General features: G+C 58.2%; 2 protein-coding genes across 5 annotated transcripts; both read left to right on the top strand.

Annotated features, from left to right (window-relative positions):
* The first annotated feature begins 391 nt into the window (after positions 1-391).
* TAB1 (TGF-beta activated kinase 1 (MAP3K7) binding protein 1) lies at positions 392-20,910 on the top strand. The gene is made up of 11 exons (XM_058673395.1): positions 392-448; positions 10,291-10,427; positions 11,053-11,206; positions 12,029-12,115; positions 12,497-12,635; positions 13,477-13,590; positions 14,457-14,568; positions 16,118-16,262; positions 17,491-17,713; positions 18,811-18,973; positions 19,784-20,910. The coding sequence occupies exons 1-11, from the start codon at positions 416-418 to the stop codon at positions 19,989-19,991; spliced, it is 1,515 nt and encodes a 504-aa protein (XP_058529378.1). The 5' UTR covers positions 392-415; the 3' UTR covers positions 19,992-20,910.
* Positions 20,911-26,563: 5,653 nt separating this feature from the next.
* MGAT3 (beta-1,4-mannosyl-glycoprotein 4-beta-N-acetylglucosaminyltransferase) lies at positions 26,564-61,034 on the top strand. Of its 4 annotated transcripts, none has more exons than XM_058673593.1 (2): positions 26,564-26,979; positions 59,284-61,034. In XM_058673593.1, exons 1-2 carry the CDS (start codon positions 26,927-26,929, stop codon positions 60,983-60,985), a joined length of 1,755 nt encoding a protein of 584 aa, XP_058529576.1. In that variant the 5' UTR covers positions 26,564-26,926; the 3' UTR covers positions 60,986-61,034. The 4 variants fall into 4 exon arrangements, with proteins under 4 accessions (XP_058529576.1, XP_058529577.1, XP_058529579.1 ...); XM_058673594.1 differs by lacking the exon at positions 26,564-26,979 and adding an exon at positions 36,939-37,108; XM_058673596.1 differs by lacking the exon at positions 26,564-26,979 and adding an exon at positions 46,465-46,562.
* The last annotated feature ends 7,555 nt before the right edge of the window (positions 61,035-68,589 follow it).

Raw genomic sequence — 68,589 nt, 5'->3', positions numbered from 1 at the left:
GGATGGTATGCAGAATTCCAAATCCAATGGACTTTGTTTCAGCTGTCTCTCTGGGCCCCTTGCTTGGAGTAATGGCGGGAATAAGAAAAGACACGCTCGCCTCCACAATGTTCATAAAAAACCCAACCCTAGAGGGATGGGGGACCCTTAGCAGTCGCGTCTGAAAGGTAACCTGGACAAAGTGTGCCAATGAGGATGACCGAGGAGCGACCGAATAAATGGAAGAGAAGCAGCTAAGTACCTTGGTGGTGGGGGGGGAATAAGTAACAAGGCAGAGCGCGCCTGCGCACACGGGCGCTCCGGCGCGTCCCGGCTCGGCCGCGGGGTGGCGCTGCGCGCAGGCTCGGACCGCTCTAGCCGTTCCTCTCGCTGCTCTCGCGGGAGGCGGGCGCGCCCGCGCGGGGGTCCCTCCAAGATGGCGGCGCAGAGGAGGAGTCTGCTGCAGAGTGTGAGGAACCGGCTGGCTCTCCGGGCTGGGGGTTGGCAGCCCCGGGGGGCTGTCGGGTGCAGGAGCGGCTCCCTCTCCGTGGCGAGGTGTGACCGCCGTCCTCCCCTGTCCTCCCCCGGCCGGCCCCTGCCTGCCTAGGCTGGGGGGCTGCTTTGTAGCGCGCGAGCTCGGCGGCAGATTCGACCCACGCGTGCGCATTGCGGGGCCGGCCGCCGGCGGGGTGCGTGTGTGTATTTTGTGGGGCGGTCAAGTGAGGGGGTCAGGGCCGCCGGGTGAGAGGGTCAAGGGCTCAGGTGTCTTGGCTGCAGGGGTGGCACCCGCGTGGGGATCGAGGATTTGGGGGCGTCTTCAGCGAGCGGGCACGACCCGAGCAGGCGTGCACACAGAGCACCCGTGGCCTCCCTGGTGTGACCATTGTCTGTTTAACAGGTGAGGCGCCTGAGGCAGAGAGGCGGCGGTGAACCCCGCAGCCGGTGACTGCAGAGGCAGGATTAGGGTCGGGCCGTGAGAACCTGGGAGTCTGACCACAATGCCCTGAGGTGTCCCTGAGGTGTCCCTGAAGTGACAGCAGGGAGTGGGAGTGAATCCCTTAACCCTGAAACGCCTACTTGCAGGGTAAACCCTTGTGGGTTTAGCTCCCTCTGCCTGCCTCTGCACCGCCTCGCGTGCACTCAGGGCTCAGGCTGGCCACTTGGACCCGCCTCACACCCCCCTATTGGAATTGCCCCCGGATGTAGTTGCCTCCCTGCGCAGAGTGAACTCCCCAAGAAAGGATCTGGTTTAGCGTCATGTGTGTCTCCCATCTGATCCGTCGTATGCTGGGCCCTACACCCGTGTTGGTGCAATGAGGAGCCCTCTGTGGGCAGTCAGGTTCAGCTCTGGGCCTCCCTTACAGGGCAGAAAAGGCCCTCCTGCTAAAGCAGGCTATGTGTAGACTCTTAAGTGGGGGGTCTGATTTTTAAAGATTTCCTTATTTGAAAGGCAGAATTACAGGAGAGGGAAAGACAGATCTTTGTGTTGGCTCACCCTGCAAATAGCCACGACACTGGGGCCGAGCCAGGAGCTTCTTTCTGGTCTCTCATGTGGGCACAGGGGCCCAAGGACTTGGGTGGTCCTGTGCTGCTTTCCCAGGTGCACCAGCAGGGAGCTGGGTCAGAAGTGGAGCAGCCGAAACTTGAACCTGCCTCCTTATGGGATGCTTTACTCACTGCCCCTCAGGACCAGCCCTGGATTCAGTATTTTGAAATTACTCTCTCCCTTCTGGCTGTTCCTTTGGTTTAGTACTGTAAGGCCAGTGAGCCTGATTCACTCAATTACGCGGGCCTCCCCGTGCTTTGGAAGCTTCCGGAGGACAAGGGGAAGGGGCTGGCTGGAAATGCTACACGGTGCAGGCTGAGCGGCTTGCTGGGGAGAGTAGTGTCTGGTCCCCTTGCTTCCCCATGTGGGTGTGATTGAGCCTGGATGAGTAGAATTAGCTAGAAGGTGTGGAAGGTGTGGGTCCTTACCCTGGAAGGGGTCTCCAATGGAGGTGGGCTCCTTAGGACCTGTCAGCCCCCAGCACAGCCTGACGTGTTCAGGAGAACCTGGCCTCTTCAGTGTGACGGAGCGCTGTGTGTCCCATGTGGCATCTCCCCACCGCCCGATTCTGGGGACACATTGTGATGGGATGAACTCCCTCATTATACTTCTAGCCCAGTGTGTCCCATGCCGGCTGTGAACAAGCCCTGCCAAGGGTGGGCACCAGGGTATGGGAGCACTTGGCATGTGGCAGACACAGAGCAGGTGCTGGGGATGCTGCCTTCTGCCTGCCTCGCAGAAGTTTCTGTTCTAGTTAGGGGGCTACCATGAACAGTGAAGAAACAGGGAGGAGTGGAGAGACCTACCAGCAGGGGTGTGAGGCCTGCCCCCGGGGAGGCAGATCAGGCCGCTGTGGAGGTCGTGGTCGGAGGGAGCTAGGGCCCTGCTGGACTTGGTGGGTCCTGGTGTGCATTCTGGGTTCTAGTCTGTGTGTGTGTGAACCTTCAGGGTGGTTTTAAATAGGTGCCTGGCGTGAGGTGATTTCGAAGATTTAGAAGATACTTTTTTTTAATTTTGTTGTTGTTTTTTAAAGATTTATTTGTTTTTATTGGAAAGTCAGAGAGAGTTAGAGATATAGAGAGGAAGATTTTCCATCCATTGGTTCACTCCCCAAGCGGCCACAAAGGCTGAAGCTGAGCTGATCTGGAGCCAGGAGCTTCTTTCAGATCTCCCAGGTGGGTTCAGGGTCCCAAGGCTTTGGCCCGTGCTTTACTGCTTTCCTGGTCCTCAAGTGGGGAGCTGAATGGAAAGTGGAGCAGCTGGAATACACACTGGCACCCATCTGGGATCCTGGTGCGTGCAAAGTGAGGACTTTAGTCACTAGGCTACCATGCTGGGCTCTTTTTTTTAATTATTTTTGTTGGAAAAGCAGATTTACATACAGAAGGGGAGACAAAGATCTTTCAGCAACTGGTTCACTCCCTACGTGGCCACAAGGGCTGGAGCTGAGGTGATCCAGAGCCAGGAGCTTGTTCCAGGTCCGCCAAGTGGGGGCAGGGTCCTAAGGACCTGGGCCATCCTTTACTGCTTTCCCAGACCTTAAGCGGGGAGCTGGATGGGAAGTGGAGCAGCTGGGATATGAACTGGTGCCCAAATGGGATTCTGGCACTTGCAAGAGGAGGATTAGCCTGTTGAGCCACCATGCTGGCCCAGTTTCTCTCTTGAGTTGGAGGTGTGACGGTGGAATCCTAGTCCTGGTGATGGTGGCAGAGGGGTGGTGGGCAGGGCCAGAGTCTGGTCGTGTTGGAAGGAAGAAGATTCGCTGATGGCTTGGTGTGGGTTGCATGACAGGAATGGTAGTCACGAAGGACTGAGGGGCCTGGTGTGACTTCCCACGTCACACCCTGGGGCTGGGCAGAATGGAGTTTGAGTTAGCCCACACCAGGGAGCAGAAAAAGCCAATTGTTTGAAAGCAGTTTTTATTCATTGAGAGTGATGGTTATGAGCTCATGGCTGTAGACAGCATTTTCTCTCCCTCCCCTCAGGTGAACATAAAAATAAATATGGGGCCACTAATGTGAAAAGTCTGTGAAATAGTGTGAGGTCTCGGGCCCAGCGCAGTGGCCTAGTGGCTAAAGTCCTCGCATTGAACGCGCCAGGATCCCATATGGGCGCCGGTTCCAATCCCAACAACTCCCTGCTTGTGGCCTGGGAAAGCAGACAAGGACAGCCCAAAGCCTTGGGACCCTGCACCCGCGTGGGAGATCTGGAGGAAGTTTCTGGCTCCTGGCTTCGGATTGGCACAGCTCTGGTGGTTGAGGTCACTTGGGGAGTGAATCATTGGACTGAAGATCTTCCTCTCTGTCTCTCCTCATCGCTGGCTTTGCAGTAAAAATAAACCTTAAAAAAAATAGTGTGAGGACTCCATTAGCCTGTCACCTGTAGGTGTTAAGCCAGCGGGTCTGCTGCAGGGTCCTACTGCTGCTTGGCTCCCAGTTTGTCTCCGTGATGATGATTGACACATGGAGCCCCAGAGGGTGCCCAGCAGGGCCATGGGGACCAAGTGGGGCATGCAGCAGGAGAGGTCGCACGGATGGTGAGGAAGGAGGGCCTGGTAGCCCTTGTAGGGGAAGCATAGCTGCACCCCGCCCCACGGGGAGCCATCCCAGGGGCCCCCGCCTCCCTTCCCGGCTTCCTCTTTGCCTCTCCAGAATCGGTCGCTTTCACCACACAAACACTTGGCCTTTTCATGCCATAATTTGCTATTCAGGCTGCAGCCTGAACTCAGGGGCTGGAGCCCCGTCTGCGGGGAGTGGGGTGAGCTCCTGCCGGAGACACAGACACACATGCACAGCAGCCGCTGAGCCCGGTAGAGTGTCTGCTGCCTTTCTCCCCCTGCTTGCTGCCCCAGGGGCAGTTCCTCGCCACCTCCCAGAGAGGCCCAAGGTGCCTGCCTTTGCTGCTGTGTACACCGTGCAGAGAAGGTCATGCATGCCACGTGCAAGACACCCCCTTCGCAGCCTCTGTGAGGCTCATAGACCCTGGGCCATGGGTGGGCAGACCTGGCATTTAGCATGTGGGAGGAAAGATGCCTCCTCGGTGGGCGCAGGGGCAGAGGGGTAGGCTGTGTGAGTGGCAGCTATGTGACCTTTCCAAACTGCTCAGAAGCGCAGAGGAAGGAGACGGGAGACCGGGCAGTCTGTTGGTTTTCCTGGTGCCAGCAGTGGGTGCCAGGAGCAGAGGTGCCCTGGGGGAGACCGAGGGCAGTGGGAGTGCACAGCACAGCAGGGTGGGGGAGGTACTGGTGAAGGACAGCCTCCCAGCATTGCCCATCCCTTGCTGTTGAGTCCGGGTCCCACATGCCGTGGGGACTGTGTGCCCACTGGGGTCTGCTGTGAAACAAGCATGTCCTACCCACCGCCATGTTGGATAGGAAACTTGGTCACTGTACCTAGGGCACTGTGACAGTGGGGGCACGTGAGTACCTTGTGTGGCACTGAGGAAGACCCCTCGCAGCACGTGCACGTGCACTGTACTGCCTCCAGCGGTGTGGGAGTGGGCGCAGCACAGGTCTTGTCATCAGTAAGACAGCGTGCTTAGGGCGAGTGTGTGGGAGACTCGGGGAAGAGGCCCTGGACCTTGGGCAGTGTTCTTACAGAGCCTGGATGCGTGCACTGGAGGGGCGTGGATGTAAATCCTCATGGTCACTGCCGTTCGCCGTCAGTTCTCTCCCACTCTGACTCAGTCAGAGAACAGTCCACTGCCAGCATGCCCCGACCGCAGTCTGACACTTAACTGATCTTGCTTCATGAAAATATAGGACTGGATTTCTGCTCGTGGTCTGTAGAATTGAATAACCTTGTTTGGTGTTCATCTTCTGTTGTCTTCAAGATATGGCGACTAATACTGGTTTTCCATTTAACAATACTGGAAAAAGTTTACATTCAGAATGTAAACTGGTTGGGCCAGGCTGCGTGGAACTCCTTTGTGGTCTCACAGATGGGTATCAAGGACCCTGCACATCAGCTGGGAGCCAGATGGGAACTGTGGCAGCCAGGACTCAACCTATGACTCCAGTGTGGTAGAAAGGCACCCTCTGCAGGCTATGGCTTGAGCCCCTGCATCCCAGCGACAGTCCCCTAAACGTGGTCTTGAGTTCTGTTGCTCTGTGTGTTTTTGCAAGTTCCATTGTGTTTCAGTCCCAGGTGCTCACTAAGTGCCACTGTGATCTCATTTCTCAACTTGGCAGAGTTTGTTATTCCTGGTCAGCCTGGTAGGCACCGGCTAATAGAAAGAGCCCAGGGGCCCCTGGGGATTCTCCTGGCTGAGTTGTCCCTCGACACCAACACAGCGAGTTCCTCAGTTGGCTGAGCTTGTTTGCTTCTTGTGTGTGAGACTGGTGGTCCAGTGATCAGTGCTTCCAATGGCCCATTGCCTCATGCCAAGGAAGCCCTGTACATTGTTCATGTGGTGTTTCTGTTCCAGTGGGAAACGTGGGATTGTTGGAAGGATTCAGGTCCCTGGAAGTCTGTCTGCCCCTAATGGGAGAGGGGGCTCTGTGGTGACAGCTTTGCATGTGAGCATGGGCTGTGACTGGCCAGTGGGGGCACCTGGGGCGATCCTGCTTGGGGAACCTAGGTGTGTGTCAGTTCTGCTGCATGCAGAGGCAGACTGCAGAAAAGGAGGCCCCATGGGAAGTGTGCCTACCAGGCCACCTAAACCCACAGAGGCTCTTGCAGTGGGAATGCGTTGGTGGCTCTGAGACCTCAGAGGTGATTGGTGCCAAGTCAGTGCCTTGAAAATTAACTCTCTGGCAACTCGTTCCTTGCACAGGATGGGCCTCACACCCGGCACACGCATGCACATGTGTGTCCATGTGGCTTGGAGCCGTCTCTGCTGCACTCCTGGCAGAGGCCTTTGATTCTTCCCTGAGCCCAGCACGTTCCACCCTGCAGGGATGTAGTGCACACCCCTGGCTGTAGTTGCCTTGTTGGTAGACTCCTGGAAGATGGGCTCACACCAGGACCCTCTGTCTCCTCCAGGGTCCTTTGGTGCCTAGACTGATGGCGTCCTGTTGGACACACTCAGCCAGCGTTAGCTAAGGGTGTGTGTGTGTGTGTGAGAGAGAGAGAGAGAGAGAGAGAGAGAGAGCTGAAGACACTGGAACCACACACATCATACTGGCTCCACAGACCTGATTTCTGCGCATGTCAGTAGAGGGGGTTGTTTGGCTTTACAAGGAGACGCACCAGGGTCGGAGCTGGGAACTCGCTTGTGAGGTCACACTTGCCGTCACTTGATGTGGAGGTGTTAGATTCCTGGGTCCTTGGGAGCTGAGCAGAACTGGCCTCACATTCCCTGTCCATCAGCAGGTCCTGGCTGTTTTCTGTTCTCCAAGGCACTAACGACTTTGCACGTGGTGGTGAGGTGGCGTGAGTAAAACCGTGTTGGTAAAAGTCAAGTAGCCAGGGGGCAGACTCAGTGATGGTGGTGGCCTGAAAAGTCAAAAGTGAGGGTGTCAGTTCTCCCCAGAACGTTCTAGACATTCAGACCGTTCCATTCAACATCCCAGCAAGACTCTGCAGATTCAGGCCAAGTGATCCCAAAACTTACATGCAAAGCCTCATGGGATAGCCAGGACAGCTTTGAAAAGGCTGAGCAGCCGGAGGCAGTATCCTACGGGCCGACTGAGGGCGTGCGGTAAGGGATGCAGTTGGTTGAGAGATGCGCATCGGCAGGACGGGAAGGGTCCTGACAGACCCACGCGATGCGGTTAACTCTTGCTTAAGGAGAGCCTTGCGCTTTTTAAGGAAGTGTTTATTTACTTTTATCTCCTTGAAAGGAAGAATAACAGATTTTCCATCCACTGATTTCACTCCCAAAATGGCCACACCAACCAGCGCTGAAGCCAGGTGCCCAAATTCCATCTGGGTCTCCCACCTGGGTGACCGGGGCCCACGCACCTGGGCTGCCCCACTGCCTCCCAAGTGCTTGTGCAGGGAGCTGGATCAGAACAGAAGAGCGGAGACTCCAGTAGGGTTGTGTACATCCCAAGAGGCCACACACGTACAGATGTTTGACACCCAGAGGCAACTCAGTGGGGGAAGACCAACCTTCCCAACACACACTGTTGAAGTCATCAGACCTCCACACTCAGAAAGCAAAAAAAGGCCCTGTGTGGGAGCCTAGTGGCTAAGGTCCTCTCCTTGCATTCACCAGGATCCTGTATGGGCGCTGGTTCATATCCCTGCCCTGCTTCCCATCCAGCTCCCTGCTTGTGGTCTGCGAAAGCACTGGAGGATGGCTCAAAGCCTTGGGACCTTGCACCCATGTGGAAGACCCGGAAGAAACTCCTGGCTCCTGGCTTCGGACCAGCTCAGCTCTGGCAGCTGCGGCCACCTGGGGAGTGAACCAGCAGCTGGAAGATCTTTATCTCTCCTTCTCTCTGTAAATCTGCCTTTCCAATAAAAATAAATATTAAAAAAAGATTAAGTAGATCTTTAAAAGAAAATTAAAGTTTGACAGAAACCCTCTATTTCATACTGTAATTCAAAATTGGTGACATATCTGAACAGAGAGTGTAGCGCTGTAAGTCAGAGGCTCCCAGGAGACCTCATGCCTGCAGCTGGGCCAGGAGTGTGGTGCCTGAGCCACGGGAGAAGCGCCAGTGCGGCTTCACCAGAACTGCAGGGTCAGCTTGGCTCTAGTGAATGAGATAAAAAGCTAGAAACTTGAAAAAATATTTGCGAATTCAACATTCAAGGAAGGGCTTTTGTCCATAATATGTAAAGAACCCTCTGAATTCAGCAATTGAAACACATTACCCATGTACAAGTGGGCCTCCACTCAGACCCTGCAGTAGCCACTGCGGAGGTGCAGTGAGAGCCCCCATGGGGTGGGGTGCTGTTGCTCTGTGAGTTGGGAGAGTTTCTGCCTTAGGGGACAGGGGGACAGATGTCAGTCTTTGCTAGTGGGGATGCAAATGACACGGCCAGTGCTGGACAAACATTTGCCAGTTTCTTGTAAAAGAACTTAAGCATGTGACCCAGCACTCTCACCCCTGGTACGTAATGTGAGAAGATGGAAAGTTCACACAAAACCTGTGAAGGCATATACCAGTGCACGTCATAATCCCTAAATAAGCCTGAAACTGCCAGCTGTCCTCCAACGAGCGAATGCCTAAACCACTGCCCCTCCGCAGGCTGACGCATGCAGTGGCCACCGGGCCAGGTCTCAAGGCCAGCAGAGCGCCAGAGGCCAACCTCCGGGCCTCACTTGCTGTGTGAAACTGGACAGACCAAGTGGCTGTCGGCACTTAGGGGAGGGAGGAATCCCAAAGGCGCAGCACAGGGGTGCTTTGGGGGTGACGTGTCCTGTCGGGAGGCTCAAGATAGACTGTACATGTGCCAACATTTGTAAAACTGCACACCCAAGAAAGGCAGTTTTACTACATGTTAATTTGAAAATCAAACAGACACCCACACATTGCAGAAGTGGCTCAGGGTGTTAGAGGCAGAACTAAAATAGCTGGAGGCAGCGTGGAAGCGCTCAAAGTGGAGGAAAATCCCCCACAGTCGCTTCCTGTCCGTACTTAAATAAACGGAAGACTCACTATGCCACAAAAAGCTAGCCATGAGCTTTTGGCCCACCTGATAGCCAAAGCCTGGCCAAGTGCCTTCCTGTCCGTTTGGGAGACCATTGCCACCTGTACCCCCTTGGCAGTCTTGCCCAATATCCCAGCAAAGCCTTTTGTTCCGGGGAGCTGAACTTCGAGTCCCCCAGTTCCTTTAGTTTTCTCCCCGAGGTGTGCTAGAGAGCAAAGCCCTGTTCTCAGGTGGGAGGCAGAGGGTGGGCTTTCACAGATGGTTGGGGGGACCTAGATCAAACTACAGAGAAAAAGATGCTTGGGGCGTGCCCCAAGAACACCTGGGGAGCTCAGAGGGAATGTATTTGTGCCAGGCCAGAGCCACGTGAATGCATGCGTGTGGGCCTGTGCCCATGCAGGAAGCATGGCTGACATGAGGCCACCCAGCCTGATTGACGATCCACATGGGCAGGGCTGATGGCGGTCAGGCAAGTTGGGGGAGGCTTCCTGAAGAAGGACTTCATGGAAATGCTGACCTGTGAGCCAGGGAGTGCCAGAGGCTGTGGAGATGGCCAGATGAGGAGATGGGGGTGGGCATTGTGGTGCACCAGAGCGCCTCCTTTGGAGTCCCACCGCCACTTCCCATCCAGCTGCCTGCTCTGGGGCGCCCTCACACGTGGGAAACCCAGATGGAGTCCCTGGCCCGCGGCTTCAGTGAGGCTTCAGCTGTTGTAGGCTTTTGGGGAGGAAAGCCGTGCATGACAGAGTTCTCGGTCGATCTGCCTTCCATCTCCCTCCACCCCACCCCCATCCCCCCAAAATAAGGTAAATTGTCCATTAAGGCAGGAATAAAATGAGACACTCCTTGTGGAAAGAAAGGGTAGGGTGTAAAAGGCTGTAGGCTTTTGTGTGGGCTGGGAGGGACGTGACCCAGGGAGAAGGCGGGGCGGAACAGGAGTGGTGGGGTCCTTGTGGGCTGGAGAGTGACAGACTGGCTTGTAGGGGTGCTGCCAAGTCTCCCACCGCTAAGTGCAGTGCACAGCTCCTGCGGGCTGGGTCCTTGGAGCCACTTTGTGGACTGGCTTCAAGCACAGCCCACCCTTGGACAGATTAGTGTCTGTGCATATGAGCATGGTGGCTTTCCAGAAATAGGTGGGTTTTTATTGTGGGAGAAAAAGGTGGGGAGGAGTCTGGTCAGGGAAGGAAGGTGTCGCCTCACAGTGTCCTGTGTCCTTCCCAGGAGCAGCAACCCAGCTGGACGGATGACCTGCCACTCTGCCACCTCTCCGGGGTGGGCTCAGCCTCCAACCACTGCTACTCAGCTGACGGCAAGAGCACCGAGAGCCACCCGCCGGAGGACAGCTGGCTCAAGTTCAGGTGTGAGGGCCGCATCACCCTTCAGGGAAGCAGAAAAGAGCGCTTTTTTTATTTTTTTAAGATGTTATTGTTACTGGAAAGCCGGATATACAGAGAGGAGAGACAGAGTGGAAGATCTTCCATCTGTTGTTTCACTCCCCAAGTGAGCCGCAACGGCCGGTGCGCGCCGATCCGATCCTGGGAACCAGGAACCTCTTCCGGGTCTCCCACGCGGACGCAGGGTCCCAAAGCCTTGGGCCGTCCTCAACTGCTTTCCCAGGCCACAAGCAGGGAGCTGGATGGGAAGTGGAGCCGCCGGGATTAGAACCGGCACCCATATGGGATCCCGGGGCTTTCAAGGCGAGGACTTTAGCCGCTAGGCCACGCCGTCGGGCCCGAGCACTTTTCTTAGAACTGTTGCACATGGGGCTTCTCACTGAGATGAGGTCCCTGGTAGGGGCCGCTGCCCCTCCTGTTCCACCAGCTGTGGGTGTATATGTGTGTGTAGGGCTCCAGTGTGTGTCCACCAGCTATGGGTGTGTGTGCGTATGTAGGACACCTGCAAGGTCAGAGCGAAAAGGTGGCCAGAGTGGGCCTCTGAAGCCACAGCTGCTGTGTCTCTCACTGCCCTCGACCCCTTTCCTAGGAGTGAGAACAACTGCTTCCTATATGGGGTCTTCAATGGCTATGATGGCAACCGGGTGACCAACTTCGTGGCCCAGCGCCTGTCGGCAGAGCTGCTGCTGGGCCAGCTCAGTACTGAACACACAGAGGCTGATGTGCGCCGGGTGCTGCTGCAGGTACAGGGCTCGGGCTGCTGGTGCCCAGTTGGCTTGGGGCCCCCACAGCCATGCAGTGTTGCCAGCATCTTGACCCTGCGAAGGGGCAGCTCCCTGCAGGAGAAGGCCCCCAGCATGTCAAGGACTAGGACGAGGCAGGAAGCAGCCAGTCTCTTAGTGATTGACAGTAGGGGGATGGCGGGTGCGGTGCAGAGCCTCATGGAAGTGAGGTCACATCGAGTGACCCCTTTGCTTTGCATCTGGCCAGGGCTTGGCCTCAGGTTCTGAAAGACCCCAGGCAGGCGGGGCAGTGGGCCATGTCCCAGTGGCAAGTTGTGTCATTCTGCTGCTGAGGCTCAGGTTCCCTCCCAGTTTCTCTTGTGGGGAGCATAGAGGCCTGTGGTTGTGGGTGAGCAGGGGCTTCTCAGTCCTCCAGGACAACTGGGCTCTTTCCTGCCCAGCCTCAGGGCTCCGTGCCTGTCATCTCACCGCCCCGTCCTAGGGGGAAGGGCCACGGCCAGCAGGGCCTGAGAGGGGCCCTCTCAGAGGAGCTGCCGTTCGGCTGACCTTTGCCCAGCCGGGTGCCGTGCTCAGCACCAGGGTGTCCTCACCGCCCCTCACAGCTATGCACTCCTATGTGTATGCCTGGCTGTCTCCCGGCCTCCCACCACTCTGCCTGCCTTTGTCAGAGTCCCAGGAAGCAGTGGGGCCTTGTAGGGGGCGCGGGGTGAAGCCGCCTTCACATAGGGATGTGTGCAGGGAGCTGGTTGCTGCCAGTGGGAGGCGCTGGAGTGTAAAGTGACCATGTGAGCCAGCTGTCACCTGTGTGCGCTGTCCCTGCAGGCCTTCGATGTGGTGGAGAGGAGCTTCCTGGAGTCCATCGACGATGCCTTGGCTGAGAAGGCCAGCCTGCAGTCCCAGCTGCCAGAGGTAGTGTCACTTACAGGCCACTGACACAACAGGCCGAGCTGGGGTTCCGGCAGAGGGCCTCTGCGGGGGGACGAGGGGATGCTGGCCGGTGGGGAAGGCCGTTTGCCCTTAAAGGTGCCTCCTCAGCCCTCCGTGGGCAACCTTACTCAGCACTGGGTGGTCAGTGAGACACGGGAGGCAAGGCCTTTCTGCACGCCGTGGCCTGCATGGGTCCACAGCCTGGTCACTCACCAGTACCTTGTCCACTGCTTTCCCAGAGGAACCTGCCCTGGCTTGCACAGAGCTCCCCGCCCTGGCCGCGCCCTCGGCCTGCAGCTCCTTGCTCTGGAGGGACAGTCCCTGAGGGCCAGCCGTGCTCTGACCTCTGATGGTCACTTGCAGGGTGTCCCACAGCACCAGCTGCTGCCTCAGTATCAGAAGATCCTGGAGAGACTCAAGGTGCTAGAGAGGGAGGTTTCTGGAGGAGCCATGGCCGTCGTGGCTGTCCTTCTCAGCAACAAGCTCTACGTGGCCAACGTCGGTGAGCCGCTGGCTGGGCCGGGGGGCCCATGGAGGCAGGGTGCCCAGGGCTGTGTGCTTGCTTTCTGGTCACTGCCCAGTGCAGTGCCCTGGTTTTGACTACTTTCTCTTCCTCCTCTGCTTAAGATGTGATTGTGGCAGAAGTCCCAGCATAGAACAGCTCCATGAGGAGTGTTCAGTGCAGCCCACATCCCAGTACCCACAGCTGTCACCGTGGGACCCCTTCTGGTACTCTGGTTATATTGTTGCAACCCCAGCAAGTCCTATCACCTGTAACTTATTTTTTTAATGGTGTCTTATTGGACCAACCAGAGGCCGTTTGGACCAGTGTATACTTTCTTTCTTTTTTAGATTTTTTTTATTATTTTATTTTTATTGTAAAGTCAGATATACAGAGAGGAGGAGAGACAGAGAGGAAGGTCTTCTGTCTGTTAACTCACTCCCCAAGTGGCTGCAATGGCCGGTGCTGTGCCGATCCAAAGCCAGGAGCCTAGAGCCTCTTCTGGGTCTGCAGGTACAGGGTCCCAAGGCTTTGGACCGTCTTTGACTGCTTTCCCAGGCCACTAGCAGAGAGCCAGATGGGAAGCAGGACTGAGGGGATTAGAACCGGTGCCAATATCAGATCCTTGCACGTTCAAGACGAGGTCTTTAGCCACTAGGCTACCACACCAGGTCCATAGCTTTTTTTTAAAGTTACATGTTAGCCCAGTTCCTATCATCTGCAGCCCTTGACCAAGCCTGACCAGGGCCCTTCACGGGGTGCTGGACAGGAGTCGCCTGACTGGTCTGTTTTTGCTGTCTCCTGGTCTTGTCTGTGCTCAGCCACCTGCTTCCCGCTGCAGGTACAAACCGCGCGCTCCTCTGCCAGTCCACAGTGGACGGGCTGCAGGTGACGCAGCTGAACGTGGACCACACCACGGGCAATGAGGACGAGCTCTTCCGCCTCTCGCAGCTGGGTGAGTGGCCCTGCAGGGCTCGCACCGGGCCCCCCGTGGCTGGGACTGGGGTCCCGTTGGCCATCTGCTGGCTCGTGAGGTGTGGTCCTTTCTTCCATTTCCCATCTGTGTTAAGAGGACAACAGAAATGGCATGTTGGGGATTTGAGTTTAACCTGTGTATAGTGCTTCCCCAAATACTGGTGCTAACTGCTAACCAGTGGGGGTGGAGGTCACTGGACAGGTCCTGGGAGTCCCGTGGGACTTGGGGTCACTCCTTTCCTCCTCCTCAGCGACAAGCTGGCAAGCCTGGGGAGGATGTGGGGGGCAGTGTGCTGCTTGGGCTGAGGTGTTCAGAGCAGCTCTGGGTGGCACTGAACTGGCACATGAGGGGCCCGTAAGATGTGCTTTCCTCGGCTGGGCACAGGGCCCTTGGGACATAGGGGCAGTGGCAGGCCGGGGTACCTGACACCCTTTTCATGCCCATCTGCTGGGCCTATGCCTCTGACTCCTTGCTGTGTCTGTGACCCCACTTTTTAAAAATTTTTTAGATGTATTTATTATTATTGGAAGGACAGTTTTACAAAGAGAAGGAGAGACAGAGGCCTCAGTGGCCATTCTGAAGCCAGGAGCCAGGAGCCTCATCCAGGTCTCCCATATGGGTACAGGGTCCCAAGGCTTTGTTCATCCTCTGCTGCTTTCCCAGGCCATAGGCAGGGAACTGGAAGGAAGTGGAGCAGCCGGGACATGAACTGGCTCCCGTAGGGGATGTTGGCACTTGCAGTGTAGGATTAGTCATTTGAGCCATTATGCCAGCCCAGTCTGCCCTCTTCTTTTGCTCTCCATGAACGAGAAGTGGGCTTGTTGCCTTGTTCTCCCTGATGGTAGGTTTGGACGCCGTGAAGATCAAACAGGTGGGCGTCATCTGTGGGCAGGAGAGCACCAGGCGCATCGGGGATTACAAGGTCAAGTATGGCTACACCGACATTGAGCTGCTGAGGTAGGTGGCCCGCCTAGTGGCACCTTGCTAGCCTTTAAAACCAGAGAGCCAGGGCAAAGTGACGCTGGGGCTCCAAATGGCACAGGTGCCGCTGAGGCAATTCAGACACCCAGGAGACTTCTTGCATAGAGCAGGTGCAGGGTAGCTAGTGGTTGCTTACTAGCGGGGAGTCAAGTTGAGAACTAGGCTAAAGCCAAGGACAGCAGCTGGTGCTGTGGGACCTAGCAAGTGAAGCTGCGTGAGGTGCCTGGCTGGGGTGGGGACAGACAGACCAGAGGCTTGGCTGGTGCTGCCCTCGGTGGGGGCAGGGGCAGGAGCAGGCATGAACTGTTTTGTCCACATTCAACCCAGGACACCACCCGCCCGCTGTGGCACAGTGGCCGGTAGGTAGCGTGACCCCTGGTGGTGCTGTCCCTGGCCCAGCCCTTTATATGCTTTCTTCTATTCACCCCTGCTCCCACCCTGTCCCTGGGACAGTTCACATGAGCCAACTGTGTGTGGACATCAGGTAGCCTGTGCAGGCACAACTCATGATGAGCTGAGCTGGGACTGGGATCCAGGCGGCCTGGGTGTGGGACAAGTCCTGACCCAGGAACTGTCCTGTGTGGGAGGCAGGAGCTGCGGAGTGTGTGTTATGCCCATCAAAGCGCGAATTGGCCACCGGGCTGTGGGGAATCATACTGCTGGGCCCATCCGCAGAGGTGGGTCCTGCAGGGTGGAGGACACAGCTGACTCCCTCCCCTCTGAGGTCCAGGAGCTGGCAGCTGGAACTTTTGTCCCCAATTTGTAGGTTTCTGTTTGCATATTGGAAGTAAGGATCACACAGTGCCTGGGCTAAAGCAATGCAGTTGGTCTTCCTCCCACCCCAGCCCACCCTGTTACTAGACATCTGAGCGAGGCACCTACCCTGAGAGGCCCCAAGTGGCCAGCAGGGCCGGCCTGCTGGCTGTGCCTTATTCTGTCAGTCGTAAACTGCATTGTTAGTGCGTGTGATCCAAGGCGCCTGGCACAAAGTCACAGGTCACTCAGTGTTAGCATGAGTCCTGCCCACCTGCCATGTAGGCTGGCTCTGACGGCCACCAGAATCCCGCTGCGTCTTCGCCTGTGCCTACCTTGTGTGCACGTGTGTATGTGCATGCGTACACACACGATGGAGCCGTCCCCCCGGCTGTGCCTGACGCCCCCTCAGTAGGTACCTCCTGCATCTTCGCCCTCTTTGGCTTGGACACTTATTTGGGAGCAACCAGAAGGATAGCAGAGAAGAAGGCTTTTAGGATATGCCTCCCGCACCCTGGCGCTCACACCCCTACCTCCCATGGCCAGCTCTGTGTACAGGGATGGAGGGGTTGACCTTGGCTGTCCCACCCCCGGCTGGCCGGCTTCTCCACCTTGGAGCTTTGTCTCAGCAGCTGTAGAGAATAGACCTGTTCCTGGTCGCTTCCTCACTGTCCCTACCTTTGGTCTAGTTGTATGTCCTGTCTCGTGTCTGGGCCGTCGGTGTGCGCCTGGGACCTGCCCCACCCAAACCCTCCCCCTTCTCTCCCGGCAGTGCTGCCAAGTCCAAGCCCATCATCGCAGAGCCGGAGATCCATGGCGCCCAGCCCCTGGATGGGGTGACCGGCTTCCTGGTTCTCATGTCTGAGGGGCTCTACAAGGCCCTGGAGGCGGCCCATGGACCCGGCCAGGCCAATCAGGTGAGCTGGGCAGCACGGTGTCCACGGCAGAGCCTGTTCTCTGGGCTCCCGAAAGCCTGCATACAGCCATCCCACCCGGAGGTCTCGCTCTTTGTGGGCGTGAAGCCACGGCCGTTCCCAGGGCCCCAGTGAAAGCCAAGCTGGGAGGGTAGTTCCCTGGGCAAGTGTCACTCTGGGGGCTCCTGGATGGGCAGGGCCTGCTCCCTGGAAGCTGGGGTCCTGCCCACAGGTCCCCCTGGACCCCAGAGCTCCACAGGTCTGTCTTGACTCCCTCTTCATTTCTTCCTGGTGTGTGAATGCAGCCACTCTTGTGGGGTGTCAGTGGGTTCATATAGGAAACAGGGGGCCCCTAGCTGGGTGTGGCCTTGGAGCATCCGCACAGACAGCTGTCACCACATGTGACCAAGGCACGTGGAGGGAAGCCATCGTTACCTAACCTTGGTGTCTTGAAACATGCAGAAGACTGCCCAACAGGTCCAGTCTCCCTGGCCCGTTGCCAAGGTTTCCCTCTCGTCATGGCTTGTAACAGAAGGGCAGTGACTCCTTTCTGCCTGAGGAGGGACCCTGAAGCCACAGGATTTGGGGTCTGGCCTGAGGTAACAGATGAGGATAGCTGGTGATGGCACTGGCCCCCAGAAGGGCTCCAGTCTTCAGCGCCTGCCTCCGCGCGCAGAGGCCGGCAGGTGGCCTGGAGGACGTTTTGTGTCTGTGGTTTGGATGTTTTTAGTCAGTGTGAGTTTCCTTTTTTCCTTTCCACCTTGGTCTTCCCAGTAGAATTATATAGTGGCTTTTACTAGGTTCTGGAATATTCTGAGTGGTGGATTTTGCTAAAGGCAGAGACCCCATCTTGATCTGCAGCCCCAGTCCCTGATGTTAGTGTGTTCCAGGGAGGTATGCTTGATGGTGACTGTGAGCTGGGCTTTAGCAGTCGTCTGAGTATTGCTGTCCCCGGTTCTATTATGTAACCTCCCTCACAGAGTCCTGGGAGGCAGAGCGTATCGCTTTTCAGAGGGGTGGAAGCAGCGTCAGAGACTATAGGTCATGCAGCCTTTCCAGTAAGAAGATTCCAGAAGGATTATCCTGAATACCTTGACAAGCTCAGATTGCAAGCTTGGCTGTCAGGCACTTCCTGCACCTGCTGAGCCTGTGACCCCTGGGTCTCCTGAGTGTGGGCCCACAGTGCTTGGGTCACTTCTGTTCGTCACTGTGTCCCGCTCCCCACCCCCAGGAGATCGCCGCCATGATTGACACAGAGTTCGCCAAGCAGACCTCGCTGGACGCAGTGGCGCAGGCTGTGGTGGACCGGGTGAGGCGTATCCACAGTGACACCTTCGCCAGCGGCGGGGAGCGTGCCAAGTTCTGCCCCCGGCACGAGGACATGACCCTGCTGGTGAGGAACTTCGGCTATCCACTGGGTGAACTGAGCCAGCCCACACCAAGCCCGGCCCCAGGTACGTGTGCCCTGCAGCCGAGCGTCACCCAAGGCAATGTCCAGGAGCTGGAGCTGAGGGGTGGCCTGGTGCGTGGTGTGCAGGTGAACTGCAGGCCTGGCCTTGAGTGGTTGTGACCCAGGCTCTTGACCTGCCCAGATGCACCTACCCGGGCTGCCACACACAGGGTTCCACATCTGAGGCCCTGGTCGCTGCTGCCAGGGCCCTTCCCTCTGAGTGCCAGGCATGTCGCCTGCAATGCCTCGACTTGTCCCGCTTTGTGACCCCGAGGATGGAGGGGAGGGAGGCCGAGACTCAAGAAGGAAGGGCTGTGGGGTGAGGCTGGGTCTGAGGCCAGAGGCAGGCCCTGCCCCAGTGCCCGGGGGCCACTTCCCTGCCGCTGCTCCTTTCCGTTGCCTACTTGCCCAAGCTGCCCAACACATAGGCTTTCCGTGCCTGCAGCCTACATTCCTTTCTGTTTAGGTTGGCAGTGAGGAAGAGGCAGAGACAGACTCTTCAGGCATCTGCTGGGTCACTTTGCAAATGGCCCTGTTGGTCAGGCCATGAATGGAGTGGCTGAAGTCAGGAGCCTGGAACTCCATCCAGGTCTCTGGCACGGTCAGCGTCAGCAGGGACCTAAGCCCTTGGGTCATCCTCCACTGCTTTCCCAGGCTGATTAGCAGGGGGCTGGATCGGAAGTAGAATGGCTGGGGAATTGGACTTAAGCCCCTTTGAGATGTCAGCATTGCAGACGATGGCTCATCTTGCTGTGCCACGACTCAATGTTGCTTTATCTTTGTCTTTTTTAAACAACCCGATCTTGGAGCTTTGTTCTCCTGTGGTCCCCAGGGTTCCTGCAGTGTCCCTGACTTACTGCAGCCATGTTTTCATTGGGTCGACTTCAAGCGGAAGCAAACATCCCTGGGAAGCCAAGCAGTAACCCCTTCTGGGAAGTGGCTCAGCCCCTGGTTCAGTTCCTCCTTTCACCCCAGCCAGCTCTCCTGCCGACTGGAGGTTCCGTCCAGCCTGGAGGACATGTCCCTGGAGCTGCCCCATGGGGCCGCTGTCCCTGCTGATTGCTCAGTGTCCCCACGTGCTCTCTGCTCTCCTTCCCGCAGCCGCAGGGGGCCGCGTGTACCCGGTGTCCGTGCCTTACTCCAGTGCCCAGAGCACCAGCAAGACCAGCGTGACCCTCTCCCTTGTCATGCCCTCCCAGGGCCAGATGGTCAACGGTGCTCACAGTGCCTCCACCCTGGATGAGGCCACACCCACCCTCACCAAGTAAGCCCTTCGTGTCCAGGGCCAGCAGTGGGACCCCATTCTTCCATGGGGATGTCCTGGCATCAGAGGCTCCCTGAATCTGGGACAGGCAGAGGGGAGGCCGGCAGGTCTCTTTCGGTCACTGCCACTAGCTGCCTGCTGGTCCTGGGCCCGTTCTGGTGTTCCTCAGTGGGAAGGGTTCCTGTACACCTCATCCTCAGGCAAGCTGGCTTCCTGTATGTCACCTGTGCTTAGGGGACGTTGTGGACCGTGCCAGCTCTGCAGGGGGCTCTCGGGTTTCAGGGGCAAGTAGAGGTGGAACACCCCAAGATCAGGGTGTCAGAGGGCCCTTCTGAGTGTAGACCCGCCTGGCCCCTTCTTCTTTGCACCTCCTTTGCTTGTGTGGAATGCCCCCAGCCGCTGCCCCAGGGGGCTGGGATCTTGTTTCCACATTCTGCCCAGTATAATAGAGAGGCCACACCCTTGCTCCACTGGCCAGGGCTCTGCAGGCTGGGCCCAGACAGGATGTAGCCAATTAGGAGGGCCTGCCGGGAGGGAGTGGCCTTTCTTCCCCTGCCCCTTTGTCTTGCTGCCCCACTGCTGTGGGCTGGAAATCCCCCAAGTCCCCGTCTCCCCCTGCTTCTGGGCTGCAGTTGGGGTGGCTGGTCCGGCACCCCTGCTGGGCTCTCTGAGAAAGCCACCAGCTGTGTCCACAAAGTGGCGGCCCAGAGGCAGCTTCCTTCTTTGCCCCTACTCCCTGTCCCCAGCCCAGTGGGGAGGAGTCCACTGCCCATGTCCCCCTGACTCCCTTCCTGCCTGTGGTGCCCACAGCCAGAGCCCGACCCTGACCCTGCAGTCCACCAGCACGCACACCCAGAGCAGCAGCTCCAGCTCTGATGGCGGCCTCTTCCGCTCCCGTCCGGCCCACGCACTCCCACCTGCTGAGGACGGCCGTGTTGAGCCCTACGTGGACTTTGCTGAGTTTTACCGCCTCTGGAGCATGGACCACGGTGAGCAGAGTGCGATGACAGCACCATAGTCCAGCTGGGTGAGCTGCCCAAGCAAGGCCTGGCAGTGCTCGGACTGTGCCACCCTGTGGGGGTGTCCTATGCACCAGCCTCCCCTGGCTCCTAGGACTGTAGGGCGTGCACATGCAGCCTGGACCTGGCCTGCTGGTTCCCCCGAGCACCATCCAGCTCAGGCAGAGGTCCTAGGGACCGTGAGAGTCATGCCTAATGGACGCAGCTCACAAAGCTGCCGTCTCCACCCGGCAGTCTGTGACACTACTGGTGCCTCTCGATTCTGCACAGCAGCTGCCCCCGCAGCCTCAGCCTTGCGCCAAGGCCAGGGGTGCCCGCACCTGTCCTGGTGTTCGGTGGGAAGTGCTGAGGAATGCCAGGGCAGCACCTTGGCCCAACAGATCCAGTTAGCAGAACCCAGAGGAAGCTGGCCTTAAGAAGCACTGATCCTGGAGTGTTCTCAGGCAGTGGGCGCAAGTCAGGGTGAGCAGCCCAGGCCCTGCTTTCTTGCTTCTGGTGCTAGTGAGGTGGTGGTTGGGGTGGCTGAGGTGCGCAAAACCCCAACTGGAGATGAAGTCCTTGCCCAGTCCTAGGCAACAGCCAGGCTGTGGGGCTTGCCTCTGGGTGGGCCGGGGGCAAGGACTTAGGCAGCCTGCCTTCACCCACAGGAGTAGGAAGGACACCTGTCAATGGACCCTGCTTGCACTGGGGATACCACCAGAGCCAGCCCAGGCACTGCAGTTCCCATCCCCAGAGGAGGAAGCAGCAGTGGCCCCGCCGGGGTCTGCCGCCTCCTCCCTGGCCATCCTGCCTCCTTGCCTCCCCGTGCCTGGCACATGGGCTGCCCAGCACTGGCCATGGCTGTGTGGCCCACAGCAAGCAAAGGGTCCACGCAGTTGGAGACACCTGGGGCCCTTGCTGCTGTGCCAGAAGTGAGGCTCTGGAGTCCCATAGTGCTGTAGGGGCCCAGAGGCTGATAGTACACCCCTGTGTCGCTGGTGGTGTGACTCGGACCTCTGGGAGCTCTAGTGGGGGCTGTAACACAACTGTGAGTGGCCCTGGCTCTTCTCCAGTGAAGGGCTGGGCGGTGACTGGTACCACGACCCCTACCCAGGGCTCTGTTCTCTCTGGCTGCTGGTTCTTTCTGGTCAGGGGTCCTGCTCCGTGGTGTAAGAGCCCAGCCCTCTGGGGTTGGGACCAGATGAAGGCCTGTGTGTACCTGGCATGAGGGGGCAGGGGTTCCGTGGCCTGATGAAAGCTCTTAAGGTGATGGGCACACAGGTTTTACACATGGTCCCAGTCACCAGGGCCCTCCCAGTGCCAGCTCTACCCTAAATGCCTGGAGGCTGGGTCACCTTGCATCCCATATAGGAGCAGATGGAAGTGACAGCTTGTTGGGGGAAGGCTCAGAGGTCTTTGAGGACCCTCACAGGGGCTGTGGGCAGAGATAGGAATCCACCCCCACCAAGCAGAGCTACGTGCCACAGGGAGTCCCTGGCTCTGACCATTGGCCTAGGTCTGGGCTCTCTAGCCATGGACCACGTCCCTATGCCTCAGGTGGAAAGCATGGGGTTCCCTGGGGCTGGATCAGAATCAGCTGGAATCCTGGGCCACTTGTGCTGTCCTCAGACTGTGCCCTTGGCCCTGAACCCACTTGTCCCCCCCCCCCCCCCCGCCCGAACCAGCTGCATTCACAGACTGTGGAGACCTCTTCATCAGCTCGGGTGGCCTCTGGGAATCCCGTGGCCAGACAAGACGGCACATTTAATGATGGTCGGTGGGAAGTGAATCAGTAGGTGAAGGAGGAGGAAGGGAGTAGTCAGATGACCTTAGTGACACGCCACATCTGAGCAAGATTTGGATAAGACCAGTGCTGTGGCACAGTGGTTTCAGCCACTTCCTGTGGCACCAACATCTCATGTGGGCACCAGTTCGAGTCTTGGCTGTTCCACTTTGGATCCAGCTCCCTACTAACGTCCCTGAGAAAGCAGTGGCGAATGGCCCAAGGGCTTGGACTCCTGCATGCTAGAGACTGGGATTTGTCGCCGTTTGGAGAATGGAGCAATGGATGGAAGATTTCTCCTTCCCTCCCCAATTCTGCTTTTCAGATAAATAAAAATCCAAAATAAAGGTGTAAGATTGCTGGACACATCTGAGTCACTGTAGCTGCGGTGGCTAGGCAGCCCCCTGCCTGCCCATATGGAACCTGACTTGGGCCGAGCTGGCCACACTTCTGCCCTTGTATGCACTAAGGTACTCTCTGTAGCAGGTGGTGTTGCTGCGTCCCTCAGCTTCAGTGAGGGGCCCAGGTGCCAGGCTGTGGCTGTGGAGGACGGAGGCCGCCAGCCAGGCTCCCAGGTGTCCCTGAGCAGAGACGGGTCGGCCATCCTGAGTTTCCCTCCCCAAGTGCCCACGTAGCCAGGATCAAGCCAAGGCCAAAGCTAGGTGTGGAAACTTCACCCAGGGACCCCACTGTTTGAACTGCCCATATAGCTTCTCGGGGTCTGCACCAGTAGACACTCCTGTTAGGACCCAGGCAAGGTGAGAGACGTTGCCAGTGTCACTGAGCTTGGCACGGGCACGCGCTTCATTCCCTCACAGTGGTGATGTCAACCCCAAGCTCAGACACGACTTTTCCACGCGGCGGGCAACCTCAAGGACAGCGCGTCTGGCAGTAGTGTTGAGCTTGGCCGGTCCCAGGCCCCCCCCGCCTTGGAGGCTCTCTCCATTTGCTTAGCCTGGTACTGGCTAGGGCTCTGCTAGGGCCAGTGTCCACACAGCTGGTCAGGTTACACTGCAGCTGTCATTTCTGCAAAGCCATTCTGTGGTCCAACCTGTGAGGAGCCTGGGAACTGGCCGTCCCCCCCCCTCGCAGCTCCTGCCATGTGGGTCCTTCGGGTCCTGGCTGGGCACTGGACCCTCACAGTCATCAGTCACCCTGCACCAGCCCACAAGCACTCAGGGAGCCCAGCGGCACCTGGTAGAGGTGAAGGCTGCTGAAGCACAGCTTCTGATAGTTACCCTACAGAAACACTCCCTGCAGGGCCCCCAAACCCTGCTAAAGACGTTAGATGTCTTGGGGGCTGGCATTGTGGTACAACCAGTTAAGCTACTGCCTGCCAATACTGGCATCCCTTATGACAGCCAGTTCAAGTCCTGGTTGCTCCACCAACAATCCAACTCCCTGATGGGGCTTTTGAGGAAGCAGTGGAAGTTGGCCCGAGTGCTCAGGCTGCTGTCACTCGGGTGGGAGACCAGGATGGAGTCCTGGCTCCTGGCCTCAGTCTGGCCCAGTCCCAGCCAGCGTAGCCATTTGGGGAGTGAACCAACAGATGAAAGACTTCTTTCTGCACATCCATATTCCAAATAAAAATTTTAAAATAAGGGTCCATTTGTTTTTGTTGTTTGTTTTAATTTTTCATGATAATTGCATGGTTGATCAGGCCTGGAAGGATCAAGGGTCAGGGATAAGTGAGTGAAATTATTTCTAAATTTGCTATTCTTATTTCAGGGGAAAAGGGAGAGATAAAGGGGGAAGCCACACCCAGCTTCCCAAATATCCCAGTACCCAGGGATGGGGAGCTGCCACCCAGTATCAACCCTGGGTCCCCATGTGTGATGTTCCGAGGGTTCTGCCCAAGTTCTGAAATGCAGGCCCGGCAGCGTGGCCTAGTGGCTAAAGTCCTCACCTTGAACTCTCCGGGATCCCAAATGGGCGCCGGTTCTGATCCCGGCAGCCCCACTTCCCATCCAGCTCCCTGCTTGTGGCCTGGGAAAGCAGTCGAGGACAGCCCGATGCCTTGGGACCCTGCACCCACTTGGGAGACCCGGAGGAGGTTCCTGTAAGATTCGGATTGGCACAGCACCGGTCGTTGCGGCTCACTTGGAGAGTGAATCATCGGACGGAGGATCTTCCTCTCTGTCTCTCCTCCTCTCTGTATATCTGACTTTGTAATAAAAATAAATAAATCTTAAAAAAAAAAAGTTCTGAAATGCTGTCAGTTTTGCCAATCCGGGGATGATGCAACCCTCCCATTGTCCACTGGCTGACATAGTCAAGCTCAAGTCTATTCACCCAGGTTTTTGCTGTCATTGGCTGGGGTAGTTGTCCAGTTTGTTCTGCCTTGGAACCAAATGGACTTCCGTATTCTCCATGTGCATCATGGTCTGTGTCTGCCGCTCTGCCTCTCTCACTGAGGAGGGCATATTCTTGCAGGCAGGCTCAAGGACCTGGGCCAGGCAACCCCAGCCGCACCAGATCCCCTGCCCCTGGTGCTCACTAACCTGGCACCCACCTCACAGGTGGGCCCAAGGACCCAAGCCAGGTGACCTGAGACCCACAGGATCTCCCACTCCCAGGGTTCACAAGCCCGGCACCCACCTTATAGGCAGGCCCCAGGCCAAGCATCCCAAGCCCCACTGACTCCCTGGCCTCCAGAGCCCACAAATCCAGAACCCACTGACCCAGGCTGCCATGGCTCACCTCACCTCAACATTCACTATTGTGCTGTGCAGCCCGGCTCTGTCTAGTCTGCCCCCAGTTCCAGCTCCTGCTGGTGGGTGCCGAAGCCTATCCCAGCCCAGCCTGATCCCTGTCCTGGCCCTAATGTGAACTGGCTGGTGTTGTGGCTCGATCTGGCTCCTCCTGCACCCTGTCTCGGTTCTCAGATCTGCCAGTGAATGTTTTGAATTGACCCAGCCTGGTCTGTTCCCAGACCTGACCCACATGCATGCTGGTGGGTACTGTAGCATGGTCTGTGCTGCTCCTTGCCTTGATTCTTGCATTCACTTACAGGGACTGCATCCCGACAAAGGAGTTTCCTAAGCTCCTTTGTCAGGTCTCTTCCCAGAGGCAGTTCTCACACACACCTGGGTCCTTGGCCCAGATTGACTGTCAGGAACAGTGGCCTTGCTCTACTAGCCCACACCCATTCTGGTGTGTGTGTGTGTGTGTGTGTGTGTGTGTGTGTGTAAGATTTATTTTTATTGGAAAGGCACATATACAGAAAGGAGGAGAGACAGAGAGGAAGATCTTCCGTCCAGTGATTCACTCCTCAAGTAAGCGCAATGGCCGGTACCGTGCCGACCCGAAGCCAGGAGCCTGGAGCCTCTTCCGGGTCTCCCGCATAGGTGCAGGGTCCCAAGGCTTTGGACCGTCCTTGACTGCTTTCCCAGGCCACAAGCAGGGAGCTGGATGGGAAGTGGGGCCGCCGGGATCAGAACCGGCGCCCATATGGGATCCTGGCACATTCAAGGTGAGGGCTTTAACCACCATGCTATTGCACCGGGCCCCCATTCTGGTTCTTACTGTTGGGTGTTATAGCCTAGCAATACCTGGTCTGCACTCAGACACAGCTTTCACGTGGTTCAGAGGGAGTCACGACCTAGCCTAGCTCGTCCTGTACTCACCCTGGCTCTCACTAGTACAGGATGAGCTAGTTTGCTGGAGTTTAGCCCAGTCTTCCAGTTCCCAGATCCAGTCCACACCTGTGCTGGTGGAGGCTGTAGCCATGTCCAGCCCAGCCCACTGCCACCAGTCCAGCTCTCGTCCTCACCAGTGGGAACCCCAACCAGTGCGAACCCAGCTAGGGTGTCCCCTTAGCTCAGGGGACAGGCCTGTTCCCATCCACAGCTATTGGGTGTGTCAACAGAGACTGCAGTTCTACAGCAGTGAGCCCACATCTCCCCCACAGATTCTGCTAGCAGACCAATTCTCTCACGTGCTAGCTATTGTCGTGGCCCATCCTGACAGTGTGTATCAGTGAGTGGAGCTTGGTGATAGTGGATGCTAACTACCCCAGCTCAGGTGTCACACATGTGCTTGTACTTCAGCCTGACCATTAATGACCCTCCTGTTTCCCCTTCCAGACCATTTGGTCTCAGCCACTCTTACATACACGTGAAAGTCCCTCAGCAGTAATTCCTCACCTGGGTGTGAACCTGCAGGTCATCAATCATCAATACGTGTGTGATCCCCTTTTCCCCCTGCAAATCCACAGCCCCAAGCCCCCAGAGCACCCAGGCCCTTCCCCAAGGAGCCACGTGGCCCAGCTAAACGCACCTGTAGTGGTCAAAAACCTCCAGCACGGGTAGAACCGGAAAGCCTGCCGAGCTCCTCCCATCCCCAGGAAGCCACACAGCCCAGCTGAACGCACCTGTGGCTTGTTTTTAGTTTTCAATCCATGATATCATGGTGTCCATTTTAGTACACAAACAGCTTTTGTCTTCCAAAATAGCATTTGAAATCGCTGATTGTCAAGTGAGCTGAAGTCGGGGGATGGGGTATGCCAAGTCCGTCTTGTCTTGTGCAGAGCCCAGACTGAGGGTGCTGTGAGTCCCAGAACAGCTGCTGACTGTGGGTACCCTGCTGGAAGCTTCCAGGCATGCATCCCAGTGGCCAGCCCCATTGTAGACAGGTTAGAGAGATGGAGTGAGGACTAGGTTAGACTTCATGTTGGGAAATCCCAAGCCCGTGGGCTGTAGGACATTGGGGGGGTTTTCCCCAGTGGGAAGTGGGAGGACTCCGCTGTCCCGGTGTGTGCAGGTGCCTGACATAGCATCAGGTAGGGTGGGTTTTGTGTGGTGTGGGCCAGTGCCAACTACACGGCAGTGTCCTTATCAAGAGAGAGCTGTGGTCCATGTCCAGATTCTGTGGCCTTGCTGTGGAATCACCAGGAACTCTAGTTGGTCTGGAGCTGATGACCTCCTGGCGTGCTGCAGGCTCGGGCCAGAGGCTCCGCCCACCCCCACTTGCCCTGGGCTGGCGTTTTGTGGAGCCCTAACTCTCTGGGCACTCCTGGAAGATCCTGGACAGTTTTGCATAAACCTGACCCCACCTCATCTCCAAAGGACTGATAGCCCAGCTTGTGGCAAGAACAACAGCAAAAGGAAGAGATTGAGTCAACTCTATGTCGTCCCAGCACTACAGAGCTGAGCAAGCCCAGAGGCATGTCACATGGGTTCCAAGGCACAAGGAGTGGCATGCCAGACTTCTCTCCAGGTCCCATGGTAAGTCTCCTCTGAGCAGGCAACCCAGGCAATTGGGCCATCCTTCACCGCCTTCCCAGGTGCATTAACAGGAGGCTGGATTGGAAGCAGAGCAGCTGGGACTAACTCCTGTGGGATGTTAGCTGCATACAGTCCTTGGTTTTGATACAGGAGGCGAATAGCATGCAAGGTGTGTGTGGCCCAGTCCCTGCAGATCTGGGAGACATTGGGATGAGTGGGACAGACGGCCACCCAGGAATCGAGAGCTCCCTGTAGGGCTTGGGGTGCGTCTCCCTTAGAGCTGGCATCCAGGGCCAGCCTGAGTGAGTGAATCAAGAGTGCACAGAAGAGGGGTTTAGTGCAAGGGGCAGGGGGAGCCGGAGAATCTGGAAGGCTTCCAGGCAAGGTTAGGAGGAGCAGAGAAGAACTGGAGGTGTACACGGGAGAGGCAAAATATGCATGTGGGGACCCAGGCCAGCCCTAACTTGCAACCCACTTTGGGGCCTAGGTACAGCTGTCATGGTCAGCCTTTCTCAACAGGCCCCGAGACGATGGGGCCACACAATGCCTCCCCACCCCATCCCCCACCGTGCACCTAACCCTGTGAGTCTTAGCTTTCTCCAGCTTGCCCAGGCCCAAGCCTAATACTCCAGCCCCTATAGTGGTCTCAGGTCCATGCAAACATCCACATGCAGCTGGCGTCCCAGAGACCCTGCCCCCAGAGTATCTGTGGGGATGGAGGTGAACTCACCAGCCAGCTCGGGCAGAGAAAAGCAGGAGTGAGTGGCATCCTTGTGCCCCCTGCCCTGGGCCGTGTGGTCTTGGGTAGGTCCCTGCTGGATTCCTGGGAGGCTGGAAGGAGTGGCTGCCCAGGCCCTGGAGCCCCCAGCACATCTCACAATCTAGGTAATGGATGGCAGATCCACCGGTGCCCGAAGGCCAGCAGTCCTGGGAGCATGGAAAGGGTGGGCAGGGTCAGCTGCTGCCACCTGCAGGGTGGCACCATGGAGACTGTGTTGTGGGTGTGAGGCATGGAACAAGATCTCCAGTGCCAATCTAAGGGACTTTACTGAGCTTGTGAGGGGTTGGGGCAGCATCTTATGGTAGATGAAAGTACGGCAAAAGCCTCCTCCTTCTGCCAGTGGCAGCATTCTTATGCGTGCCAGTTCACATCCTGGCTGTTCCACTTCCCATCCAACTCCCTGCCGTTGCCTGGGAAAGCACTGCAGGATGGCCCAAACCTTGGGACCCTGCATCTGCATGGGAGAACAGGAAGAAGCTCCTGGCTCCTGGCTTTGATCTGGCTCAGTTCCGGCTGTTGCAGCTACTTGGGGAATAAGCTAGTGGATGGAAGATCTTTTTCTGTCTCTCCTTCTCTCTGTAAGTCTGCTTTTCCAATAAAAATAAACAAATCTTGGGGCTGGCGGCATGGCCTAGCGGCTAAAGTCCTCGCCTTGAAAACCCTGGGATCCCATATGGGCGCCGGTTCTAATCCCGGCAGCTCCACTTCCCATCCAGCTCCCTGCTTGTGTCCTGGGAAAGCAGTCGAGGACGGCCCAATGCATTGGGACACTGCACCCGCGTGGGAGACCTGGAGGAGGTTCCAGGTTCCCGGCTTCGGATCGGCGTGCACCGGCCTGTTGCGGCTCACTTGGGGAGTGAAACATCGGACGGAAGATCTTCCTCTGTGTCTCTCCTCCTCTCTGTATATCTGACTTTGTAATAAAATAAATAAATCTTTAAAAAATAATAAAAATAAAAAATAAAATAAACAAATATTTAAAAAGAGAAAAGAAAAAAAAACCTACTAGAGCTTCTGAGTAGAGTGTCTGAATGTCCCAGTCCAGAACCCCATGTGGAGGTTGCCTGAATACTATCTTTTGTTCTTGGTATTTATTTATTTATCAAATTTTTCTTATTTTTTTCTTTAAGATTTATTTATTTATATTGGAAAGGCAGATCAGATTTACAGAGAGAAGGAGAGACAGAAAAAGATCTTCCATCTACTAGTTCACTCCCCAAGTGACTGCAACAGCCAGAGCTGAGCCGATCCAAAGCCAGGAACAGGAGTTTTTTCCAGGTCTCCCATGTGGGCGTGGGGTCCCAAGGCTTTGGCTCATCCTCTGCTGCTTTCCCAGGCCACAAACAGGGAGCTGGATGGAAAGAGGCATAGTTGAGACATGAACCATATCCACATAGGATCCTGGCACTTGCAAGATGAGGATTTAACCACTGAGCCATCACACGAGGCCCAAATTTCTTGAGAGGGAGAAAGGGAGAGAGAGGACTTGTATTTATTGGAACTGGGCCAGGACAAAGCCAGGAGCTTCATCTGGGTCTCCTTGCCGCGTAGCAGGGGTTCAAGCACATGAGCCATCTTCTACTGCTGCTCAGGCATGTCAGCAGGGAGCTGGATCAGAAATGGAACAGCCGGGACTCGAACCAGCATTTATTTATTTAAAGGAAGGGGAAGAGTGAGGTCCCATCCACTTGTCACTCCCGAGTTGACCATGGTGGCTGGTGAGACCACAGCTGAGTGTCTCCCACGTGGGTGGCCCAGATGGTCAACTTGAGCTGTGCCCCTGCTGCTGAGGTCTGTCAAATACGTTGGCATCTCAGCTGGTGTCTGACCACCAGGCACATGCCCCCCATCTCACCCTCTTATTCTCAGACACGGCTATGCCTTGCCCACTCGCTGGCCCCCAGGGAACTGTCTCAACTCACAGCCTGCCCCGCTTGCCTGCCTCCCACCTCGTTTGTCAGGGAGCATTGCTAGAAAGGCCACAGGCTGGCTGAACCCCAGGTCGGTACCAGGACTTGGCTGCTTGGGACCTACCTCGCACAGAAAATAAGCAGATTTGCCTTGGCCCAGCTGGTCTCTACTGGGGTCCATCCCAGGGCAGCATGGGAGCAAGGAGCAGAGCTGGGTGTACTGACCCAGTCTTGGTCCGGGGAGGGTGTGGCTGTGCTGGGTCACTTGTGGCTAGATCCAGTCATGAGGTCCCATTGAAACAGGAAAAGCAGCCAACTGTGTGCCCCAGTGTGGCTCACCCAGTTCACCTTGGAGAACTTCCTGATGCCCAGGGGCCCAGTCACTCCTGAGCCAGTTGGGTGAAAGAGCAAGTAGCAGCGTGCCCAGGTCAAGGGACACTAGGGAAGGGCCGCTGTCCAGTGAGTAGAACTATAGTTGGCCCAGGGACCAAAGAGGGAGCTGCAATGACCGAGTGGCCGCCCGTTCAGGGGTAGGGATGGCGGCTTACATTTTTCGGACCTTGCCTCTCTGGGCCAGCCCCAATCCCTTGCACCCTGCTACCCGGGGAGCAGGGAGGAAGGCTCCAGGCCAAAGCACTGCAAGGACAGGCTGGCTCCTCTGCCCCTGCACCCCAGGAGGAATGAGGCTGGGCCTGCTCCTGCTGCAGGTGACAACACGTCAGGGCCCTGCTCGGCTTACCTAGGGGTGCCCTCCCCACCTACCTACTCTGCCTGGGACCCCCTGGGCTATGACCTCCACCCCCGCCAGCCCCCTACTCACTAGGGCCAGGACAGCAGAGGTCATAGTAGGTTCCTACCCAGCCCACCCGCATCCCCACAGGTGTCCAGAGTGGCAGGCCCTGGAGTCCAAGCCCAGCCTGCCACTCCTCAACTATGGATTTGGGGGAAGGGACTTGGCCTGTCTGCCTCAGTGTGCTTGCCTGGCAAGAAACCCAGGACGAGCTCTGCAGCCTTCATCCAGCTCTCATGTCTCAGAACAGAGAATGGCAACAGGCAGGGAGGTCCAGGCTTTGGCAGCAGGAAACCCGAGGCTGTCCCAGGAGCTGCTGTGGCCCACGCCACTGGCAGGGGTACGGCAGGGCCAGCCAGAGGCCAGGACCAAGTGTCTCTGGCCACAGTGTGAGCAACACCACAGCATCCCCTTCCCTGGAGCTCAGACTCTGGCTACTCCCTGGTGCCAGCTCCCCCCCTAGTGATCTCTTCTTTTTTTTTTTTTTTTTTTTTTTTTTTTTCTCCTGTTCTGCTAAAACATTGTTGAGCCTCAGGAGCCCCAGGAGCCCCCTCCTGCAACACAGTCTGCTGCCCAGGTTTTCCATGTCAACTGGCATAGCATCTCCATATGAGCCTCCTGCTTTCTTCCTCTCTGGATGAGCTAACAATTTCTATCTGCTGGGTCACATCTCCCCCGCAACCACCACCAATGCCCCCAGCAGCCACAGTTGGGGCCGGCCGAGCTGGGAATGCCATCCGCGGCTCCCACTTGGGTGGTGGAGGCCCAGGCCTCCCAGGATGTGCACCAGTAGGGAGCTGGATGGGAAGTGGAGGTTGGACTTGATTCCACAGTGCTGCCTAGCTCCCGCGATGGTGCCTGTGTGATTCCTGAGGGTTAGCCCTGCAGGGGTGCATGCCACATGCATGGTTCCCGCCTACATTGTACCACACTGCTTACCATGGCTCTAAGAGTCCCCCTGGCCTCCTCACCCTCTGCTACCGTGAGTGGCATGACTCTGAGCGCGATGAACAAGTGCCTGCCTGGCTCCTGCTTCCCGCCCATTGGGTGTGACCCTGGCGCTGGAACGGCTGGTCACACGAGATTCTGTTTGATTTTCCCAGGGTGGCTGTGCGGGTTTGCACTCTCCCCTGCAATGCACATAGGTTCTCCATCCCCCCACCGCATGTGACTCCAGGCTGTGGGGTGAGGCTGGGGAGGAAAGGCTGTCACGGGTCTCAGAAGGCAGCAGAGGTGCAGTGCCAAGGGCCATGCAGGGCATGGTGTGGTGATGCCAATGGGATCCCATGGGAGGGAATTAATAGGAGGACAGATGTAAAGTCTAAGCCTTGTCTCCTGCCCTGCCAGGCCAGGCAAGCATGGGCAGGATTCAGGCGATGAGGGAGGGGGTCCCAGCTCACTGAGTTCTGCTCTGCCTGGAGCCCAGCCCGCATCATCAGGGCACATGGCCATTATGGGAATACAGAAATGAGTCCCCCAGGCCTGGCTTTGTGATCCAGGAGATGCCAACCCACAGGTGAGTCCGTGCATCAGGGGTGCAGCTCATCCTAAGAACCTGCCTCCTGGCTTCCTCCACACCCTGCCCAGGCCACCAGCCTCCCCTACACCTAGGATACCTCCATTGCTTGCTCCCAGGCTCATGGTGGGTGCTCTGTTCCCTTCTCCCCACACACATGTAGCCAGCCGTGCCCCTTCAGTAGGATCTCAGGCCTCGCTGGCAGGTGAAGTCTAATGTTTTGTAGGCTGGCTACATAGGGCCCTGGGACAGGTATACTGGCCTGGGTTGAGGCTGTGGCAGCTTCTATGGCCCTGGGCAGATCTGACCTCTGTCTGAACCTGATTTCTTCACCTGTGATGGGTGGGAGCTGGACTCAGTGACTCGACCCCACCCCAATACCTTCCCAGGCGGGAGTATCCATGAGTCTAAACTCCCCAGGGAGGGGCCTCGTGCAGCCGGTCTGGGACACGCCTGTCTGAGTGAGCAGGAGTAGGTGTACACTGTGTTCCCAACCCTCAGCATGTGCCCGGTGACTTAGTCCTTCCTCTAACCCTGCTTGTCTCACCTGACAGATGAGCAGACAGGTAGAGCTTAAGTGATGACCCCACACCGCACAGAGCAGAGCTCTGCCTCCGCAGTCCGTGTTGGCTCAGCCACAATTTCATGCCATAAGGTGACTTGAGGTTTTCTAAAAAAAAAAATTTAAAGATTTATTATTATTAGAAAGTCAGATCTACAGCAGAAAGCAGAAAAATCCTCCATCTGTTGGTTCACTCCCCAAGTGGCCGTGATGGCCAGAGCTGAGCCAGTCTGAAGCCAGGAGCCAGGAGCTTCTTTCTGTTCTCCCTTGTGAGTGCAGGGTCGCAAGGCTCTGGACCATCCTCAACTGCTTTCCCAGGCCACAAGCAGGGAGCTGAATGGGAAGTGGAACAGCTGGGACTGGAACTGATGTGCCTTTAATGATGGGACAAACTGTGGTTTAACCTCCTGTACCCATACACGCCCTCCCAGTCAACCCCACACACTCCATGCAGCACTGGGAGGAATATGCAGTGACATCCTACACCTTAGCAGACAAGCAGGCTATCAGCGGACATGACTGCTGTCCACTCTGTGCTGGTCTCCAGGAGGTGGACACAAAAGATCTGGAGCACACACCAAGTAGTCCCAAGGGGGCAGCAATACAGGGCCTCTCCCCCAAGTTTCCAAAGCCTCCAGGAGAAACGTATGGTCCCTAGGTCACAGCTTACGGGGCTGCGGGGGTCAGTTGCTGAGCTCTGGCTGCTAGCTCAGGCCCCCAGGGAGGCTTGCCCTATAGCCTTTAGCTCTGGCTTGACCCCAAAGGGCAGGGGACAGGTAAGCCTTCTCTTTTTCCCTCATCTGCCCCCCGGCTCAACTCTGACTGGACAGAGTGAGTCCCAGCCAGGCGCCTGGCCTGATGTATCTGGATCTCTGCTCATCGAAAGGATCAGAGCAGCTGCTGACCCCTAGCAAGTTATCTGTGACCTAGGCTTTGCAGACTCAGGCAAATGCCAACAGATTGGATGTTCCCAGGGCCATCTTCTTGTAGCTGATGGTGAGGGCATGACCCACAGGCGGTGAGGATGGCCTTGGAATCTGCTGACCAGCCCCTGGACCTTGACATGCTGGACCTGGCCCCACCTCCCATGTCCAGATGCCAGAAACAGACTCCCTGGGCAGAGACTTGGGAGGTGGTGAAGAGGGACTCTGGGGACTTGATCCCTCCCCTCCGCCTCCTCCCAGGTCTGGCCCCCTTGCTCCCAGTCCTGCCCTCCATGCAATGAAATCTGTGGAATGTTGTCCTGTGGGTTTTGGGGGAGCACCCTGCAGGACTTGTAGATTCAGGGGTGTGCCCTGTGTGTGCCAGGTGGTCTGGCTATGAGTGTCTGTGAGAGACCCAGTGCCCACACAGGTGCACAGATGGGAGGGTCTGCACACCGTGTGGGTGTGTTCACTCCAAGGACTGCCAGTTGGTGTTCACACTGTGACACAGCCAGCTCCCTCCCTCATCAACCTCCTCCGGGTTGTAGCAGGAGCACCTGTTTAGCTTTGGCTTCTGCCTGGAAACCAAGTTCAAGGCTCAGCATCTGGAGGCATCCAGTCCCTCTGCTTCCCTGCCTGTCGCTTCGCTGTCCCTTAGGTTCTCACAGGGACAGGGACACACACCCAGGCACTCCCGGCTAGCTTCTTAGGCCGGACCAAGCACATATTGATGTGCTAAACGGTGCCAAGTGCTTGGAACAGGGGCAGGGAGGGAGAAGGCAGCCAGAAATCCTGCCCTTGTCACCTCTGAGTTATAATGGGGAACAGAGGTGACAGAACAGGAAAATCCACACTTGAGGCAATGCCCTGAGGAGAAGCTGACTGGGGCAGAGGCAAGGGGAACTGTGGCCACACGGAATGAGGTAGGCAGGAGGCTGGAAGGGAGTGAGGCACCCAGGAAGGAACCTTGCAGGTGGAGGGAGTGCAGGAGGCCAGCACACCCTGAGGGAGGCCCGGGAGGATGCTGGCCTAGCTCTGAGCGAACCAGGAGTCACAGCAGTGTTTGGGCAGAGGAGAGAAAGCAGCTAATTTCTGCTCTCCAGCATCACCTTGGCCGCTGTGGGTGCCACCCTGGGGAAGCTACTCCAAGCTGCAATGCCAGCAGTGAGGGCAAGGGAGGGGTGAGACGGGCAGGCGTGCCCAGAGCACAGGTTCATGCCTGCAGGAGGGCTTTGGGTATCCCCACCTGACTCATAGTTGTTTCCTTTAAACAGCCATGAGAGCTGTACACCCTTTCCCTGGGGTAAATGCATGTGCACAGCCATCTATCCACATGCCTGTGCAGGCATGCATGCCCCCATGCAGGCAGACACACACACACACACACACACACACACACACACACACACACACTCTGCACATATGCCACATGGGGGGTGGATTTTAGGAGATGTCTGACACTCCTACCACCTGGGGGATGAATACTGCCATCTGACAGATGTACAAACTGAGGCCCGCAGAGGGGAAGGGACTTGTCCGTGGCCACTACACCCAAGTGCAACCAAGGCCCCACCCCAAAATACCCACAGCAAGGTCAGCAGAGGGCCCAGGACAGCCGTGCCTGGGTCTCAGGAGGGACACAGGAAATGCAGGAGGGACAGGGAAGGGATGGGAGAGAAGGCTGGAACAGCGGGGAGGAGGGACTGGACCTGGAGGTAGAAGAGCCCCAAATGCTGGGACCCAGAAGTCCCCCAGCAGGCTGGGGAGTGGGGTCCAGTGCTGCAGGAGACATACAGGCACCGGTCTGTCCTCCCCCTCTCTCTTCTGCCCCCTCCTTCCAGGCAGGGCTAGGAGAGCGAGGCCTGACCTGGCCAGCAGGACCCAGGACTGGAGCCAGAGGTCTCCGCCCAACGGGGATCCTCGAAAACCCAGGGCCTGCAAGCAAGATGACCCACGGGGTAGCCGGAATGCGGCTCTGCCTGCCTGCGCCTGTGAGGACCAGGCAGAAGTGGCTGGAGGCAGAACAAACCCAGTGATTGTTCCCAGAGGCAAATCAGGCCCAGGTGAAAGAGGGTGGCAGGGATATAAGGTGACACTGCCCAGGGCGGTAGCTAATCTTGTATCTGGGCTGCTCCCAGCTCCCTGGGCATCCTGGTCAGGTGGCCTGAGTCCCAGGGGAGGCCCACCTACTGAGCTGCCCCTTCTCTGTCTCTCCCATCCTCTGGAACAAGGACAGGAAGCCAGCAAAGGAAACCAGAGGGTGGCACTGATGTCCAAGTGACTGCAGGATGGTCGCCAGTCCCAGTCTCCAGGATCTGAAACTGAGGCAAGCAAGACACCTACCTTTAGCATCCAGGGTTTATTTCTGCACCCCTGGACACTGGGCACATGTGCCAGAGGCCATCCCCTGGAACCACGCGGGGGGGCTGGGCGTGGCCTGCTCTGTCAGGGGCTGGTGGTGAGCAAGTGACTTGTCACATCAGAAGGGCCCAGGGTGTGTTCATGCCACACAGCCCCCAATGCCTGGCGCTGAGGAGACGGAGGTGGACTTTGGTATGGCCTCAGCCGCTGTCACCGCCTCCTCCTCGGCCTCCCAGGAAGTTCGGGAATCTGGAAAGGTCGAGCAAACAGACTGGGTGGTGGGGGAGGACAGAGGGTCAGTGAGCAAGCTCCAGAATGTTCCAGACCTGGCCAGGCCAGCTCTAGGCAGGGGAGGGCCTCCACTGTGCATTCAGCTCTCCCCCAACCTCACCCAGCCAAGTGTCCCTGCTGTAACTCTGAGTTGATGGGCGAAAGAGTGGACCTTGAGACAGCTGCTGCTGGCCCAAGTGGCAGGACGCGGAGGTTCATGGCGTGGACAAGGCCAGCCAGGCCCCTGCCCACCATCAGGTGTGAGGAAATCACTGGGGCAATGGCACAGGTGGTGGGCACAGTATGGTAATTATCTGGGCACAGAATTCCCTACAATTCCCTCCCATGGGAGCCCCTGGGTCAGGGACACGCAAACGCACGCGGGCTCCCCACGCACGCGGGCTCCCCACGCACGCCTGTAGGCAGACCTGCACTTCTATGCACTGACTCACACTGACCCTGGCACGCCCGCAGCATAGACACACGCAGCCACGGACACGCAAGCCCTGTGCGCACCGCAGACCCGCGCTCTCCGGCCACCCACCTCCCATCGCACCCACACCCCCAGCGCGGGACGCCCGGGCCGTGGGCCGGCGCACGCACGATCACGGGCAGGGGCGCGCGGCCTCATACCCGGGGTGTGGGGGATCGGGCGCACGCGGGAGGCGCGGCCAGCGGAGCCCGGCGGGCGGACGGGGGAGGGGGCTGCGGTGGGGGCGGGGCGGACGGGGGCCGAGGGGGGCGCGGGCACCTCCGTGCGCGGCCTCGCCTCTGCACGCCCCTCGCGCTGGGCCCGCGGGACGGGCTGGAGGTGGGCTGGGGGGCGGGGACCGGGGCCGGGCCGGGGCCGCGCCGCTTGCGATGCCGGGCGCCCGCCGCAGCCGCCGCTGGAGCCCGGGATGGGGCGAGAGGCTGCGGCGGACGCCAGCATCTCCCCGCCGGGGGCCCCGGGGGCCGCGGAACCGCCGCCGCCGCTGCTGCTGCTGCCGCCGCCGCTGAGACCCAGCAGGCAATGGGTGAGTTGACCCCGGCGTCCTGGGGAGGGGGCTCCCCGCGCCGCAGTCCTTGCATCCCCACGCTCCCGGCCTCACTTCGGGCTCGGCGCTCGCTGCACCTCCCCCCAACTCCCCCTGCTCCGCACGGCTCCCACGGCCCCCTCCCTGCGCGTGACCTCTGGGGGCGGCAGCAGCGCTAGGGCCTGGGGGCTGGGGACCGGGGGTGGGCCGAGGTGGGGAGGCGGGATGCAGGATAAGCGCCGCGGCCCTGGCACCCCCTCCCCCAACCCGGCTGCTCGGCCGAGGTCTCCGCGGCCCCGCAGGGCAGCGCCTCCGCGCATCAACCCCCTTCCCCGGCAGCCGCTGGAGGGTGGGGGACGTCCCCTTGGCGTGGGGCTCCAGCCCTGCTTTGTGCACGCCGCCCCCCGCCCCCCCTCCGTTCCCCCAGCCTCCAGCGCCGTGCGCGTCTGCCTTCCCCACCCCAACCCTGGGCTGCGGTGGAGGCCCAGGCGCAGTCGGGGTACTGGGAGCCTGCGGGGGGCCTGGGGCCGCCCGTGGGGGCCAGGTGGAAGCGCGCAGGGGCGGGGGGGGGGGTGTGCGGGGAGCACGACAGCTCCGGGGCGGGGGACGCTCCAGCTCTGAGCTGCACTGCCCAGTGTGGGGGAGGGAGCCTGGCTTGGTGGGGGAGGCGCTATAAATATCTACGAATAGTGAGTTCTGGAACCGGGGGTGGGGAGCCAGTGTGGCCCTGGGGATGTGCGGTGCGGGCTGGGGGGCCTGAGGTGGGAGCAGCCAGAGGGGAAGTTGCCTGGCCCAGCCAGCCCGCTGATCGGAGGTCTGGTGGCGCCCACCACTGCCTGCCCCGGTGGGATGCTGCCTCTCGGGGACCACAGTCCAGATAACGCCTTGGTGGGGAGAACTGGGGGACCCTGATGTGACTCCCCTGTTGGGGGGGTGGGAAGGAGGAAGTTAGCATGAGAGCAGGCTCCGGGCCCAGGGGAGGATGGGAGTGGGGGTGGGAACTAGGGGTTGAGGCTGTGGGCAGGGGTTCTAGGAAAGTTTGAAAGGGGCTGCCAGTCCAGGCAGGAGGGAAAGAGACCCCTCCAGGAGCGATGCGGATGGGCACTGGAAGATGGTGCTGGGCACGGCAGAGGGATTGGGACCAGCGGGGACTCAGAGCTGTGGGGTCAGGGAGGTGCTGGCGGCCAGGCACTGCGCTGACCCTGATGAGAGATGGGGGATGGGGCTGAAGGACGGAGGGTGGGTGGACAGGGAAAGGGAGCTGGCCCACCAAGGAGCTGGCACTGGGCCCTGAGGGCGGCAGGCCTGGCCCTGGTCTGAAGTCTGTCCAGTGTCCAAGGGGTCATGGTCCTTGTCCCTGTGACATTGTTGGCCTTGCAAGCCTCAGTCTTCACCTCTGTGGAGTGGGTGAATCTTTCTCCTCAGCATTCCCGTGGATGAGATGAAGCTTATGGGCTTCTGGGCAGCTGAGAAATACTTGGGAAATCCTCTGGCTTCTGCATTGGGATTGATACCTGTAAATTGAGGATTTGCTGCCAGCCTGCAGGCCGGGCCAGTGCCTGTGGGGAGCAACATGGGAGGACTGGACATGAGCAGTGGGAGGCCTCATGGTTCTGCAAGGGGCTGCTGGTGTCACTGCACCCAGCCCTGAAGGTTCAAGAGCCAAGCCTCTTCATATACATAACCGCTCCCCCACCAGATCCTTCACTCTGCTTGCAGGCAGCTAAGCCCTGCACATGGGGATGGGGCTGCCTTCCAGAAGCTTCAGATTTGTACCTGGGTGAGCAGCAGGTGGGCAGATCCTGTAGGGCACCACCTGTCTGCCCAGCCTGGTGCTGGCTGCTCAGCGGGGCTCGTGCTGGGTGGCCATAAGCTGGGGTTCCAGGGCTGGTGGCCTGGGTCAAATCCTGCTTCTTCCTGTGCGACCCCCCACCTCTGGCTGGCCCGCAGTCTCCAGCAGGGCCTTAGTGCCCCTTCCTGGAGCGTTCTGGCCAGCTCTGACCCCCCACCCCATCCCCCAGCCTCCCCCTCATGGATGTGGAGTCCACATCACGGTTATCCTTCACTTCTGAGCAGGAGTTCCCCGGGGGCAAAGGGCTGCCTTTCAGTATCCCTTGCTCTGACAGTGTGCTGTCAGCTCTTGGGGGAGAGGCTGAGTGGTGCTGGCCAGGTGCCATGGCCACTGCCCCCTCCCTGCTGCCGTAACTGTTTTAAGCCACTCGTGGTGGGAGCCTGCTTTGGCATGAGACATGACAGTTGGCTGGGGGTGGATGGACTTGGGGGTGCTGCGTGGCTGCACCCTCAGGGAAGGGGGCTGCTGCCAGGGGTACTGTTGGCTGGGGAGGTACAGCACCCATGAAGGTTTCACAGCTCCTGTCTGCCATGTCCCTGCAGTGACCGTGATGGGGAATGCTGAGTGTCCCCAGTTCTAGGAAGGCCAGGTTGGGACCTGGTCCCCTCATTCTAGGCCCACAGGGCACGTGGTTGGGTCCTGCCACTTGTGTTGTCATGTGTCCTTATTTGGCTGTCAGCAACAGATGCATGGAATGGGGGAGGGGGAGTAGTAGGAGAGGAATGGGTGAGTGAGGAGGAACTGAAAGTGGATCCAACCTGTCTTCCCACCCGTTCTCCCCTCTTCCACCCCTGATGCATGGGGTGGGGCAGCTGGCCCCCAAAGAGGGCATCCTTAGGGTGTCCAGGCACTCACGGGTACCCTGCTCTGGAGGGCTGACCGTCCCTGCCCCCTGGGCCTCAGGAGGGTGCGTGTGGCTGTGGCTGGAATCAGGCCCGGTGGAAGGCGTGGGAAACCCCTGGTGGGCTTCTGTGGGGCCAGAAGAGCCACGGCTTGGCCGTAACCCAGGAAGTCAGCAGGATCCTCTGATACTTGAGCTGCTGCCCAGAGCGAAAAGTCCCCTGTGGTTGGCTCACTGGTTTCTCATCTTTTGCTACAAAAATAAGGTTGGAACATGAGGAAACCTTCACAGGTGACCCTGTGGTTTGATGAACTTGGAGCTTATTTGGTTAAAAACTTGCATTCCTGCTGCCATGGGATGCCCTGGGAGGGCAGGGAGGGGACTAGGATGGGAGGTTGAGTCACCCTGAGGTCTCCCCAGTGGCTGGCCTTGGGTTACCCTTCCTGGGGGAGGGCCACTGGTCTGAGCGTGGGATGGCGGCCCTGGGAGCATGGGCTCCCAGAGCTTGCCTGGTCCAGCTTCTGAGGCAGCCTTCCCACCCTTGACCTTCTGGTCCTGAGCATTTGTTGGCTGCTTGTCTCCAGTGGGTCCTCCAGACGTGTCCCCTACACCCGTGGAGATGTCGGACGCTGGTTCTCTCCATACTGCGTGGTGGCAGTCTGGGAGGTGGCCCTGCTGGGTTGAGTCTGGCCTATGGCAAACAGGGGCCTGCCAGCCAGGTCAGCCCTGGACCCCTTCGACAGCTTAGGGCACCTGCCCCATCTCTCCTGGGACCCCCAGGCAGAGGGCCTGCTGCTGGTGAACTGGACCCCCAAGCCTTCAAGACCGCTTTCTTTGTGACCCCCTGCCACTGCCTTTCTAACAACCGCTGACACCTGCTCAGCTTACCCTGGACAGTGTGCAGGGCCCAGCCCGTCCCCTTTCAGCCCTGTAGAATCCCACTTCTAGAGAGCTGGAACATAGAGTTAAAAAAATCCGATTAAGCCAGTGCTGTGGCATATGGAGTTAAGCCGCTGCCTGCAGTGCCTACATCCCACTGGTCCAAGTTCCAACTGCTGCATTTCTAATCCAACTCTCTGCGCGTACGCTTGGGAAGCAGTGGAAGATGGCCCAAGTGTATGGGCCCCTGCACCCATGAGGGAGACCTGGAGGAAGTTCCTGGCTCCTGGCTTTGGCCTGACTCAGCCGCGGCCATTGTGGCATTTCAATTCCTCCTCACACATTCATTCCCCTCCTACTACTCCCCCGCCCCCACTCCGTGCATCTGTTGCTGACAGCCAAATAAGGACACATGACAACACCAATGGCAGGACCCAACCACGTGCCCTGTGGACCTAGAGCGAGGGGACTAGGTCCCAACCTGGCCAGAGCTGGGAACACTCAAGAACCAGAAGATGGAAAACCTTGTTCTGTAACTCTGCCTTTGAAAGAAATAAATCTTTTTTTTTTTTAAATAAGTTTATTTATTTTCATCTGCTTTGAAGGCAGTGCAAGAGAGAAATCTTGCATCCGCTGGGTCGGTCCCCAGATGCTGTCAACACCCACAGCTTGGCCAGGCTGATGCTGGGAGGCCAGCATTCCATCCAGCTCTCGTCGTGGGGTCGTGGGGGCCCAGGCAGTTGAGCTATCACCTGCTGCCTCCCAGGAGTGTTAGCAGGGAGCTGAGTCAGAAGTGGAGCAGCTCGGACTCAGACTGTTACTCTGGTATGACTTGTGTACCCTATGCAGTGGTTTAACGTGCTGTGCCACGTCACCACCTGCCCCGAATCCACAGTGTAAAACGAGGCTGCCCTGGAGAACTAGAGGCACGTGGACTGTGAGAACCATTGCCTAGGCCCACCTAGTCCAGGCTGCCTTCTGAGACCCCCAACCCCCAGGGCTCGTGACTCAGCCCTTGCCTGTGGCTTCTGCCTCTGCTGCCCCCACCTCATCACAGCTGTGCTGGCCAGGCCTTGGGCTGGACAGGGCTTGTCTGACACTGATTGCTACATTTGACCTTCCCCTCCAACTCAGGGCGAGGGGTGGTGGCAGCAGCGACCCTGGCATTGTGCTGGCCCACAGAAGTCCCGTTCTGGGTCTTTTCTACGTGCCCATGGAGTGGTGACGGCCAGGGCCACTTCTGTGGGTGGTTTCGGGGGAAAGTCACGCAGGTGTGTCTGCAGCACAGATGGGAGTGGGATGCTGCAGTTTGTGGGTGTGACTTGCGGTACCCCAGGAAGTCTAGGCAGTGGTGCTGAAGCCTTCCTCATTTCTCTGGGCGGAAACTAAGCCCCGGGCAGAGGCTGGGAGGCAGGTAACCGGAAGAACCTTGTGGCCAGTGGTCTGCAGTTTCCATGCACATGATCTTGGTCCTGTGTCACTGTGGGCTGGGGCTGGCAGACTGTCCCTGCCGAAAATCGTCTTGGGTACACTGTGACTGTGGGGGACATGCGGGGCCTGGAGAGCCAGAGCCCAGGCTGACAGCAGGTGTACAAGAAGCTGGGAGACCTGTGGCACGTATTTGTGGAGACCTGTGGTCCATAGGGGCATAGTCCAACACCCAGCCTGTGCCAGGGCCCTGGTGCCAGGCTAGTGCGACCCCCTGGCTGTAGTGTTAGTGTTGCTGTTACATGCTGGTGAATGGCCCTGTGCCCAGCCCTGGGTGTGGGGGTCATGCCAGAAGCTGGAGTTCTGATACCTGGCACTTGGGCATGGGGAGGGAGGTGAGGGCTAGGAGTTTGGGGTAAAGGCACACCCCTTCTCAGAACCTAGGTGCTGATTTTCTTCTGGGGCTTTGTCAGGGTGCCCCTCTATGTGCAACGGCCTTGTCTGGTCACTTCCTGACCTCCTCCAGGAAGCCCTGCTTGACTGCACCCCAGGATGGTGAGGCAGGTCCTTGTTGCTGGGCACGTCTATGGCAGGCAGGTCTGCTGGCTCTTACCTGAGGAACTGAGCGGGGACAGGAGGGGGCCCAGATGGAAGCCACTGGGGCCACATGGCCAGGGAGAAAGGTTACAGGAAAGACCCAAGAACCTCCTGGGGCAGGTCCTGAAAGTGTGCAGCTCGGCCCCAGTGACTGTCACATCAGACGGAAGAGGCTCCACAGCTCATTGCACCTGCTGGTTCTTCAGAGGGAACCTCAAGGGCCAGATGCTCGGGCTTTGCTCCAAACACCATGAAGGGGGTCTGAGCACCCTCTTTCCCTCCCCCTGCCCTGTTGTGGTCCCCAGGAAGGGAGCCCAGGGCTGTGTGCAGGTGTGCCCCACCTCCCGGGTAGGGGAGGTTGGGGAACCAGTGGGCAAGTGGAGGACAGCCAGGTCTCCAGGGCTTGGATCTGCAGCCTGTGGTGTGGAGAAGGACAAAGCTTGATGGAGAAAAATGTGTGTTGTTGCCGAGTTGGCAGGAAATCCATGTGGATGGTTCATGCCAGCAGCAAGGGGCAAGAAGGAAGGCGGAGGGCTCAAGCCAGAGCAGCTTCTGGCAGCCACAGGAGCCTGTGGGATGCTCCCCTGTGCCTGCAGATTGTTCTAGAATACAGGAGAAACCTTTCTCACCAGAACATGAAGTCATCCTATAGAGGCGGGAGGGAAGATGTGTCCTGGGCACTACTGTCCCCCTTTGCTTCTGAAGGCACTGTTGTAAGGCTGTCAACTTTGGGTTGTGGTGGTCCCTGGTGGGATTGCAGGTGTGCCCTCAGCAGAGGTTTTTCTCGTTCCTAGAAAATGTGTCGTGGGAGTGACCCCGGTGGGTGCAGTGCCCTAATATTCTGTTCTTACCCCTCTCATGGTCCTCCCACGATGCCCGTCTGGCCTCTGCCCATTCCTCAGCTGTAGTCTCTGAGGACTGCAGAATGAGACGGCTTCTGTCACTGTCCCGAATTGCCACGTGGCTGGACTGGAGCCAGGAACTTCCTCCCGGGCTCCCACTTGGGTGGCCGGAGTCCGAGCACTTCCACGCATTCCCAGGCGCAGTAGCAGGGAACTGGATCACAACTGGAGCAGCCAGGATTTGAGCAACCCTGTGCTCCTGTGTGATGCTAGTGTCACGTGGAAGCTTAACACGTTGTGCCACAATGCCAGGCCCTGTCTCTTGCCGTTCTTTTATTACTATCAATGTTTTATTTTTTTAAAGTGCATTTAAAAGGTGAGATCACAGATACACGTGGGGCACGTCCAGGGAGGAAGTGGGTCGTCAGGGAACAGGTGGAACGGAGGGAAGTGTTTCCGCTTTCCATTCTGTGTCACGGGATGCGATGGCCCCTCCATTCTGCCAGTCTTCCTGATGTGATCTTGGGAAGGGACGTGGCTTCATGAGAGCCCCCTGGTCCCCGGGGAGGGGATGTGTATCCTGGGGAGGGGTCATTTGATCTGCTCACATCAGTAAGCCACACCCACTCTGGACCAGGGCCTCCAGTGGGGGATAGCTACAATCTGTTTTGCCCCACCTCTTAGCCAAGTTAACACTAAGGAATAGGCAGCTATGCTGGCATACTGCTGTGGTTTACACAGAGTTGGCCCGAGCCAGGCTGGAATGCCCACCAGCCATTGGCTTGCTTTTCTCCCAACAGTGTAACATTTGCCTAGGTACACGGCAACCCAGGCAGGAACATCCAGGCAGGTCTTGCTGGTTTGTACGTGACCCTCAGGTTGTCCCAGGCTAGGGGCCTGGCCCTCTAGCATGGTTGGTGATGGACCCTCTGATCCTGGCTGCGCCACTCCACCCTGCTCTCATACACATGGGTTAAGTTCTACCTGGGCTTGTGCTATCTGTAGTTGTGTTGTGTCTGAACCTTGGTCCTGGGTGTGGGTCTAGACTCTACGTTTGGTTTAGGAAATATATCTGGCCATCTGGGGTGTGCCTGCATGCACCTTCACGGTGCACCTGCTGTGTGCCAGGGGCACGGTCACTGGTGTAGCCTCAGGTGACTCTGTAGTTTTCTGGGAGATGCTGGGTTCTGTATATAGCAGGCATTTTCTGAATGCCAGGCCTTACACCTGCAAGATAAACAAACCCAGGTCTTACCCCACCCTGTGGGGGACATGGCATCTTCTGGAGTTATTGTGGTGTACACTGGGGGTGTTGGGGACAGCATGCGAGGAGGGGTGGTCAAGGCTGGACAGGAGAGGGTGGGGAGGACCTTCCAACCTTAGAGATCACCACCCCAAAGAGGGCACACCCCTCCATCCAGACTGCCATGCTGAGAGACAGGGCTGGGAGTAGGAGATGCTGCCAGGCTTGCAGTGGGCAGAGTGAGGTCCAGGAGGGAGGGGGAGGGGGAGGTCCTGATGAACAGCAGGGGGCAACAGATACAGGCACTGCCAGCTCAGTGTGGCCAAGAGCCAGCCCTTCTCCAAGCCTTAGTTTCTGCATCTAGAAAGTAGGCGGTGATGATGAAATAAAGATTGTGCGTCTCTGGGGGAGCCCAGGGTACTCCAGGGGAGACCTCAGGCTTGGGCCTCCTGGGATTCCTGTACCCCAGGGGGTAACCCGGGTAACCCCTGGGGTACTCCAGGCTGGGACCTGTCTTGCCTTGTGGGGTGGCTTTGCCACTGCTGTTTTATTTTCTCTCCTTTTCCCAGGTCAGCAGACCCCTTGCGTGCCTGCTTATATCTGCTGTGACACATCCTTCCCCCTACACACACACACACACACACACACACACACCTGCCAGCTGGTTGGCAGGGCATCCAGCCCTGCCCACTCTGTGTGGCCTCCCCTTGCCAGTTGGTGATGGCCTCCTGGATGTCCCTGCTGGACATGGCCAGCTGGTCCTGACCAATGAGGCTTCCTGTGCCTGCCTCTGAGTTCTTACCACCACACCCTCATTTAGCCCTGTATGAGGCAACACGGGCACCTTGGCGTGCAGGAATATCTTGACTGGTTTCTGGGGCTCTAGCTGGCGGGGCTGCAGCTGTGCAAGGAGCAGTCTCTTGCCCACCACTTCCGGCTCTGGCTCTGCTGGAGCCAGGGGCTGGCTGGCTGCTGGAGTAAGGGCGTGTGGCTGTGGCCTGTGCAGGCGCCAGCCAGTGTCCAGCTGCTGTGCTGGACCACACCTGGACTACACCTGCTGCAGGTTCATTGTGATGCTCGAATTCCCAGATCTGGGAGGACCACCACCCCTCTCCCCACAGGGAGCTGCAGGCTCCAGGCCAGGTGCTCACCTGGTCAGGTCTTCCTGATCCCTTGGCTAAGCAGCAGCTGTTGAGCCCCTGTAGTGTAGACACAGTTGGGGTGAGGGAAGACAGTTCCTAACCTCACTTCCTATATCCATTTTTTCCATACCTCCTCCTGGGACTTTGGGGCTCACTGAGCACCCCAAGGACCAGAGGCATCTCCTGTAGGGCCTCCTGTGTGCCCTGGTCATTCCGCCACTGGAAAGGACACTTAATATAACATGGAAAGGACCCACTTGCTTGAGGTGTGACATGCCGAGAGTGGCATGGCAGTCAGGCCTGGGACTCCCAGTACTTTGCCAAGCCCTAGGCTGGAGCTTGGCAGCGGTGACGGACAGGAGCAGGGCCAGGGTGGGGGTTTCCTTGGAGCACTTCCTCGCTTTCAAGGTCAATGCTGGGGACATAGGGATGAAGAGCCTTAGGGAGCAGTCCTGGGCAGGACAGCTCGGGTGTGCTGGTGGGGTTGGAACAGTCTTGGGGGATGGGCCTGGAGGGTCTAGTGACCTTGGAACTTAGGGAGGTTGGAATTTATCCCGAGGGCAGCGATTCCAGGCAGGGAGAGGCAGTGTGAGATGTTACTTGTGCTGCTGTCCACTGTTACTGCTGCAGGTGAGCTCCGGTGTGCTGGTGAGGGAGTGGGCTCTGGGAGGAGGGCGGCTTTGGTGGCTGGGGAGCCATCAAGGGGGAGGACACAGGCGCTGCATCCCGGAGGGGGCCCCCAAAGGAGGAACCTGAGCAACGCCCGAGTTGTCCAAGTGTCCCTTGGGGCCAGGTCTGGGTCACCGGCTGCTGGAACAGCTGTCTGCCAGGGCTGCTGGTCACAGAGGTGTGAGGTTGGCTGAGCCCATGCTGGGACAGGTCTGGTGCCAGGCATCCTGTGGGCCACACCCACGGCCCCCTTGCTGCCCCAACTGGGATCACTCCCACCTGCTCTGCGTCTCTCCTCGGTTGTCCCCCTCCCGCTTCTCCAGCATACCAGGTGCCTACCTGCCACCCTGCACATGTGGACAGACGCCCGCAGTAATGGTGCCACCTGCTTCTGCCTGCTAGAGGCCCTAGAACCTGTTCCTTTCACACCCCCCTTCCTCACCCCTCCCCCATGACACCAGGGACAAAGCCTCTATGGCTGCCTGTGGCTGCCCCTCCCTTCCCCCAGCACAGGCTCCCACTGAAGTGACCCTTTGTACATTGTCCCTGGGGGATGGGGGCCTGGCAGGAGGGGCTGGTCATGCTGGGGCTGTGGGGGGGGGTGTCAGCAGGGCAGGATGGGGGATGGGGGCCTGGGGATGGAGGTGGGAAATGCTCAGCCCGGTCAGTTCTTGTCACTTGTCACTTCTCAAGCCGTCCCTATCAGCTGTTTGTGGATGACAGAGGAGGTCACGGTGACCCTGCCCCCTTGAGCATGCAGGGTGGGGTGGGGAGAGGGCGTTGGTTGACAGCAGTGGGGTTGGGAAGGCCACTCTGATCCCTGCCACCAGGAGCATGGGAGGCAGTGGGCAGGTGGTAATGTCTGGAGGGGCAGAAGGACCAGCCAGCGGGGGCAGAGTTTGGCAGGTGTGAGGGGCTGGAAAATGGGGGGTGGGTCAGCAGGGTTGGGGTGTAAGTTGCCCTCTGAGATTCAGCCATGGCATGTGCAGTAGGAGGTGGCCGGATGGGGACTTTGAGGGATTGGGAAGTTGTGGAGGCAGGAGGGAGCCCCTGAGGAGGAGGATCGTAGGGTGGGTGGTAGAAGGGAGGGCTCGGGGCCACAGAGTGCCTGGAAGGTGGCGAGGTGCCACCTGGTGCCTAGTGGCTGGCCACAGGTATCCAGCAGCGCGGCAAGGTGGGGTAGGAGGTTTGAGCCCACCAGGGAGCTGGAGGAGTGGTTCGCATTGAGCCCCTGAGTGTCAGCCCCTTTATTCCTTCCAGGCAAGGTGATGGGATGGCCCCACCCTGCTGAAGCTGGGGCTGGTCAGTGGCCTGCCCAGGAACAGGCAGGGACAGGATTTGCATCCCTTTCAGTATAAGCCCCAGCCTCTCTCTCCATGCCGGCCTTGCAACATTGGGCTGCCAGGTAACCCTACAGCCCTGGGCCCAGAAGCACCCAAGTCTGAGGGACCTTGGCCCCAGCCCCTGCTGGGCTTACTCGCAGGCTCCCATCCCACAGCAGGTCCCATGGGGCCAGCTGCTCTCTGCCTGGTTCACCCATTCATGTGGAACCATGCTCAGCCCTCCCAGCATCCTCTGCTCTTCAGGGCAGGGCAGCTAATGAGGCCTGGGGGTGGGGAAGGGAGCTGTAAGTCCAGGGCCCCTTTGGTCTCTGGGGACTGAGGCTGCACCCAAGTCAGGTGTGGCTCCGCCTGGGTTAATAATTAATCCTCATCCCTAAGAATGAATGCAGCCCATCTACCCTCCCAGACCTCCCCTCGTCCCTCGCTGTCCTCACTCAACCCCTGCCTCTTCCCTCCATTCCTGCAGAGATGATAGGCCTGGGACATGCCCCAGCCCTGTAAGCCACACCATACACCCCGTCCCAGGCTCCCCCTGCCTAGGGACCTCTCAGTCACCCTGTCCGTCCTGTAGGCGCAGACTCCATCTGATGACCAGGGGACTTTGCCCGTAACACATCACTGTTCACTTGCTTATCATACCCTGGATGCTGTTGGGAGCAAAAGTCACAGTCTGTGGGGAGGTGAGAGGGGTACAGATGGACCAGCAATCTGGAAATTTCTGTGCCATAGGAGCAGGTGTCAGGCACCAAATGCAGGGACCAGTACTGGCCAGGCTGAGACGCAGATGCCCACGCAGCCCTGCCCCTCGGGAAGCAAGGGCTGAGCAGAGGTGTGAGGGAGGAAGAGGACAGCACTGTCATGGGGCATGGCGGCAGAGACCCCGCACGTGGCACTGTCTTGTCCTGGGCACCAGCGGGAGTGCCCAGCCCTTGGCACTGAGCCCCTGCCAGCCTTCAAGGCACAGCATTGGCTCGTGTGCTCTCAGTTCTATCTCTGTTCTCTCTGCAGGGGCCAGAAGGAGCAATGCCCAGTGGCAAGGGACAGATACTTTGTTCAGGATGTTCTGTTAGGCTCAGAGCCGAGCAGGGTGGTAGAGATCGGGGCTGTGCCCTGGGACCCCCAATTTATGCCTGCCTGCCTGCCTTCCTTCTTTCCTTCCTTCCTCAGTTTATTTTTATTGGAAAGTCAGATATACAGAAAGGAAGAGAGACAGAGAGGAAGATCTTCCCTCTGATGATTCACTCCCCAGGTGGCCACAACAGCTGGAGCTGTGCCGAACCACAGCCAGGAACCTGGAGCCTGGAGCCTCTTCCAGGTCTCCCACACGGGTACAGGGTCCCAAGCCTTTGGGTTGTCCTTGACTGCTTTCCCAGGCCACAAGCAGGAAGCTGGATGGGAAGTGGGGCCGCCGGGATTAGAACCAGAGCCCATATGGGATCCTGGCACGTGCCAGGTGAGGACTTTAGCCACTAGGCTACCACACCAGGCCCAGGACCCCCAATGTCTTAAAGATAATATTTGTTATTCCAAGGGCCAAGTGACATAGGGGGAGACAAGTGCCTGTAATAGCCAGGCCTGGGCCAGGCTGAGGCCAGAAGCTAGAAACTCTACCTGGTCTCTCACAAGGATGGCAGGAACCCAAGTACTTGAGCCTTGTCCAGTGTCTCCTAGGATGCATTAGCAGGCAGCTGGATCAGAAGTAGAGCAGCTGGGACCCAAGCACTGGCCTCACCTGCTCGGGCACGTTTGCCTCTCCCCCAGGTTCTCATGTGTCACCAACCAGCCACTGAAGCCTCTGCTCCCACTCAGTAAGAACCCCTAACCCCCTGACTCCCACCACTCCCTCAGCAGTCTGGTGAGCACTGGACCACTTGCAGGGGTTCAGTTTTTTGGTCCTGCCCTGTCTCCTGCCTGCCCCACCCTGCTTGGTCCCAAGCACAGGGGGCTGTCTGCAAGCTATCCTGTGTGTAACCCTTCTGTGCTCCGTCCCCAGAACACCTGGAAACCCTGCTGAGAGCTCTGGCTCAGGTCTAGCAACCCTCTGCCAGACAGGGAGCAGTGTCCAGCCCAGGGAGGGGCGAGAAGGTAGGCATGCAGTTTCCTGACTTCTAGCCTTGACTGCTCCTGACCCGCAAGTGCCAGGCTAGGTTAAGGTTGGCTCCCCATGCAGATACCAGCTGACACCTGCAGGAGTGCCTATGGGTATCCATGTGCCTGGGGGCAGGCAGAGGCCGGTGCCTGGGTAAACATGTGCCTGGGGGGTGCCTGGGTATCCATGTGCCTGTGGGGCAGGCAGAGGCCAGTGCCTGGGTGTCCATGTGCCTGGGGAGCAGGCAGAGGCCGATGCCTGCTGCAGCAGCCACGACCTGACACTGCTTCACCTGGGGAGTCGTGGTGAGGTGGGCCAGTGGAGGGGACAGTGTGCAGGGATGGCCTTGGGTGGGACAGGTGGAGTGCTGGATGGGAACCATGGACTGCAGGGTAACATTGGACACTTCACCACTTAAGGGAAGACCTAGGCTTGTGATTCGACCTTGGTGAGCCTCAATTTTCTCATCTGGGAAATGGCAGTGGGGTGCCAATGTAGGGATACAGAGCTGAAACATTGAATCCAGCCCTGTCAGGGAAGCCCTGGGGAAGGGGTAGCTTGGGAGTGTTCCCACTTTGGTTATGACTGGAGTTTTGGGATACTGAAACTGTGGGCTGGAACCTGGCGGATGGCAGCCTGTGTAGGTCAGAGTGCCATGAGTGCAGAACCCGCCCGCTGGACTTCAGGCACAGGTGATGGGATAGGGGGGCTATCAGCAGAAGTGGGGGGCTGGAGAGCCTCCCCACTGAGCCTCCAGAAGTTGGGCCTTTCCCTGGGTCTTTCCTGGCCATTGGGCTGCTCCTGGTGGACTTGGGGATGAATTCACAGCCCCGGGCACCTCGGACATGTGTGGCACCAACCAAGCGGTTCCTGACACCTGCCCTCTGGCTTGTGACACCTCAGGAGGAAGAATTCCTAATGTAGTCCTGGAGGCCAGGGGAGGTGGTGGTGCTCCAGAACCAGCCGGGGAAGAGTAGCTGCAGGGAAAATTCCCCAGAGTCCGAAAGGCTGGATACAGGAGTTCAGTGGGTGCACCAAGAACTGGACAAGTGGTGCTCCTTTCAGGCCCAGCACATAAGTCTGGGCCCTCGTGGGGGTGGGGCTTTGGGGTCCCTGGTGTCCTGGTGTTGGATCCTTAAAGCCTGGTGAGACCTTGATAAATGCCCTGAGAGGGGTGGTACCAGATGGTGGCAAACAGTTCCACCCTCTCCTCCCCCCAGCGCCTGCCCAGGAGCAAAGGCATCTGGGAGGGGCCAGCTGCATGGGTCACCTGGCAGGAAGCCAGACAGAAGGGAGCGGAGCAGGCATGTGCAGAGCGGAGCAGCAAGGCTGTGGCTTCACACCTGTCCAGATCTCCCACATCCTACTGTGGGGGGGGAATGCCATCTTACTTCCACACTGCGAAGACGGACGCTCAGAGAGGCCAAGTGACGTATCTAAGGGTGCATACTTAACAGGTTGCAGCGCTGGGATTCAACCAAGTCCTGCAGGCTTGCATTGACCATGTGCCACAACATGTTTGGCCTCACAGCAGCCCTACAGGATGGGGAAACCAACATGCCAGGATGCAGTCAGTCCCTGGCCAGGGTGGCAGGCAGCATTCACTGTAGCCCTGGAGTTACTGACCCATCCCCAGGCCTCAGAGGCTGCTGGACTGCACAGGGCTTGCTGAGGTGGGGGACGCCTCCTGCCTTCTCTTCCGAGATGGGCAGTAGCCTTGGGTGGTCCAGGGAGATGGACCTCAACTCCAAGTCAAGATGTCCTTTGCAGCAAGTGACCTGAGAGAGGTGATGAGGGTGCTCCCCTGGGCCACTTCCTGTCTCACGGCAGACTCTGAGGGTGACACGAGCCACCTCCACAATCCTGCACTTTTCCAGGAGTGTTCTGAGCATTTTCCAGGTGTTGGGCTTGGCTGCTCCTTGCTGGATGCAGGTGTTTTCTGTCCTCTTCTCACAGCTGGAGCAATTGAGCCCCCCGAGCTGGCGGCCTCAGAGATTGGGGTTGGGAGCCAGGCAGGGAAGGGGGCCAGAGGGGAAGTGGCCATCACGACCCAAGTCCTGTAAACCACAGATTTAGGTGGGGCCAACTCAGGGCACCCTCCTCTGGTGCGTTAGGACCCTGGTCAGCGAAGCCAAGCTCAGGACCATGGAGAGCTCCCCACGAGCCCAGTTGTCACCCCCGTGACAGCTGTCAGTGTGTGTCTGACCCAGCCCGCTCTGCCAGCCCCACACTGTGGCTTCCGGGGAGAGGAGCTGGCTGGGTCCAGACTGGGCCCTGGCTCTGAGGTCACGGCTGGGTCATTGTGATGGCTGGTTTTGGGTGTCAGCCTTGGGGAAGTGGGCAAGCGTTGCTTTTAGGCATCCCTGGGAGGCAGCAGAGTGCTGGGGCTGTGGAGAGGGTGGTCCACCCTCCACGCGGGTGGCACATCCGAGGGCAGACACAGGAGAGGAGGTTTTGTGTGCATCCCCTGCAGCGGGGATGCTCTTGGTTTGGATGTCAGGGATCCAGGCCTCGCACCAGCAGCCCCGGGGCTGTCTCACCCTGAGCCTGAAATGGAGGTTTCTTCTCTCTGCTTCTCGGAGCCTTTGGGTCTTGGACTGAGCCACACTCCCTGCATCCCGGGGACTCCGCTCTGTCCCTGGATCAGGACTTGCCAACCTCTGTGATCACGTGAGCCAGTTCTATCAACCCCTCTCACCTGTCCATCTGTCATCTCTGTTGGTTCTGTCCCTCGGCAGGACCCTAATGCAGACTTGGGCTTTGCAGTCTCACCCGCTGAGCCACTAGCCCAAGTGGGAAGAAAGTAGGAAGGAGTGGAGGCTCCCCGCTCCAGCCTCTAGGCCATGGGCACTGGCCCCAGGGGTCCCCGACTCTGCTCTGAGACAGGGAGGCACCTGCTGGGGGTGGGGTCTGCCAGGGGCTCCCCTCTCAGCCTCTGCCTGCGGCCATGGGTGGACACTCATCCACAAGCCTCTTTCTCTTCTCCACCAGGCTGGAGTGTGACAGTAGGAACAAGGGCAAGCGTTTACGGAGCTCACACTCTGTGCGAGGCTTTTGACATGAATATTAAAAAAATGTGTTTACAGGTGGGAGTTGTGGCATAGCAAGGTAAAGCTACCACCTCTAGTGCCAGCAACCCGTATGGGCACCTGTTCCAGACCTGGCTGCTCCACTTCTAACCCTGTTTCCTGTCCATGTGCCTGGGAAAGCAGCAGAAGGTGGCCCAAGTGCTTAGGACCCTGCACCTACATGGAAGACCCAAATGAAGCGCCTGTTTTTGGACCAGCCCACCTCTGGCCGTTTAGGGCCAGTTGGGGAGTGAACCAGGGGATGGATCCCTGTGCGTCTCCCCCTCTAACTCTGCCTTTCAAGAAAATAAGAAAAATCTTCATTTACAAATGAATTTATATTTTTACAAATAAATCTTTATGTTAAAGGCAGAGTTACAGAGAGAGACACACACACAGAGAAAGACGTTTAATCTGCTGGTTCACTCTCCAGGTGCCCACAACAGTTGGAGCTGGGCCAGCCAAACCAAAGCCAGGACTGGGTCTCCCATGGGGGTGCCAGGGCCCAAGTGCTGGGGCCATCTTCCATTGCCTCCCAAGTGCGTTAGCAGGGAGCTGGATTGGAAATGTGGAGAAGCTGGGACACTCCAGTACAGGATGAGTATATCCCAAGCAGCGGCTTACCGTGCTATGCTGCAGAGCCTGCCTGGTGGGTGAGGAGGAGTAATTCACCCGCGTTGCCATGCAGACAGGATGTGGCAGAGCCAGAGTCTGGACTGGGCAGGCTGTGCGTGCGCAGGTCTGCTGAGCTCACAGAGGTGGCACGCCATGACATAGGCAGGACTGGCTGGGCCTCTGCCAAGTGCGTTTCCGTAGGCTCTGCCAGGCAGACACCAAGGAGCAGTTAGCCTAGCAGCAAGTGCTGAGAGATACACAGGAGCCAGGGCTTTGATGAAGTGGGCAGGGCCAGGGTGATTCTGCCCATTTTCTGGATGGAGGAGTTAAGGTTCCAAGAGGTCAGGTGATCCGCTGTTGTTCACAGGGGCCCACGAAGCCCAGAAGAGGGCGAGTCCGTGCTTTCTGCAAGGAGACAGGGAGCAGGTGGGAGGTCTGGCCTGGGGCAGGGGTGCTCGGGTGCCAGGGGGTCCGGCTGTACTGCAGAGCAGGTGGTAGGACATCCCTGGGCAGTGTGGCGCCCTGAGGAAGGGCCCGCGCATGGTCGCTGGACAGCTGGGATCAGCCCAGCCCGTGGGAGGCGCCCACTTTGTCCGCAGTGAAGCTTGTATCTCCGGGCAGGTTCTGGCATCTAGGCGCTCACCGGGCCTTGAGTTTGGCAGGTAGTCAAGCCCAGTACATCGTGGGAAGCAGGGTGGGAATGTGTCTCAGCAGTCTAAACAGTGATCCCCACCTCCCTCCTGCTCCCAGCCTGCACGTGGGGCTCACAGGCCCCAAACAGGGTGCCCTGCACGCGGTTGTCCTGTGGACTGGACAGATCACGCTGCAGGAAGAGCAGCCGAGATTTCGGTTCAGACGAGACCAACGTTTAGGTTCCAGTGCTGGGGCCAGCTGGTGTGGGACTCTGGCTGTGTCCTTGACTTTCTGCCTCGGGGGAGCACAGCAGTGGCCAATGCAGGGCCCCTGTGGGGTGCCCTCCACTTGAGGGGTGCATGGAGGGGGCCTTCTCCATCCCAGACACGGTAGATCCCCCCTCGCTACGGACTGCACACCTCTCTGGTGGACCCATTGCACCCTGCACTATGCACCTCTGGCCCAAGCCACCTTGTCTCGCCGCTGGATGGCGCAGCAGCCTCCTTACGGCTGCCCCTGCTCTGCCCTTGAGACTAGCAGTGGCCCAAGTTGTTCCAGCTGAAGTCAGTCCCCACCCCACCCCTAGAGCTGGGCAGTGATGGCCATGTTTCCAACCATGGCCACAGCCCTGTGGGATCTGAGTCTGCCCTCTGGGGCACTCCCATGTAAGCTGCCCTCTTGTCTGGAACATTCTTCCCTCGTGACCCGGGCTGAGATACCACTGCGGGAGTTGGGGTTTTCCAGAGAAATGGAACTGGCTGCATCCAAAGACCGTGACTTACTGCTGGTCAGGGGCGTTGGCTTGGGCCACGCCGATCTACACCTGGACGCCTGTGGTATGGCTCAGGCCAGATCCCAAAAGGAACAGCTCCAGAGCAGCCAGCTGTGGGAGTCCTGGCACCCTGGTGTCCGAGGGTGGCAGCTCCAGGATGGAGGAACGGACAGGAAGTTGCCTTTCCCTGCTCCCCACGGGGAAGGCGGACCTCTGGCTCTAGTCCCCGAGCACCGACCCCCTTGCCAGCCAGCTCCCCCCAGACTCCCGGCAGCAGTGGGTTCTCAGTTCCTGAGGTGCACCTGAGTGCAGTCCAGCTGTCACCTGTCGGGGGTCTCCAGGCACCTGCCCCCACCAGCTTGTTTCATCACGGCACTCACGCCCCTTTGCTTTGTCCTTCTCCTGGGCGTGACTGTCTCAAGTGCAATCTGCCCAGGTGTATGTGAGCTTCTAGGTTGCCTTGCCCGCGCTGTGCCGGCTGCAGGTGCGTGGGGCTGGGTCCATCCGTGTGGCACAGTCACCATGCCTTCCCACAGTGGTTGTTGAGCAAACGAGCAGCACAAGTTAGGTGAACACCCGTCCCCCGCTGCTGTGTGCGTCCCATGTGCTGGAGACCGTGTCACCTCCCAGGCTCTCTTCACTGTCCACAAGGGTCTCTTTGTGGGGGTCCCATCCCCCTCCTTGCCTTGGACTTGGCAGATGGCAAGGCTGTAGGACAGTTCCACCATCAGGTGGCCCTACAGAACTTGTGAACTATGTGACACTGATTGTGTGGCGCTGTGAAAGTTATGTCATCTCCCTGGCCTTGGCGTCCCTACCTGTGCCGTGGAGATGATGTGTGGTGGGGGAGTCCGGGAGGTGAGGCGTGCGACACACTCAGGACACAGCCTGGCACTTGACCTCAGTGGGGGTTGGTCTCACTGTTGCACCTGACTGTTGCTCTGTGACATTTTTTTTTTTTACAGATTTGTTTTTATTGGAAAGGTAGATCAGACTTGTGGAGAGATGGAAAGATCTTCCATCTGCTAGTTCACTCCCCAAGTGGCTACAACAGCCAGAGCTGAACTAATCTGAAGCCCAGAGCCTCTTCTGGGTCTCCCACGCAGGTTCCAGGTCCCCAGGCTTTGGGCCGCCCTCGACTGCTTTCCCAGTCCACAAGCAGGGAGCTGGATGGGGAGTGGGGCCGCTGGGACGTGAATTGCTGCCCTTATGGGATCCTAGCACTTCTAGGATGAGGCTTTAGACATGGAGCCATCACGTCAGACTGCAGCATCACCCGCTGTGCGACACCTTGTAAGGCAGGCAAAAGTGCCACCTGCTGGGGCTCGGCTGAGTCCTACAGCATCAGCTCACATCTGGGACCCCCACGTGCCATACACTGCTGTCAGCCTCCATGAAGAAGACAGGGGCTGAGTTCTGGCTGGGCAGCCGTTTCCTAAGATTTTTTTTATTGAAAAGAAAGATACCTAGGGATCTTCTATGTGCTGGTTCACTCCCAGATGGACACAGCAGCTAGGGCTGAGCCAGCCCAAGCCAGGAGCTTCATCCTGGTCTCCCAACGTGGGTGCAGGGGCCTGAGCACATGAGCCACAGGGAGCCGGGACACTAACTGGCACCCATAGAAGTGGGCGTGGCAGGCAGTGGTCTTACCCACTATGCCACAACACTAGTCCCTGGCCATCTTAATGTCCTTCAGATCTCATTGGTGTCCCTGAACCTCAGTTTCCCCGTCTGTGGTAATAGGAAGTTACAGGGACCTCCTAGGGTGGCTTGGTCACATGAAACCCTGAATATCCCAGCCCATTTGTTTATTCCACTTTACCCATTGGCTCCTTAGTGTTCACGGCCCCAGCCACGGCCCACAGACCAGGAAGAGATGAAGAGGAGGAAGCTGGGTCCCAGGGAAAGTGGGCCTCACCTCCGTGCCTCAGAGCCCCCAGGTGATTGTTGGGAGACATGCTTGGTCCCACCCACCCCAGGCCTTTTCCTGAAAGCTTTCTGGATCCAAGAGGGGCACCTGTAAGTGTGTCTTCAGACGGGCCCCGCAGCCGGCCGAGGTTACCAGATCTTGGAGGCCAGCCTGGTCGGGGCGGAGGCAGCTGGGTCACGCTGACCTGGGCAGGGCCACCCTGACTCTGGGCTGCTGTCACCTGGTGGTGGCAACCCCAGGACATGCCCGTTCCACTTCAGGGGCAGCTTAGTCCCTCAGGCTTGGCATGAGGGGTTGTGGGGGGGAGGCACAGAGGTGACACAGAGAAGGCAGGACATGCCCTTGTTCTTGCGTGCTAACCCTAACTGCCATACTTAATGCAACATGGAGAGAGGAGACACCAGACATCAAGGTGGTGCAGGGGGCAGCCCCGGTCCTGTCCTCCCTGCCCATGGGCAGCTGCAGGTGTCATGGCACCAGAACCACCTGGACACTCAGGGGAGTGTCTTCCCTGTTCATTGTGGCTTGCTCGTTGCAAGGAACAGAAGGCTATCACACGCCAGGAAGTTTACTCATGATGGCACACAGGTAAAGTCTGGTTCAGAATGGCGAGGGAACTGGTGAGGTCCTAGTTGCTTCAAATCCAGTGTGTATTTCTCTCGACATTCCCCTGCTCAGAGGAGGACACCCCACTGGTAGGAAGGGCACCCTTGTAATCCTGAGGAAGGACCAGAGAACTCAGAAAGAGCTGGAGGAAGGAAGGAGAGTGACAAGGGCTGGGCTTCTGTGACTCGTTGGGTGCCCACTGCGCCCACTGGCCAGATGGCTGTAACCCAGCACACCTGTGTACCCGCCTGAGCTCGTATGGAGGTGGCTGGTGGCGTGTCTGGTCAGTTTCCTGGTGTGACACAGGTGCCATGGAGCTGAAAATGTTAGCAGCAGGAGAGGCTGGGCGAGGCATGTCAGGACCCCGTGTCCTGTTTTTGCAATGTTTCTTTTTATAAAAAATATTTTTTATTTTTTTAACTGAAAAGTCAAGATACTCAGAGAGGAGAGATAAGAAGATCCTCACTTTAGCCGAAAGGCCGAGAAGTGATTTTTTTGCAACATTTCTAATCAACTACAAATACTCTAGAGGTTTATCTAAACTAGGAAAAATATATACATATAAGAGTCCTCACAGCCATGGACGAATACAGTGTAACAGAAATAAATGGTGTCAGCCTGCCCATACATGGAGGGACTCATTCATAAATAGCCGTGGAGTGCGACAGAGCATGTCTGAGCAAACAGCAGCTCTTATTTCCATGGATACAGAAAGCTTTTCATTCCCTCAGGGATGGAAGGAGACAGCTCAAGGTGATAAACTTGGTGAAAAACGTTCAACTGGGGCTGGTGCGATGACCCAACTGGTTAATCCTTCATCTCCAAGCGCCAGCATCCCATATGGGTACCGGTTCATGTCCTGGCTGCTCCACTTCCCATCCAGCTCCCTGCTTATGGCCTGGGAAAGCAGTCGAGAACGGCCCAAAGCCTGGGGACCCTGCACCTGTGTGGGAGATCTGGAGGAAGTTCCTGGCTTCGGATCGGCTCAGCTTTGGCCGTTTGCAGCCATTTGGGGAGTGAACCAGCAGATCGAAGATCTTTGTCTCTCTTTCTCTCTGTAAATCTGCCTTTCCAATAACAATAAATAAATCTTTAAAAGCAAATTTTAAAAAAGTTAACCAAGAGCAGAATAGTGGCAGAGAAAGCCCTTCACATCCATTTGCTTACATCTGGAATCAGCCTAAGGCACCTCAGGGGGTTGAGGGGAGGATTTTACTGTTCTCTTCCTTAAATATACACCCTGAAAGGTGTGTCAGTGTGTCCATGAGAAAGAAGACAGAGAAGTTATACAGAAACACAGCGCCCCCCCGCGGGGGAGGGGGACAGTGCAGATGGAGGTGCTCCCTGGTCTGTGAGCTCCACTGTGGTTTGAGTTTTTCTCAGGATACATTTTACTCTTGGAGCCAAAGCAGATGGTGCAAGCTGCTGGGTCCAAGTTGGGTGGCAGGTGGAAGGGCTGGTGCTGGGTCTATGTGTGCTCCCCAGGAGGAGGGCTGTAGGAGCGGAGGGGGTGTCCAGGGGACAGAGGCAGTCGCTAGGGTTGGGGAGTAGTCTTCAGGTCTCCCTCGCAGGACAGGAGCCGGGCGATCCCTCACTGTCTCACTCTCTCCCTCCCCGTCTTTGCAGGATGAAGATGAGGCGCTACAAGCTCTTTCTCGTCTTCTGTATGGCCGGCCTGTGCCTCATCTCCTTCCTGCACTTCTTTAAGACCCTGAGCTATGTCACCTTCCCCCGGGAACTGGCTTCCCTCAGCCCCAACCTGGTGTCCTGCTTCTTCTGGAACAGTGCCCCCGTCACGCCGCAGGCCAGCGCCGAGCCGGCCGGCCCCGACCTGCTGCGTACCCCGCTCTACTCGCACTCGCCCCTGCTGCAGCCGCTGCCGCCCAGCAAGGCTGCAGAGGAGCTGCACCGCGTGGACTTCGTGCTGCCCGAGGACACCACCGAGTACTTCGTGCGCACCAAAGCCGGTGGCGTCTGCTTCAAGCCGGGCACCAAGATGCTGGAGAAGCCATCGGTGGCGGCGGTAGCAGCCGGGGCAGCTGGGGCAGCGGCAGCAGGGCGGCCAGAGGAGAAGCCCGAGGGGGCCGAGGGGGCCGGGGCAGCAGCAGCAGCAGGTGCAGCGGCAGGGACAGGGGCGCGGCGCTCGCCACGACACAGCCTGAGCGCACGGGAGCGTGCGCCACGGCGCAAGTGGGTGGAGTGCGTGTGCCTGCCGGGCTGGCACGGGCCCAGCTGCGGCGTGCCCACCGTGGTGCAGTACTCGAACCTGCCCACCAAGGAGCGCCTGGTGCCTCGCGAGGTGCCGCGGCGCGTCATCAACGCCATCAACGTCAATCACGAGTTTGACCTGCTGGACGTGCGCTTCCACGAGCTGGGCGACGTGGTGGACGCCTTCGTGGTGTGCGAGTCCAACTTCACGGCCTATGGCGAGCCGCGGCCGCTCAAGTTCCGTGAAATGCTGACCAACGGCACCTTCGAGTATATCCGCCACAAGGTGCTCTACGTCTTCCTGGACCACTTCCCGCCGGGCGGCCGCCAGGACGGCTGGATCGCGGACGACTACCTGCGCACCTTCCTCACGCAGGACGGCGTGTCTCGCCTGCGCAACCTGCGCCCCGACGACGTCTTCATCATCGACGACGCAGATGAGATCCCTGCGCGCGACGGGGTCCTCTTCCTCAAGCTCTACGACGGCTGGACTGAGCCCTTCGCCTTCCACATGCGCAAGTCGCTCTATGGCTTCTTCTGGAAGCAGCCAGGCACCTTGGAGGTGGTGTCGGGCTGCACGGTGGACATGCTGCGCGCCGTCTACGGCCTGGACGGCATCCGCCTGCGGCGGCGCCAGTACTACACCATGCCCAACTTCCGACAGTACGAGAACCGCACGGGCCACATCTTGGTGCAGTGGTCGCTGGGCAGCCCGCTGCACTTCGCCGGCTGGCATTGCTCCTGGTGCTTCACGCCCGAGGGCATCTACTTCAAGCTCGTGTCGGCCCAGAACGGCGACTTCCCGCGCTGGGGCGACTACGAGGACAAGCGCGACCTCAACTACATCCGCAGCCTCATCCGCACGGGCGGCTGGTTCGACGGCACGCGCCAGGAGTACCCGCCCGCCGACCCCAGCGAGCACATGTACGCACCCAAGTACTTGCTCAAGAACTACGACCAGTTCCGATACTTGCTGGACAACCCCTACACGGAGCCCCGTGGCACGGTGGCGGGGGCGTCAGGGGCCGGAGCCGGGGGTGCTCGGCGGGGTGCTGCAGCGCCCGAGGCCCGGCTGCCCGCGCCGCCACCCCGCGGCAGGTTGGACGCAACGGGAGGCTAAGGCGGCTCCACGAGCTCTCTGCGTCCTCGGTCATCCTGCCCTCCTCCACGTGCCCGTGGCAGGCGGGGCCTGCCCTTTTCCCTGCCCGCCCCACCCCTGGGGACCCTAGAGAGGTCCGGAAGGAAGGGGAGGGGAAGGGAAGGGAGGGGAACACGGCCCTGCCGTCCTCAGTCCCTTTTCAATCAGGAGTCAGGCCTTTTGCTTGACAAAGAAAACAAACAAAAAAACCACTAATCCCTCCTGAAGGAGAGGTAGCAGGCCGTCTATGCAGCCCTTTCCCACCCCCTCACCCTCACGAAGAGTGCCTGCTGGTCCCTTGGAAGCGCAGAGGCGGCCAGGTGGCACAGGTGGGCAGCCACCTGCCGGGCACTGGCCCCCCGTGGGGCAGCCCTGAGAGGTGTGTGTCTACATAGCTGCCCTCCCTGGGGGGCAGGGGCTGAGGGAGGGGCGGGCTGCAGCTGGAAGAGGCGCTGGCCTGTGCTGGGCCCCCACCCTGCTCTGTGGAGCCCCCACCCAGTCCGGGGAGCCCTTGGGGGAGGGGGCGCTTCCTCCCCGTAACTTTTCCCTGGATGTTTCGTGTTCAGTCCCTGCCCCTTGCCCTGCCCCTCCGTGTGTGTGTGTTGGGAGGGGGCCTGGCTCAGGAAGGGACAGGAGGTTGTCCTGGGCTGAAGAAAGTTGCTGACGCCAGTTTAGATCACCTCATTCCTCTTTGCTCACTGTGTGGAGGCGGGGCTGGTTCTAATGTCGTTGGGTCCCTGAGCTACAAGATGGTGGTGGCCTCTGGGCCGGGGAGGCGGATCCAGCCACCAGCCCAACTCCGCTTTTCTTTGTGCCTGCAGAGTGGCTGCGCCTGCTCCCACCGTCAGGTGCCTGGGGGTAGCAGGGAAAAGCAAGGGAAGTAAAGGTGTGAGCCCAGATGGTCTCTCTGGGCCAGGGCGGGGTTACAGAGCCACCAGGAGCCTTGGCAGCTCTAGCTGGGCTGCGGAGTGCTCAGCAGGGAGAAGAGGATGCCTAGGGGGATGGGGGGCAGGTGACATCATGGGATGTCATGGAGCTGCCGGCATGGGTCAGAGCCTGTGGAACCAGCTGCTCCTGCTCCCTGAAGCTCAGTGGGGGTGAGCCCATAGCGGGTGTGATGAGGAGTGGCCCTCTCCCGGCGTCTGCTTGTGTCAGGGGTGTCCGTGTCTATGCGTGTGCGTGTCTGCGGACGGGCATGGGTGCATGCTGGGTGTGTCTTTGTACCTGTCTTCATTCAGGTGTCTCTGTAAATAGATGCTTGTGTGTGGATGTTGGAGCCCAGCCGGCCCTCCCCCATCCCAACCCCGGAAAGTGGCTGGGACGGGAATTCCGTGGTGGAAGGGAGGTGCTGCAGGACCTGAGTCAGGGGTGCAGGGTCCGTCTAGCCATCTGTCTGTCCCAGAGTCTAGGGTGTGAGAGGCCCTGGCCCTCAGCAGGCTGCACACCCAATGCCCGCAGCTCCCCAGCCACACCCTTCACCACCCCCCCAGGTGGAGGGGCAGCCCTTCCTGGGTATTTTAGGGGTATTCCCTGATGGCCCAGAGCTTGCTGGCGGGGAGGGTGGCAGGGTCCACAGTATCCTTCCATCACACCCTGGGGGGGGGGTCCCTTCTTTAAGTCGTGGCAGCCCACCTCTCTGGGTCCTCTTGGGTCTCAGATGACCCTGGAAGTGGGGCTGTCCTCATGGGTCAGTGGGTGCAGCAGCTTGCCCACTGTGCCGTAGCACCCTCGGCCCCAGTGGGCATGGCAGGTCCTCCGCCCTAGGACCAGCAGGGTTCCTAGAACCCCAGTCTGGCTGCTGTAAGAGATCTGCAGAGCCAGTGACCCCAAAGGAGAGGAAGACAGCAGCAGCCAATTGGGGGCCATGTTTCAATGTAATCAGGGCACCCACTTGGGGGTCAGTGTGCCCTAGGGCTGCCCCCCCACCATGAAGGGGAAGCCTGTGGAATGTGAGCGCCAACACACGTGCCACCGGCAGGGTTCTTTCCACAAGAGCCACTGGCGCCAGGACCATGACCCTATTCACTTTTTCCCCCAGGCGCGGGTTGGGGAGAGCTCCGGAGGGGACGAGGTGAGAGCTGGGGTGGGGGTGGGGAGTTGCCCGAGAAGGAGGTGTGGCCCCGGGACGCGTGTAATTTAAGAACATCAGTAATCATAAGAGTATTATTTTTTTTGTAAGGAAAAAAATCGATATGTACATTCTGAAATCATTTTCTCTCTAAATGGTTGGATTTCATTTCACCCTTAAAGGGATGCTTAAAGGAGAAGATAACATTAATAATAAAAGCAGCTACAAAGTCTATGGGGTGTGCTCATGCGTGTCTGGTTTGTGGGTCCCCCCACACACACCCTGAGGCAGGAAGGGGCGGGAGCCGTGGCTCAGGGCGCACCCGGGGCTGGGTGGACAGATACCATCCTGGTGTGAGGTTCCCTGGCTGTGTCCTGGGGGAGTCTCAAGGTGGAAACAGACACCCTGACCCCTGCTACACGCCCTGTCAGGTGGTTGTGCCACGTCATGTTACGCAGGAGCCTGAGACTCCGGGACAGGAGCAGATGCCAAGCACTGCCCGCCTCAACACCCAGTGAGGCTCCAGCTGCCAGTGCTGGGGCTGGGGAGCGAAGGAGGTGCAGACACCCCTCCTGGCCACACGAGGGCGCTGGTGTTCTGACCTTGAAGGCCCAGCATTTCTGGAATTGATCAGAAACCACTTCCCTAAGTCTTGGAGCACCCAGGAATTTTTGGGCATAGCCCAATGGAAGAAGAGGACCCACCCAGGGCCAGCCAACCTCCTTGGCCCCACACATGCTGTTCTAGTGAATTCCTAGAGACTATTATAGCAGGAAACCGATTCCTTTATGTTAACTGAATTGTCCTGCTTGCTACAAAATGTTCTGAAAGTTAACCCATTGCTCTGCCCAGGAGCAGGCGGACAGCTGGGAAGGAACACATGTCTGCATGGCCTGCACAAGGATTGCCAGGTAGGTGACCCCAGAAGGGATGCCTACACCATGGAAAATACCCATCCGCCGGTCAGCGATGGCCTCTGGTCAGGGGAGGGACCTCAGCCCAGAATCCGCCCAACCTCACAGGACCACAACAAGGAGGCAGGGAGGTCCCCACCTGCCCTGTAAGGGCTCCTGCATACCCCAGGAAATCCTCCTCGCACAGACCCGTGTTGGAGGAACCTGCACATACAAGATGGCTCGTCTTGTCTGGACCCTACCTCTCCCGCAGTGAAGGAACTGGCCTCCCGCAGCATTTGTATCTATGGTCACCACACCTTCAACATCTGGGATGCTCACAGCTTCTGGGGACAGGACCTGAGCAGCCACGTGAGGCTTGGCCACAGTGTCTTGGATATGTTACCAATATGTGTGTTCTTATGGGCATGGATACCAGGCACCATCTGCCCTTAGTTATAGAAGAACCAGCCCAAAGCAGTGAGGTGCAGAAGGGATTACGGAGTCGCTGGAGAGGTCAGGGTCGTGACTAGTACGTTGTCACCCAGCTGTCTCTCTGACACTTCCCAACCTGTGTGGTTTCTGTTCTGAGACAGGTTGATGTCTCATGCCTGCAGGACGGCTGCAGGGGCTCCAGAACTCACACTCTCTTACCTTCATTCTTAGCATGGAATAAATGGAAAGCTCGTCTGTTTCAAAGTCGGGGGTCTGAGCCCCACTGCCGTGAGCTTGTTCACAAGAACATCCTTGAATGGCCTGGTTGGAGGAGACTCAAATCAGCCTAAAGACGGCAGAACTCAGTCTCTACTGGCTGAGAAGAGGTAGGTCCTTCTCCCCCCCCAAAAAAATAGGGCACAGGTCTCACCTGGGTCTCTCCTGGGTCATCACCCTGGGATGGGGGCGGTCCCAGAGGACGCACCTGCAGGGGTGAGCATGACGATGCTCACAGTTTGGCCCAGAGCCCAGGGCAGCAGGTAAGCGCTCCAAGTGGGAGTGACCAGCCCCTGGACCTTGTTCAGCGTGGTGCGAGCGGCACAGGGCCCTTGCACACTTCCCTTCCAGAAGCTTCTTCCCTGATCATCGGTGCCTCTGCCGACTCTTGTGACATTCTCCCCAGTGAGCAGCCAGCCCAAGGATGCAGCTGCCTGCTGGACAAGCTGCCAGGCTGCCTCTCCCTGCCCACCTTGTGGCTGCTAGCCAACATTAACCATGCGGGACGCCGGGCTCCCACCCCCAGAGTCCGTGTACTAATCTCTTGTCCAGCCTCACATGCCTCCCTCAGAACTACACCCTCCCTTGGGTGTTTGTTAGGCCCCACTGCGGCGTGTTGGCTGTTGCGGGAATGGTGCCTGGGAAGCAGACGCCCACAGCCAACGTGGCTCTGCGGGCGGACCTCCGCAGCCCGCACCTCCTCCAGTAGGTCCCAAGTCCTGCACCTCAGCTCCAAAGGCACCCCTGGATAACTGAGCCAAGTGCTCCGTCCTACTCAGCATGGACTGCTATGTGGTCAGGATGATGGCTTTGGGGGACCCATGACCCAATTCAGGCTAGTGATAGGACACAAATTGCTAGAAGTTTCTGGAAAGGCAGTCCTTTCTTCCAAGAAAGATGATAGAGACTTTCTTCTTTTCAGGGGAACTGTATCTTGTCACGGCCCAAACTACTTGTGGGACTTCCCAGTGATGTGAGCCCTACAATCCTCCTTCTTAAAGACATTTTGGTGCGGTCTCCCGCTGCCCACAGCCCAAGCACTCTAACACATGTAAGGAAAATACTCCTTGGGGGATTTGCGTGGGCTGTTCTCACAGCCCGAAACCCTCCGCCACTATTTTGCAAATAATTCCTTTTCTCTCTTTAAAGGGGTGGCAGGTGCTCTTGAGGGGCCTGACTGGATATGCCCTTCTTCCCACTCCTGCGTTTCCCACCGCCCCCAGGGCTGTGCATTCCATACGGTCTTGTAAATGCCTACTCTGGGTTTCTTGGAGCAAACTGGGAACAACTCAATGGCTGTTGATAGAGTGATTGGCTAAGCAAGGGTGCCTTGTAACCAGTGGAGGGGCTGGAATTTGAACCCAGGGCCGTTTCCATGACAACACAGTACACTAGACCTGTCTGATACCCTGATCCTGGAAGGCTCTGCTCTGTCAACTCCCTCTCCCTGCCCAACCTGAGAATGACAGGGAATTTGTGGCCCAAGCCCCTCTGTGCAAGGACCTGGTGTCAAGGCTTGGCTGCCCTACCCCCATCCCTGGTTATTGGTCCTGTCTGGCCAACACTTGGCATCTGTGCTGATGTCATACTGGAGCAGCCCCAAGGCACGGTTAAGAACTCCAGCCTATCCCACCTGCTGGTCACAGACCCAGCACGTTCCATACTAGGCCCTCGTTAGGATGCTGGGCCTTCTAGCAGGTCATGTAACCCACACCATTGCCCATCAAGTAGCCTACCATCTCAGTGGTCTTGGGGCTGGCTTTGTGGTGATGATGTGGGTTGAGTCATGGCCTAAGATGCCAGCATCCCCTATGAACCCTGGTTCTGATCCTGGCTGCTGTTCTTTCAGTCCATGTCCCAGCTGATGTGCCTGGGGAGCAGTTGAGGAGGCCCAGGCACTTGGGCCCCTGCTACCCAAGTGGGAGACCTGGATGAAGCTGCTGGCTTCAGCATGGCTCAGTCCTAGCCATTGAAACCATCTGAGGGTGAACTAGTGCATGAATGATCTCTCTCTGTCTCCTCGTCTCTTTCCCTCTTGTCTCTCCTTCGCTAACTTGGCAACGGTTGGTCAAGGCCTTAAGGGTCTATAGGCTGAGGTGAGAAGAAGATGACAACTTTATGGGCTTTGCATGTCTTAGCAAGCTCCCAGTTTACTAGAAGGTTTTTAGGTGTCCAATTTACCGGACCACCACTTCTAGAAGGTTCTTAGCCATCCAATATACTGGGACTGCTTCTAGAAGGTTCCAAAGGGAACGCTCAGTTCTGCAAAGCTCCAAAAGGGTTACCTTGACCTTCAGCTCTGAAAGCAGCCACCTGAGATTGGTGTGGGCATGGTGTTTGTTTTTGCACATCTCTTGGGAGACTCCTGTCTTCATGCAGCAGAACGTTCTTCCCTTGGCCTGTGGTGGTTTGTCCGAGTCTGATGGCCAGCCATCCAGCAGCCATCCCAGGCTGCCCCCTTTGTGACTGCCATTCCCTTGATCCCCTCCTCTGTTTCTGCTGACTGTGACAGGCCCCAAGAAGGCACTGAGTGGGCAGCATGCACCTGGAAGCTGGCTGAGGTGTCTTGGTCTGGACACGGCCGATAGGGCCAGGTGGGTCTCTGCCAGCAGGGATGGGGGTGGAGAGGCTCCTGTGCCTCCTCCGGTGGAGCACAGCCTCCCTAGCCTCTATCCATGAGATGCCAGGAGCAGCTGGAGCTGTCCAGGTGCTGCTAAGTGTCCTCCAAGGGAGGAGCTGCTGGCGTCCCCGGTGGGCCCTTCTGAGCACCTGGCATGTAGGTGCCGACCCTGTGCTTGCATTTTTTTGCCCAGCTTCCCTGTGCAGGGGCTGCCGGCGGCTCCTGGGGCATCCTCTTTTCCCTTGTGGGTAGGAGTGATGTTCATGGCTGGTGGGTGGGGTGGGGGCGTGGGAGGGCGGGCACAGTTCCTGCAAGGTAAGAAACAGGGAATGCGGCGCCTAACAGGGACCCTTCTCCCTGGGCTGCGCTGCCCCCTGGCGGTGGGGACGGGCACCTGCTAGCGAGCTCTGTCCTCCATGACGTGTAGGATCTGGGGCGGCTTATACCACAAGGCCCATCTTACGCTGGGGAAAGCAGATGCACACACGTGGGAGTCATGAGACATTAGAAAGATCAAATAAAACCAGGCCCAGGAAACAGCACCAAATAAAGAAGGCTGTGGAAAGAGGTATGCCCTTGTTTCCTCTTTATTTTGCTGATTTATTTTTAAGAATTAATTCACTTATTTGGAAGGCAGGGATAGAGAGAAAGAGAATTTTCCATCTGCTGGTTCATTCTCCAGGTGGCTGCAATGGCCAGAGCTGACCAATCTGAAGCCAGGAGCCAGGAGCTTCTTCTGGGTCTCCATATGGGTTTAGGAGTCCAAGGCTTTGGGCTATTCTCCACTGCTTTCCCAGACCACAAGCAGGGAGCTGCATGGGAAATAGAGTAGCCAGGACTTGAACTGGTGACCATTGGATTGTAGCATAGGCAGATGGAAGCTTTACCCCTGTGCCATGAGGTTGGCCACTCAACTCCTTTTTTACAGATGAGAAAACGGAGCTTCCAGAATTTGTTCTAGAGTGGTTGAAATCTGAAGATGGGCAGGTTGTGTGTCTCCTCGTATCAGGGTGCCCAGCATCTTTCAGGGCCCCATTTTCACTGAACACTGACTCATGCTGATGCGCACCTGGTACCTGGCCCTGCCTTGGTAGCTCCTCTCCGGGGCCTCACGTCTGTATTGTTATAAATAGTCCATAGGGCTGTCTACCCCGCCCCCACACACAGGATATGCTCAGCCTAGCCCTGAGGACCCCTGCCCTCTGGCAGGCCCTGGGCAGAGCCCCCTCTCCTAACACTGGATGAGATTCCAGAGTGCATGTATCCGCCAGGTAGGCGTCCGTGCTCTGGGAAG

Source organism: Ochotona princeps, chromosome 15 (genome assembly GCF_030435755.1).
Source record: "Ochotona princeps isolate mOchPri1 chromosome 15, mOchPri1.hap1, whole genome shotgun sequence".
NCBI lineage: Eukaryota > Metazoa > Chordata > Mammalia > Lagomorpha > Ochotonidae > Ochotona > Ochotona princeps.
Note: the sequence above shows the minus strand (reverse complement) of the source record. Positions and strands in the feature narration are given on the sequence as shown.

Excerpts from the sequence above, each read along its gene's own strand:
- TAB1 (XM_058673395.1), top strand. The coding sequence starts at position 416 with ATGGCGGCGCAGAGGAGGAGTCTGCTGCAGAGT. Across the intron at positions 14,569-16,117 it reads ACCGACATTGAGCTGCTGAG|TGCTGCCAAGTCCAAGCCCA; the intron begins GTAGGTGGCCCG and ends CTCTCCCGGCAG. Across the intron at positions 17,714-18,810 it reads CACACCAAGCCCGGCCCCAG|CCGCAGGGGGCCGCGTGTAC; the intron begins GTACGTGTGCCC and ends TCCTTCCCGCAG.
- MGAT3 (XM_058673593.1), top strand. The coding sequence starts at position 26,927 with ATGGGTTCCAAGGCACAAGGAGTGGCATGCCAGACTTCTCTCCAGGTC. Across the intron at positions 26,980-59,283 it reads ACTTCTCTCCAGGTCCCATG|GATGAAGATGAGGCGCTACA; the intron begins GTAAGTCTCCTC and ends CCGTCTTTGCAG.